We start from the raw sequence: 72,089 nt of genomic DNA on the forward strand, positions 1-72,089 counted from the left end.
GYGTAATTACCCAGATTGCATTCCCAGAAATAGTTGCTATACACAAATCAGTCCAAATGCTTTCTACATGACTGCTCCTTGTCCTCTTAACCTGGTTCATTATGGAGCCAAAACGAAAAACATCTTGAGTGGCATCCATGGATGMAGCTCTCCTTGCTGACAAAGTGTGCATGAAAACCACAGTCTTAATTACATCTTCTAAAAGTACACTAAACACTCATAAAAAATTAAGACTATTTTCAAACTTATACCACAATATCACTTAGCTCTAGACAAAGAATACAATTCAAATAKAATTTCTATTATAGGACACCTTAAAAGAAACATTTTTTCAAATGCCTTGACTGGCTCCTTTTCATAAAGCAGGTCACCCCAAAAAAGGATGATTTTATGTCCCCTGGACATGCATAGTGCCTGTGCTMCACACAAAGGTTTTAATGGCAAAAAGACAAAAATTCTTCAATGCTTTAGGATATGAAGTGTTTGTATGACTAGCTTTGTCAGTATTGGTCGCTGGGGTAAGAAGGGCTGGAAATAAAATTGAGGGAAAAATAAAAGAAATATTAAAAGATGCAGAATATGGGAAAACAAAAAAAAACCACCAGCCCATGCTCAAAACAGGAGGGAGACGCCTTTCCTGACTGACACATTCATCAGTTCAGAGGGTGCAATGCCTGCAAGCTGTGAGTGCACTTTGAATRCTTCTATTTTTTAATGTTTATTTTCTGGGGGCCTTATTCTGATGTGGCAGACGTGAATTCTGATATGCTGATGTACATGGCCTGATCAAACAGCCAGGTTTATCATCAGAATGGTGCCATCAGGCACAGAAGTGTTAAAACCTTCAGAGAAGRACTAAATGATCCATTATGTTTTGGCAACTGCAGCCTCATTTCCTACCTGCTGCTTGTTCTGTTGTTGCTCYGAAGCAATTATTTCAGATAATGTGGGAAACAGGCCATTGATGAAAGTCCATCAAGAAATCATTATTCCACTAGAAGCAATGTACTGGTTGTTAAAAAGAATTGGAGGATGTTGATGCAAAAATTTTTTCTTACTTTTTTAGATTCTTTTATGAGGAGGATGGGGGGAGAAGGGGCTGGAGGACTGTCACGAATTGTCTAATGCATGGTAGGTGAGGGTGCAGTGCCACACACGCCACTTTGTGCTGCTTTGGATTGTGGCAGTGCAGCCAAAAGCCTGGAAGTGCTGACAGTGGAGCAGCAGCAGCAGCTTGGGCTGTTACAGATGAGAGACATTTTTTATCTGTCTGTCTGTCTGTAACATCTCTTATCTACCATCTCTATATCTAGCTCATCTGTCTATTTAGAAATCATGCCCCACTGTCTTGCACATTGGTTTTTCCTGCAACATCCCAGGAAAAAAATCCTGACTTGGCTCTGAAAAGCAGCTCTAGGAAATCTATTCAGTCTCAATTGCTAAGAAGAAAGGGAAAACCAGGCAGGATTTGACTGGGACAGCTGGATTATCATCTAAATGACAAGGTAATGATGAAACTTGTGCTGCGAAATCTCTCTTGCTGAGCAATGCTGTAATATTGTATTTAATGGTTTATTGCAGACATCTCATGATTTAATATCAGAAAGTTGTTAGGCAGAAATAGCTGGTCATGTGTATGGGGTACAAGGGACACAATATGGGCATTCCCTGCTCCCTACCCACTCATTCCCACTCTAATTTTGGGTATCATTTTTAAACATTTATTTTGCACACAAATTATCAATCAAAACATTCCAGATATGTTCCATTTTATACATCTGTAACTCTTACTCACTTTCCCCCTCCAGTCCCGTTGATGTCTTTAAGTCAAAGTGTCTCCACAGTTCCATGGTGGCTGATGGTGCTGTGGATCCCATTCCATGTGTGTGGAGCTGGCCRCTAAAASTTGTGGTTATGKGCTGAGGTGACARTRCATAAAAAGYAGTGATAGTTAYCTTTTCCTTATCTCTTCAAGAGACMAAGGACAAGTAAAGRAGMAAAATTTTGWTTCAAAACAAAARCAGACTCTGAAAAAACACTTTACATAAAAAATTGCTGGAGCTTAAAGCTCCTTCTCCAAAYATCCGTCCCTCCTGCTTTGCTGCAGGTTGGCCTGTGGGGGTGGATCTGGTGCCCTTCTGCTCCCAAAGCAGTGCAGGTAGGGAATAATTACTGACCCTTTCCCCCACACCTCCACACAGGGGTCACCMCACTGGTTTGCCTCCTGAAGGGGTCTTCACTAACCCACACTAAACCCTGACCAGAATAAATGAGTTCAGGCCTCCCTGTGCCACCCAGGGCTTTAATCAGGACAAAGTGGCACTGCCAGAAACCTGACGGATGGTAAAAAGGTAATGCAGCAACTCAGCCTTATTTTTTTTTTTGAAGATGCTCCCTCTTCCCTTTTAATATTATTTGTCTTCACTTTTATAAAATAAACATGTACTGTCTTACCATTTCCGTTTTCTCCAAGTAAACTTCCTTTTTCTGTGTCTCTGAGTTACTGTGCTCGTAAAAACCTTCTCGCTTAAAGACCATGATTACTGCTGAAGAAATCCTATGGAATCTAAACAATGGGTTTGTACAGACTTAGACACACTATTCCCCAAAGAAATAGGCTACAGTTCTAAATAGGGCAGATTTAGGTGTTTTTTTATTTTTTTTTCTTTTTAGTTTTAGATTGCCAGCCTCTACTGTCTGCAGAAGCAGATGAGGAATCCAAGAGTGGCAAGACTGCTGTGACACCAATGGCACATTCAGCACAAAACTTAGAGCACTTTAAACCTGGGAACCCACTCCCCATCAGGAACATTTTCCAAAGCTCTTACCAGATGAAGGTGCTGGGACTGGCACCTGTGCACAGACATCCCAGAAATTCCTTTTTGGCCCAACTCAGAATAAACCCAAGGTGTCAGCACCAGTAATAATAATAATAATAATAATAATAATAATAATAATAATAATAATAATAATAATAATAATAATAATAGTACCTGGTCTTTTCTAGTGTGCAATCCCTGGGGTATGGATGGAAGCTTCCCCCTTTTGGTTGGTTTTACATCACTCTCTTGAAATGCTGAATTCAGCTGCTGGCAGGGCAAGGAGAGCAGCACAATTCCCAGGACACAGTCACCCCAAAAGGTGTCTGGGGCCCTGGGGAGCTCAGGTACCATCTGGGCACATTCCCCCAGGCCTGTCCCTGTGTCTGAAGTGTCCTCAGCAGCTGCTCCCTCCCAGCTGGCTGCCCCTGGCCAGAGGCAAACACATGGATTTGGCACTGYGCAGCTGTAGCCCGAGGCAAGGGCAGGAATGTCTATCAGTGCTTCAAATCTTCAGGAGGAGCAGAAGGGGAAAACCCCTTTATTTTGAGAGCAGTCCAGAACCAGGGGAGCTCACACTGCTCCAGCTGTGAGGGAAGTCATACATCCTGTCTGAGKAAGGCTACAGCCACATGCCAAGTATCTGTTTGGGTGAAAAATTACTCTCAGAGTGCTGGGTCTCACTGTAGGACACCAGCAGTGCTCACACAGCTCAGCACACGGCCTTGTTTAATCAGCAGAATTAAGCAAGTGCTGAATTAGGGCTTTGTTGTCAGGACTTCATCTGCCAGTGTAAGTTTATTGCAGAAAGAACATCCCTCAYACATCAGTTCTCTCCTAAAGGAAAAATACAATATTATCTCAATTAAAGAAAGGCTTTTTTTTCTGCAGCTCTATCACTCCAAATGGAGCAGGATGACAGGCAGATCGATGCAGGTCCTGTAAACCAGAACAGGTATTCAGAATTGTTTCAGAGAGAGAAAAAACCTTTTCCTCCCATCAGCGTCATTTACAATTTATGRCTGGGAAAAAGCAGGAGGGGGGTGTTTGTGTGTGTGTTGCAGTAAACTATTGCTGATTATGACCTGTGGGCTCTTCTCTTTGTTTTTCTTGGATGAACAATATTGGGTATCTGATCCAAACAGAATCCATTCAGAGTTGCTGGAGTGCTGCACAAAATGGTGATGTGTTGGTAAATGCCTTTTTTTTTCTCCTTGTTGGCAAGTCAGCACGGTACAAATATGGGAGCAGGAAAGAATAAACACATGTACAGTGATTCCAGTGAGCAGGTGGAGGGATAATTCCCAACACAGCTTGTAAGGCCTGGTGCCATTTGAAGGTGTCAGCACAGTAATGGGAGATRGATGGGAGCAATACTTGCTGGGGCTCTTGCCAAAAGCACACATTGTCTGAATCCACACTATTGATGCTGCTCTCTTCCTCATCTGAGCTGCATTAGACACTGCAAGGAGAGGAATGTGGAGAGGGCCAGGAGGGTGCTGTTAGTGAGTGGCACAGGCTATTAACTGGGAACCAAGCAAAGGCCATCCATTGYAGCACAAAACTTGTGTCTCTGCATGAAAATCAAATCCTTCTTACCCCGTGTGCACTCTGCATGGTGATGGTGGAATTACTCCCTCAGTGCCACTGGCAGGGCCTGCAGCAGCAGGAAAAGGCCCTTCAGCTGCCTCAGGTGCCACCATCAGGATGGCAGCATGTGTCCAAGGGTCAAGGGACAKAAGAAGGGAAGTACAGATGGACACACATCTGGACCCCACAAATGGAGCACAAATAGGGATCTGCTGCTGCTGGCCAGGAAATGGTCAGTTATATCCACTASTAATATATGGGTTTCATATATAACAGGTATATAAAGGTAAGAATGGGTGGAAGTGAGGGAGGACAGAGTTAGGAATGGATGGACAATAGGAAAGAAGGGAGGACAGTCAGTGGAGGGAAGGACAAACAGAAGAAAGAATAATTAGGAGAAAGAAGGGTGGAAAGAGGGACAGAAAAGAACACCAAAGGGCAAACAGAGGGAAGGACAGATGGAAGGACAGGATGGAAATAAGACTGGTAGAACATTGGGATGGAAGAACAGGCAAAAAAAGAAGGAAGAAGGAGTGATGTACAGAATGAAGAACAGAAGGATGGAAAAGATGACAGAAGGGTAGAAGGAAGAACATCTATAGACAAAGAGGTGAGGAAAATAGATGGAAAGACAGATGGGAGAACAGAAGGAGGGAGGACAAAGGGAAGCAGTGGCAGAAAGCAGGACAGAGAGATGGATGGGAAGGAAGGGTAAAAACTGATGTAAGGACAGATGGAAGATGGGAGAAGAATGCAAAGATGGATGGAAGGACAGAAGCAGAAGGAAGGAAAACTGGAACCAGCAAACTGAAAGAAGGGAAGATCATCAACCACTGTGCCTTGTAGCTCCTGCCCCACTCTGGTGTGACGCCAGCAGGGGTGACGCTTGTGCCTGATGTGACACTCTGCAATGACCTGGGAGGCATTTGTGCTACKGGAGGCACCAGCAAAATGATTTGAACTTGATTTGCAAACATTCTCACAACTTCTCAAAGCCCCAGTGCTAATGGGAAGGTTGTCCTAAGTGTTTCAACACTGGAGTTGTTGTAAGAGAAGCATTTCCTCTGGCCCAGAGATGCACAAAATGATTTCAGGAGAGAAGAAGCCAGAAAAAGCCTTTCCTGTCTGTGCCCCAAGCATTGCTTTTCCCCAGCAAACCCAGAACCCTGGCACTCTACAACACAACACAACCACCCCGAGAGCTGAGGGGCAGAGCACTGAAAGCAAAATTTGCAAAGGAAAATTTGTATCCTGGATTAAAAAACTTGTAGTACTTTTTAAATGTACATTGCAATTCATGCCATGGATAGTCTATTGAGAGCAAGAATGACCTATTTGCTTCAGCTCTGAGCCTGGCTCTGGAGAGCTGGGTTTAGTTCACAGCTCAGCCACAGGCTAAAATATTGGACATGACGTGTGCCCTCTTTTCCCTTCTCTAACGAGAGATTATTACTTCAGTGCCTCACACTGGTGAGAAAAGACAGAATTCATTAACCTCCCTGTGTTCTCAGCTGCTCTGCTCACAAAGGTCACATATAAATTACAGTAAAAAAGTAGCTATTTTAGGGGMTTATGCTGAGTTAACACACCAGGAAATATTCATATTAAAATGAGCAGCTGGCATTAGATCTGGTACCGGTACCTTGGAGAAACTAGAGAAAGACCTCACAAGTTCCTTCATTTAACATCTGTTGTTGGTTATATCAAGGATGAACTGGAGTTGTAAATCGTGAGCACAAGTCTCTAGAATCACAATAAAATGTCCTTTTCAGCTCACCCAAATCCTGGAGAGATTTTGCACCTGTCAACAACCAACAAGGAAAAGTGCTTTTGAGCCCATGTGCCAAGCTGACCTTTCTGTCCTGAGCTGGCACTGGGTTCCAGAGGGCATTTTCCCCCTGGCAAGTACACTGGGATATCCATCCAAAAAACCTCTCCAGCAACAGTGCTGTGGGTGTTTCCAGYAGTCAAATCAAAATGTGTGTTCATGCATGAAACAGAATTAGCTCCACTTTCATTGCAGGTACCACAGATAGGAAAGGCAAGGGAAGTGAGAGTATTGAAGAATATCTTTAAACTTTTTATCCCAATAATGATATTTTATACAAGAACTCTTAAAAATATTTACAATGGACGGTAGAATTTATATATTTATGTACATATACTAAAATATACATATAAAATTGTATTTGTATGGAGATTTATAAAGCAAACTTGTTGCATTTTTCCTCTTTTGGGTTAAACTTACCTTGTTCCTTTCCTGGTCCYCTATAATAATTACCCTTCTCCTCGGGAAGCTCCCTTTGACCTTTTAGCTACATTTGGGGTTTTTTTTCCCAGTAGATGGTTTTCCAGTTAAAGCCAATTAAGTCTATAACCCGACRTCATTGTCATTCCTTGTGATTTTGAGGGTCTTGCAACTTTATTAAAGGACCACTCATGGGATTGCAGAGCAATTCCATTTTTATTAAAAAGAAAATCTTTGAAGGTATCATGCAAAGATTGAAAGATGGGTAGGAAAGGCTAAACAACCCAACACATTCTCTTATTTTAGAGCCTTGTGAGCTCTTTAGTACTTCAGTTGTGATGATTTAATGCTTGGAAGCAGAGGGACTGATGAAGACATCAGCCCAAAGCCTGGTTCTAGGGATTGCTGTATCTAAAACACCAAAGCAAAATACTTTTCTACTGCTTTTCCAACTGCTTTTGGTCTCTTTTTAACCAAAATCTATTCTGCTGTAACTATTTCAGTAACACGAGTTAATGACCATTCAATTTCCCAATTAAAAGAAGGGACTTCAGCAAATTTATGCACTGCTCTTCCTGGTGCAATATCCACCTCTGCCAGGAAAAGCAATCACCAGCAGTTCAATGGGAAGTGAATATAATGATGCAGAGTTTGATGGGAAGAACAAAACCACATAAAACAGGTTAGAACCAGAGTTTCTCACTGCTCTCCCTCAAGAGCATTCCCATTTCAAGTAAGTACCTGCTGCTCTCCTGCTTACAAGTGAAATTCTCAGGGATACTCAGACTACACAGYAGAAGTTGCCAAGGAAACTGGATTCACTTCTGATTTCACATGTTCACATTTCACATGTTGATTATTTCAATCTATCTCCTTTTTTTTTTCTCCACCCATATATACCTTAATGATCTAATTACCACACTGGCATTGCCATTCAGGACAGGAAATTGGATTTGCTACCTGAATCCAAGCATGAGCCATTCTCTCTCTTAAAGCAAGACATTAAAAAGACCTTCAAAAATATTTTGTCAGTAGATTTCTTCAAATTGCTTTTTTTCCACTCTGATAACCAAAATACCCAATGGCCCATCCAGCTGAAGAGCACAAATACAACATTCCCTGACTGTGCTTGTGCTGTAAAACTGAAAGTAAACAAGGAAAACAAAATTGATTTCTCTTTTTTTCCCTTTTTTTCTTTTCTGAGTGTCACCAAATGGTGCACTGATCACACAATCCCAGCACTTTCAGTGGAAGTTATTACTGACCTCAGTAAAGCTGGGATCCCCACTGCATTTTCAGGAGGTCAGCAGCTCTCTATCTAAAGTCAGCTGGAGCTGGATGAACCACTGAGATGCCCCCAGTCTGCACTAGCTGGAATGACAGCTCATGGACCAGASAGATGTTCAGGCTACACACATTACAACCATGGTTTGTATATGGACAGCTATAGACTCAGGCTTTGGAGAGTATTTTTAAGAGTTCCACATTTTGATCTTAGTCTTGAATTTTCCCCCTACTTTGGTCATAGCTCTGTGMATTGTTTGCTGAAACAGAGCTATTGCTTTCCTCAAAGCAATGACCTTCAAATGAGAGCCAAATGAGCGCTGATCATGAGGGTGATCATTTTCCCATCACCATCACTATGGTCAGAATAGTTTTGTTGATCTCTCGGTGTGTTTCCATTGCTCCCTTGCTTTTCCAAATGATACAAGAGATRCACCACATGGCAGAATGAAAGAGGAAATTAAATTAATAGACAATTAAAAACATGAGCTCTTGTGCCCTTATGAGGAGTCCACCTTGCACTTGGTTTAACTGCACCTGTGAGAGAATCTTACCTGACTGAACCTTGCAGCAGGTTYTTCCTGAGCCGTGGGAGGCAGCTCGGTCAGGATGGATCGTGGCCTCTGTCTGGATTATCTCGTGCCTGGGGCTGCTCTTAATAAAGAACAATTAAACAGAACCTGGCAGAACACCAAGGATGACACACTCTTCCTTCAGAGAAAAGGGAGTGTCTGTAATTGGCTCCAAACCAAAGGCTCAGGACTATTCCCTGATGGTCCTACCTTTCCCTTGGAGCCCGTGTTAAGGAATAGCGACAGGTTTATGCAGGTCATTTGGCTGCTGTAATGGATCTAGCAGCTGGAGAGCTCCACAAGGATTGGAAAAGGGAATTCTGGAACAATAAGGCACAGTTGACTCACCAGATAGTTCTGCAGAACAGAGCTATTTTATTGGATTTTAAGTGGTTTAAAAATTAGATATTAGCAGGGGATCATTATACAGTTATCAGTTCCATTAACCAGCTGCAGAGCTGACAGGTTCAGCACAGAGATTCCATTTTTCTCCTACTGCTGCTTAAATCCAACTAAAACCATTGGAGCTGACTAGTTCCAACTGGCATGAGTAGCTTTTTTTTTTAACTGATTTTTGTTAAAAAAACCCAAAAAACAAAAAACCAAAAAAGCCACTTAGATCAAATTTCTTACTTCCATACCCACTGAAGAGACTCAGTGGCATGGGAAGAAAAAGCAGCAGTGACATGGTTCATAGTTGGATCCAAATGCTGGTTTTCCAGAGGACTCCTGCAAGATCTCATGTCAAGTTGCAGAGGGGTGGAGAGAGGTGTGAGGAGCTGTGGCAGAGACCTCAAGGATACTCCTCTGAGCAGGACAGGGACACCTGGAAGTGTCAAGTGCCTCCATGATACAATGACATGAGACTCACAAGTCATGGCTTTGATCTGGCCTCTTTGCACTGGTAAAAAGTACAAATGGAACTAAACCAGAACAGTGGCACTGTGATCAATACTCTAAAGTGTTTTCAAAATTAGATCTTTATTTTGGAGATTCCCCTCCTGGAGTTCTCTGGTTCTTCTTAGGACTTCAGTGAATTTCATCATCTCAAGCAAAGAATCTACAACAAAACTGTTATTTCATCTCCTAAGAAAATGAATCAGTGTCTTCTATCAGCCCCTAAAGATTCCATCTGTCATGTCTCCAGCAGCCCTCTAGAAAACATTGGAAAGCACATCAACACATTTCCTTCAAAACTCAAACCTAAAGGTTAATTTTTAAAAAAGGGGAAAAAAGGGAGTTGCAGACAAAGAACATCTTTGTTGACAGCAATGAAATGTAACTTGTCACCAGACTTGATATGTTATATTAATGGCTCTTCTGTGAAAAAAAATGGGCTGGGTGTTATAAATATTGATGTGAGCACACTGGATTGGGAAGTGTGTGACAGAGGGAAACTTTTTAAGGTGAACATAAAATTGTCTTCAACGTTTCTCCAACTGGAAACTCAAATATCCCCTTTTAATTGGAAGCCATTATTATGTTTATCACCAGAAACAATGTTTGCTGCTGATGCAAAGAGGAAGGAAAAATATCCTTACCTACTGCTGCTGCCAGCATCCCCGAGGAACAAATTGAAGGTAAGATCTCCAAATGAGCTGGAGCATTAATGTCTGTGTTGTGCATTTGGGTTTTTTTATTCTTGGTATGTAAATGTCTTGATGTTCACAGTGACAGCCCGGTTGCCATGGTTACTTGTGAACCAGCCTCTCCCTCAACCTGAGGAGCCAGACTTTGTTTTCTCTTCCCCACTGGAGGTGTCCACATGGACATTCCCAGAAAGAACAGCTCTCTCAGGAGCTGTGGGACCAAATCAGCATCCAACACTCAGAGTGTGTTTTCAGGGAAAAGGATACAAGAACATTCCTAATACTCYATAGAAATAAATCTGTATCTCCCCACCTTCAGCAGCCTTTCCAAGTTGCTCAAAATTTCGTACTACACAGTAAATACTGAATAAATTCTTTTGAGGGAGCTGAGGTTACCTAGACTCTCTGATGCAAATGCTGAAGCCTCCTCTCAAGAGCTCTCAAGCCCATGTGCCACTCCCCATGCCCAACCAAAGGCTGCTCCCCTACCCGGGCAGCTGGAATGGGCTCATTCCAGAACATGTTCTGGAGTGACAGGGAAATAGGGTTTGCTGAACCACATGTGTGTGCCAAAAGAAGGAATCAGCCAAATCCAGGAGAGAGGGAGCTAAAAAAGTAATGAATGTCCACAAACACCACCAGCTGCTGCCTCAAGGGTGCTGAATTAAATAATAAATAAAATTAGGTTTAGTTAGTCTGTAAAGCACTGGGGTGCAGGGACTGCATCAAGCCAGAGGGAGGGATTTCTGCTCCTACAGCCCTATGTGGGCATGAGCCTCCTTGGAAAACTCCCATAAGCAAAAAAAAACCTGGAAAACCCCAGCACAACAAACCTCAAACATTTTTACTGCTGTCAAAGAATAGAGGGAAGGAACAACTTTCTACTCATTTTTTTAGGTGGGAACCATGGCACAGAGAGCTGGGCAGGACTCACCTTGCCCTGAGAGCACCATGTCCTGCTCAGCACAACCGGGAATGCTCCAGATGGAGTGGGAACAGCAAGGGACAGCCCTGTTGCAGCTGTAGCATGGGACAGGAACAGCAATGCTGGGCCAGAACACCCCAACAGGATTTGCATGAGTTCTGTCATTCCTGAAAAACAAGGAGAAGAGAAGCCAATTAACACAAGGAAGTGAATGTGATGCATAAATTCACAGGAAATGGTACCAAAGCAAGGAGCAGCTYTGCCCTGCTTCACCCCACTGAATGTGAAGGTCACAAGCAATTTGAGATCATGATTACTGTTTTTAATAAGCTTTAACTTATAATTTAGCAAAGGTTACACACACTGCTTYGCAAAAGGTAAAGAGCACCATGAGAAAAGAGCCAGGTGCCATTTCACAGTTTACAAACAGAACTCTGGAAAATCCCATGATTCGGCCAGGTTTGTAGAAGAATTTGTAACAGATCCGGAGACTGAGACTGCAGCACCGATCACTCTGCTGATATTTGATCTGCAGGAGCAAAAGAAGTGACTTGGAGAAGAACACAAATAGCAGATCTGCACTGGAACAAGAACGTAGGGAAAATAAATGGCAAAATGGCTTTTAAAAGTATTTACAACTCATAAAGAACAACAACATAGTTCAGGTGTTGATGGGCATCAGATTTATAGAGAAAAATTTCGGCTCAAGTATTTCTGAACAATCTGTACTGTGAAGCACAGGTGGCAGAAATAGCAGGTCAGGCTGACCAGGGCTGGTGTGCARGGATTCAAAACCCAAACAAAAGGGAAAATGCAGAACCTGAGCCAGAAGTACTTGACAACCAGAGAAAGATTGTGTACAAAAGGTTTTCTGCTTTAGGATGGAAGAATGTGAGGAAGTTAAATATTGACTGCTCCTTCCCACGCTTTAGCTACAGTAACTCCCATAATTCACACTTCACATTATCCAGAATTTTCATGGCATCGGAGAGACACAGACAAACAAACACTGACATCACACAGGAGTTCAGAGACTGGGACCAACACTGGAAACCATGGAGACCATTCCAAGTTAGCAACAAAACCCACTACAAACTGGTGTCAAGAAGGCTTTAAAGAATTGGTGTCGTAATTTCACTGAACTCTAGAATATCATCTCCCTCTGAAGAAAATATATTTGGAAAACTGGGAACAAAAATCCAACCCCAGAACAGAAAGGAAAAATCCAGTTATTTCATCTTCTCTGTGGGTATTACAAAATGTTTGTTGGCTAAACTGGGGGAATTTGTCTAAGAATCTGCTGTTATACATCACTAAAAACCCAGCCTTTACAGWGCAGCAGCTGTAAAGAACAAGGCACCCCAGGTCCAGAAAAACGTGAGTTTTCTGAAGTTCATCTTCAAGCACCACTATTGAAATACAAATTTGGGTCTTAACAACCAAACTCTGTTCTCCAGTTGCTGGAATAGTATAAGAACAGAAGTCCTGAATTTTTAATTGTCATTTACCTTAAAGAAAAATTTAACTGCAAAGATGTAACAGAGATGCAGAGTGGAAAACGCCAGAAAACAAACTCCTTGACCTAGTTCCATAACAGWGAAAATAGATCCAGTATGGTATTTATAAACCACAGGAATATTCCAAATAATCCTCARTCCACTGAGTTGGTGTAAGGCCCCAAAAAAACTCACTTGATGAGGCTTTTAAAAGGACTTACAATTGTTCCTGTGCTCTGAGTTAGACACATGGGAAAATACTGACAAGATGCTCTCAGGAGGTCAAAACAACACAAAAGACTTTACTGGCAACTTGAGAAAATCAGAAAACTTTGGCAAAAGGTTTAGGGCAATATTCAATCAACATAAGACACTCCTCAAAGCATTAACTTAGCAAACGAAGCCCATTTTAAGTTATACAAAAATTCCAAGAAGAGGCAATTAGAAGAAGAAGAAAGAGAGAAAGACAGAAAATATACAGATAACCACACATATAGATACCAACTCCTGGGTTGCAGCAGTGCTCAGCTGACAGGAATTGAAGGAGGTCATAGGGCCAMCACAGGTGCCCTTAACACCCCTTGGCCTTCCCAGGACCCTCCTCCAGGTGGGATTCGCTGTCATTTGGGCCCTCAGGAGCTGGTCTGGGGCTCCAGGGGCATGTGTGGACAGTTTGCCTCAGTTTGCCAGGGATTGGTGGGCACTGCCAGGCTGGGATACAGGCTCTGGGGATTGGGTGTGGAGCAGGATGAGGCCCAGCCTGCTCCTGCCCCCCAAAATATCTCAGGGCATCCATCCTTCCACTCCCTCACAGCTGGGTGCCTAAATCCTGGCACTGTTGGATTGTACATTTCTCCAGGACTCACGTGAAGAATTCAGCACATTTYATGCAGCCAAAGCCACACCACACACCTACAGAACTGCTGCAGGTTTAAGAACTGACCTCAGAGGTGAATAAATCCCACAACCCGTGGCATTCCTGGTGCAGCCCCCTGAATCTACCAACACTTTTAGCCAGCAGCACTAAGAACCAGAAGCAAATCTTTATTTTATGGATTTCCTCTGCYTTGCAGGTTGAAAGAGCACACAGGAGCTCGAGTGACCTTTACAAGACAACCCCAGAATTTTAYCATTTGATTTGTTAGACACAGAGTTCAGTCAGATTCAAGGGGCAAGGCCCCACTGAACTGAGTGGAGAAATCAAACAGCAGTTTTGGAGTCAGAACCATCAACTGACCTCACCAAAGTATTTACAGCCCAAATCTTTGCTTTCCCAAGGCTTAACGATCTGGGGGTTGGACAATTCCTGGAAATGTWCTTTAGGAGACAGGACTCTCAGTGTCTCTGCCCTGCCCTGCCTGAAACTCACACACAATTCTTTCAGCCATGATTTCCTTTGCTCTTCCTGCTCTTTTCCACCCCTGCTTCCTAGCACTTTTCTGTGCAMATGAGTTCCAACCAAATGGGCTAAAGAGGAAGCCAAACCCTGCTATCCTGTGGTCTGAGTGGTTGCCCCAACCATTGCTCACTGGAGAAAGCTGGGCCCTTACCAGCCTCCTTCCATCMTCCTACACTTGAAAAATTATCCCCGAAACTATCCTAAAAGAGTTTAAAATGTGAGACAGAGTCCTGTGATCCCAAGGAAGCAGCARAGGTGCACAAACCCTGTGGAAGAGAGCTCCAGTCTCTCCTGGTTCAGCCTTCTCAGCTTTAACATTTATGGCTCCAGGCTGAGCCCCTCATGACCATCACCCTGCAMACTTCCCGCTCAGCTCTGATTTATGAGCTGAGTAAATCCAAGCTAAACGGAGCAGTAAAAGAAATTTGTGGGCTAATTTACTGCTTCAGTTTAGGTTAAGGTTTTTAATAGTTATTTGCCTTTATATTTAAGATAAAGATTTGTGAGAAGCCAATTACCCAAGGCTGCACAAGTGGCTGTGACAGCTGAATTCAAGGCATGAGCAACCCTTAGAAAGCACTGCCTGATTTTCTGATAGAAAATGCTGCAGTTAAATAGAGAGGCCAGAGCCTGTAGCTTAAAATGGGGAAAAAAACGATGAAGATAATTCACATGGAACACGGCTTTTGAGGATAAAAGCTTCCCAACAGAAGAAAGGGAGATCATTACTGTATATTTRTATAAAGCCAGGGCCAGGTTTTTTTGTGGGCTCCACTGAAGCTGTGCCAATTTACACCACCTYTAAAGAGTTCATTAAACCTCCGTCTCACCAGCGCATTGCTCCAGGATTTGAGCATTTGTTCATCTGAAAGATTCATTATTCTCCTAATCCAACTCAGTACCGTTTTTAAGATTGGGTGTGAAATGTTGATGGTTCCTGCACTTTTCCCCAGCATTTAAACATCCTGCTGTATTCCCTGCAGAGTCTAGGAAGTTACAAATGTCTTTTTAGCTGGACTGGGAAGGGACCTGAGACCCAAACTGGAGCTTTTAAACCCAGCTGTGCTTTGGGTTCTGGGCTCTGCWGCCCCTCAGAGCAAAGGGCCTTTTACCGCTGCCACGTTGGGTTGTTTGTGCTAAACTCAGTAAAGTCAGATGAATAATTTACACTGAGTTTTGATTGATTTTGTGTCTTTTTCAGTTTGCTAGGGAACGAGGAACCAATTGCAATTTCTCGTTAAAAATCACTTCTGCTTAATTCCTGCAACTCCAGTTGTGGACACTGAATCTCAGCTGTAAGCTTTGGTAAGCACAAGTGTGCATTTTCCTTGTGCTGGTGCTTCAGCAGTTATGAACTAGGAAGAAATTGTCTAAATAATGTGCAACACTCCAACATCTGTTGCTTTCAAGTTACTGGTAAAGAAGGCTTTAGCATTGCAATGTAAGAGCCTTCCCAAAGTAACAAGAAAMGGGACAAGAGCCCTAAAAAGGGAGATTTCCTCATTTTCAGCTATCAACTTTCTCCTCACTGAGCAATGCCCAACACTGTCCTGGTGCTGCCACAGTGGATCCTGTCAGCCTGCAGGAAATAAAAGCTGTAAAATGATTTACACTGAAAGCAACAGGCCTTTTCCATATTGGCAGATGTTAGCATTCAGCATCCAGGATTTGTGGCTGCCAGCATATCCCAGAAATGCCACTGAAATCAGCCCCAATTATTCTGCAYATTCTTGTGTAACAGTACCCGTGTGCTGAGCAGGCACTCACGGATTGTCAGGAACAGTCTGGCACCTCCATCCACACCTCCAGCTCGGAGATCCGCWGCTTAAGCTGGAGGATTTTTAGTATCACAGTCACAGATCAGGTTGTTACCGWTCCACACTCACAGTCTGGGGCTTCATCCACTCTACAGGAATTTCACTACCTTTGATTTTGCATAGGGGCAAAATCTAGAAATAACAGTGCAGCAAAGTTTAGGAGATTTGGGACAGGGTAAGGCACTTAAAATTAAGCCTACRTTTACAAAGCACAAGGAACAGAAAACTACCACAGTAATCCTCTCTAGGCTTAAACTCTCCTGCTCCTTCCAAGAGATTAAAAACATATGCCAGATCCGAGTAATTAGAGGTTGAGCATTCCTCGTCCTACTTTCTTCTCCACTTCCAGCAGATGTGATCCCATGCCAGTTAGATGAGATGTCTCGCCACGCTCCTGTCCCTCCCTGCACCTCTGGACATTTTGAAATATGGATTTACATTTTGTGGCTTTGGGAGGAAACCTCCTCCCACACACTTGGAATTCACTGTTAAAGTTCAAGCCGAGGCATTTTTGTCTGTCAGTGAACAGTGAAAAGCTTCTGATCCCCTSCTATAGAGATTAATTCATTAATGACCAAGTGCATTCTTCTGTAGGTATCAGGCACTTTCATGGATTTATAACAAATTATACACAACATGGCCCAGTCTCAGAAGTCAAGAATTTGTGCTGCTGTAAGGTAAAAAGCTGTTGAATCCCACCTGGGGAAAGTTCTGCTGTGCTGAAGAGAGGAAAAAGAAAAAAATRATCCTACTTTTCAAACAACAAAGATTTTGATAAATATCCACCAGAAAGCTTTTACTCTTTCATATGTATTATGACTGATTTTTGCTTGGCTTTTCTGTCATTATCCACAATATATTTTTTAGGCWAAGGCTGTTCATTTTGAAAAGTGAAATGCAATATTGAATAGTTAGAAACTCCTCATGGTGCCATCCCCATTAGCTCAGGATCTGAGTACAGAACATTTGCCATAAATAATGCATAATTTAATCCCTCTGCATTTTTTAAGAAGAAAACCCCAACACTCTACAAAATAACAAGAGGGAAGAGAAACACATTTCTGTAAATATATCCAACACCTATAAACTACCTAATCAATAACTTTGTGATACACTGAGCTGAACAAATGATGGTTAGTGAATAATTTAATGATTTCTGGCAGTTTCTAGTCCAGAACTGACCGTGAACATCTTAGGTTTTCTCCAGCACATTTTCTTCTACAAATTTTCTCCAAATAATTTGTATGAACAATTATTGCTCYTCAGAGCATTTGTGAGCACTTCCCTGTGCCTGTGATTGAATTTGAGCTCCTTCAGACAGTTTTAATTGGGTGCATCAATCAAACAGCATAATTTCCTTTTCTTGACATAACCCTACCAGCCAAGTCTCTTTTTCYCCACTTTGTAATCCATGGCCTAATCCAGAGTGATGGTCCCTAATCTCTATGATTTGGGAGAGCATTTAGGGACATGCTGCCCTCTAAACTGGTTAATTGCTTTCCTGAGTAGAGGTAGGGATAATGTCAGCTTTAATGAGTCTCCGAATTAGTATTTTTAGGTCATTAAGAAGCGTAAATTAAAAAAGATGATGCCACCACACTTTGCTCACTCCAGTTAAAACCCAGGGAGTGSTGCAAACTGGGCACTGGTAATGTCTATACATGTGGGTGAGGATGCTCTGCCATTCCTCAGAGCACCAACAGGAACCACTTTGCCATGATCCCTCCAATTCAGAATGTGACAGCTTGGCAGGCTGAAAGGTAACACAGAACCCAGCTTTTAGGGTACAAGTACTAGAAGATGGAAAGACTCCATTTGCCTCCTAAGAATGGRAATTCAATTGGTAAAGACAGTCATGGAAGATCCTTCAGGAAAGCAAAGAACAAATCGTACATCACATATAAAACATGGAATGCTCTCAGGATGAATAGTCAGAAAAGGTGGCATTGAAAATCTGAAGGTGAGAATGGATTTGTAATGATGGYGTTTTAGAGAAGGATGAGTATTTGATTATTTTGTCAATGTCTATTTCTAAAAAAATATGTTACACTGAGTGATGAATTTGAGCTACAGATATTTCTAAAAGTGGACAGATTATGTAGTAACTCTGATTTTTCTTCCCTCAGAGTTGCCATTAATCCATGAAGACTATTTGGAGAGCAATGAAAATTATGGTAGCTGGAAAAGGATATGAAGCTTTTCTTTAACTTCAGAAATTTTTTGATCTTTAATTAAAAAAAAACTTTGTAAGTCAACACTGAACACATGAAATCAGGACATGAGCTAAACAGTAATGACATTCTGAGTTTTCTCATTTTATTTAAGGTCAGCAATGATGGAAAACWCTTCAAAGTGTTGCTTAAGTTTGGTGGGCAGAGAGGAATGAGGCAGCAAATGGACATCCTTGAGACTGAACTAAAAAAGCAGCGCTATACATTTATACACATAAATGTGTATATTTGGACATGGCCTCCTTGCTCCTTCCTGCTCCCATTTCCATCTATCCAGTCGTTCTTATTGCCACATGCTCATTACTGTTCCCAATGTCATGTGAACCTAGAGATCAGTTGAAATTTTCTTYGGTAAACTTGCATTGGTGGAGGAGCAAAATGTTGACAGCCTGGCTTTATAATTGTAACTCACTCTTGTTTTGTGCCATAGGGCTGTCACTGCAATTTTCCTTCACGTTTATGTTATGCCATTTATGGCTTTTCTTCAGCAATTTGTTGACTCAAGTTGCCTTTGGATCCTGTTCACTATTTCTGGCTGAAACTTTCAGATTTAATGTTTTCAAACTCAATATTTTTCACTGAAAAATGCCCCTGTCTTTAAATATAAACTTTCCCAGATTTACGCATTTTTTGGATGAACTCTTGCAGGAGTCAAACCTTACACTCAAGTGTTTTGTTTAGGAAAAAAAATTCCTGTTTCTGTCCTAAGGAATGAAAACTCAATGGTTCAATTACTCATTTCAAAGCAGCTCTTCCTTCTAAAGCTTGGAAACTACATYTCAGTGGAGGAGAGAAAAAGAATGGAATATATTTATTTAACTAAGGCAACTGGAAGAAATTAAAATCACAGGGAGGGGTTTTGTTTGTTTGTTTTGTGCCCACTTCAGAGCAGACACCATTTTTCAACAAGCTTTGCTGTTCTCACACCAGATGGCTTTATTTTTCCAATACTTTATTTTCCTCACATATATTTTCACTGCAAGTATYTTGCACATGGAAAGAGGATGGGAATGCTGTTTATTAATCTGCCAGATATTTAACTATACACTAACTCATCCTGGCATCTGAGCCAAATTTGGGGCACCAGATGATTCAATGTGTATATTCCCAATATACCATGGAATAGCAGGAAGAGCTGGATTATCCCTATTCAGTAATTATCAGAGCTACAAAAAGAGCTGTTTGCCAAAGAAATGCTTTCAAGGGTTCAATTAATAAATTAAAAATGGGTATCAGCATCTTGTTGGATTCCTGCAACCGCATTTAACAGGCAGTTGATTTCCATCCTTGCAAGAATTTGTTGAGTTTGGGAGCAGAACAGTGGGGCTGAATTCAGCACTGCAGAGAAATTGCTCAGCTTCTGCAAGGGRGACAGAAATGTGCTATTAAAAAATACAACATTCACCAAGACAAGTTTGTGTGGTGCTGTTTTCAGACCTGCCATAGTTCCCAGCCTTCATGAGGAGAAACATTTGGAAACAGCTGCAGCAAAGCAAATACTTTTAGCATCTTGCAGGTATTCTTAGTATTTATAATAAATAAAGTTATGAGAAACCATCGCAGRTACATACATCTCTCTATTTATAGTTTGTCTGAGATCTATGAAATCCCAATTTGTCTGAAAGGAGAGAGGAATGCAGTGAAACTCATGGCAGTCACCTAGGGAAAGAATATTCCAAAAGGTAGCTATCAGTCTTAAATCCACTTTGCAGCCTTTATTTTGGTCATCTCAGCAAATGAAATGCTTAATTATTACCAGAGTACTTTTCTCTCTGGAACCAGTGCTCATTAAAAAAATCTCCTAAATTCAGTAGATCACTGAAGGCAATCTGACGCTGAGATACCACAGTACCCAATGCCCCTGGCACAGCTCTTCTCTTTTTTTTTTTAATATCCTAAAGGAACTAAAATAGTTTTCCCAGAATCCAAAATGGTCTTTTAATCACCATTAGAGTCACAAGYACATTTTGCTGTGTAACCTGATTTTAAGAGGAGTTTCTTTTCCAGCTTTTTTTTTTCATTCCTTTCTGTCTCCTCCTGTTCCTTCCTTCTCTCCCTGCTGCCCCTCTGAGTTGAGATCCCCRTGTGTGCAGACTCCCCCTCAGTAGATGGTATCTTTTTATTTCAATCACATTTCTAAAGGCTGTTATGTTTTGGAAATTTATTCCTTGAACCACTGGGGAGAGGAACGAAGGGAATATCTTTGCCTTTTTTCCAAGCTATGTTTATTGCATCTGGCCAACTGTTTTACGAGTCATTTAATATCCTCTTGATTAAGTCAAAATATTACCTACTCTCTGCTTAAAACTTTCTCCACCCTCCTTGCAGGATACRTTTCAGGATACATTTCTAAAGGAGAAATAAGTACTAGCACAGTATGTTGGAGGACTCAATTATGTTAATAACCACAGAAATACTGTTCTTCCTTTGAGGGCTTTCCACTAAAATATTTGGAAGGGAAGTTACAGTTCCGTTAATTTCCCATTTTAATTTCCTCTAAATGTATCTGTCTAAAACCCGAAACCAAACAAACAAACCCATTTTTGGCAGGATTTAGTAGAATCAGTTAATTTTCCAAGCCCCTTTAACACAGYTTTGGTGAGCCAGGCTTTGCAGCTAGGAGTGGACCTTGCACTGGGAGATGATTTTAGATTAATTATATAAAAATATCCTTTCCTGCTTTTTTAACATGCTTCAAATATTGCAATTTCTTTAGCATTTTAACCATTCAAAAAGAATTCTATTCAATGAATAAAAACGAAAACAAAATATTGTGTAAAAGAGATCAGTGAGAGTAACCTACTAATACATGATTTTCAGAAAAGCTTCAGGGCAGCAACACAATCCCAGAAAAAGCCCCCAACTGCAGAAATCAAGACTGATTTTCAGACTCTCCACTAGTGGARGCAACACTTGCTGTGCCTCAGCCTTTCTTGCCTAGAGGAGAATCTTCCACCTCCCCACGCCTTTTGATGTGCAGGTTTTTTTCTGGAAACAAGTCTCGGTGTGGTTCTTGGGGTTTCCTGTGMAGGRCCAAGARTTGGACTCAGTGATCCTGAAGGGTCCCTTCCAGCTCAGGATATTCTGTGATTCCACGAGCAGTCCCAGTCCAACCCAGCCCTGACCTTGGCCAGACCCTTGGGACACCATTTCAGCTCAAACTCAGTTAARACATTACTAGACATGGGCTTGGCTTCCTCAGCACTGCCACATCATTGCAGTATGGATGCAGGGAATGGATCCAGGRTGGTTTTGAAGGAGACTCACACACATCCTGCTGCCTCAGCATTTCTAACCCTATTTGCCATAAACAAGGAAGAAACCAACTTYAACGAGAACACTTAATGCCAACATTTTTGCAAGTGCTAATGTTTAACTATCTGATTACATTATTAAGAATTTATTCTATTTTGGAGCCGCTGTTTGACGTTCTCAGAAGACATATCAGCCTCATTAAGAGGCTGAGAAAGGCAGAAACTGAGCTTGCAAATGAAATTTAGTTTGTTGCTGATATGTTAACACAGAAACAAATACTTAAATTGTGCCATCTGCCTGCTCAGTCCAGCATTTCAGAAGGATGCAGCTCCAGAATTGCAGGAGGATGCACAGGAGATGTTTTCCTTTAGCCTTCCCTTGGCCCATRGCACAGGACTTTGTTGCTGCAGTAGCCAGCTGATAGTAGCCAATTGAAAACAGCATTTATATGGAATGTGAAAGACAAGGAGAGCTGGATTATAAAAACTAAAATTCACAAAAGMAGCATTGGCCTTGCAAACACCACTGCTGGTACATCGGCAGGGGAATTTGTGTTCTGAGCATTAAAAGCACCRAATGAACCAAATATGTCTCTGTCTCCCAAAAGGTAAAGAGGGACCATGTTTRCTCTCATTTTTAATGTCTTTGGTTTCTAGTTTCCTGTACAGATATCACACAGAGCAATAATCTGCCTCAAGTCTCATTTTAGTTTTGTGGTTACTTTTTCCCTTTTTCATCTGTTCTCCATCTTGCAGAACCCATTTCCCAGCCGGCGAYTGCCCACCTGGAATGAGGCTCAGCCTTCAAAATGCCAAACACAATAAAAGAGGAAAAAACCCATAATGAAAGTGCCCGTGGGGACCTGGGAGCTTCTGGCTCAGCCTCAGCCAGGCTGAGCTCTGCAGCTGCACAGACAGGGAGGGCTCTGTCCTCAACACCCCCATGGGACACGGGTGACCCGAGCCGACAGCTCAGACATGCGCACATGGATGTGTCTCCAGGTCACTGTCACTCACACACAATGAGCAGCACCAGCTTGTCACACTTGCAGCTGGAAAAAGGAAGAGGCCAAACTGTGCCAATCCTGCTGCACAAGGACATGTGCTCCCATTGCAGACCAGCTATGCAAACAAAAGGAGGAAAACCTGAGTTTGTGGAAATTTTGTACMTTTTCTTCCTTTCCCTYCCTTTTWCTTTCCCTGTCTCCAYRCAAAGAGCCAGGGCAGGGGGAGCAYACCCTGGTACTTTGTTGGTTTAGGATTCCCCGTCCAGAGGCAGAGCAGCCCCAGAGCTCAGAGCTGGTGACAGGAAGCCAGGAGACRTCAGGGGTCCCATGGTCCCCCTGCTCCTGCCTCTGGCCCTTYCCATACCCTGGGATCCCTGATGGATGCTGCTGCTGTCCAGCTGCAACTTAGAGCCCAGTGGACAAGTCCAACAGGATATTTAGGACAGAAAACAAATGGGTAATAATAAAATAATAATAATAATTATAATAAAGTTGGGAGATATGAAGAACTTACCCATCACTGCTGGCCCAACATTGGCGAATCACAGAACCTCCTAATTTCTCATTCTATGGGACATGAATAAAAAAGGGAATGGAAATTAAATGGCTCCTTAATGATCATGCTTATTTTGGGGSCAGAACACTGAAGATTCCTCAGCACCAGCAGCTTTAAATCCCCCAATACCCTATGATCTCCAGTACAGAAGGTCCTTGGCTGAGTGCTGTGGTATTTAGTACACAARCTTTTATTTGCTAAGATGTGAGTGGGTACTGAGGGGAATAAAAACCCTCTAGGAGAGGAGGAGATGTTTGGGATGTGAGCATGGAAGTGGCTCAGGAGGATGACACAGTGTACATACCAAAACAGCCTGATGGGAGAGAATCCCAGAATTCATCAGATGGGATGAAAACTTCATTGATTAYAGTGCATATTTACTGCACTGTTCACCGATTTATCTTAATTTTATATTAATCGTTGATATATTCAGCTTGACCAGAGAAGCTTCATTTTCATTAGTCACCATAAGGGAGAAATTTTTCAAAAGGAAAACTAATTTTGCACATGATCCATCATTTGAAATTAGCCCAGCATTCCTGTCTTTTGCAGATACAATTCATGGTAAATGCCAAGGAAAGTCTTTTCTTGCACCCTGTGGCATCAGCTACAAAGTGGGGGAGGTTTCACAGGGGAGGTTTAGATTGGATATTAGTGAAACTTCCTGCACTGAAATATCATCAAACATTGAACAGGCTGGCCTGGGCAGTGGGGTGTCATCATTCCTAAGATCATTTAAAAGCTGTGTGRATGGRGCACTAGGGGACATGGGTTAGTGGTGGCCTTTGCAGTGCTCAGAGAATGGCTGGACTTGATGATCTTGAAGGGCTTTCCAACCTAAATCATCCATGGTTCCACAAAAATTCCCTTAAAAGCCAGTACTTATTAGCTGTGTGTAAAACATCTCCTTTTCCCTCCTGATGTTCCTGTGCTCAGTTAATGATCTGGATCAATGATACAGAAGCAGCTGCACTGTACATTTTTCTCTCTGTAATTAAAAAGGAAAGGAAGTTCTGTGGCTGAGCAGGGCCAGCACAGGTGGCAGGTGCTGAAGTTKCTCTGGGGAAAGCAGGGACCCTCCTGATGTCTCATTGTGAAYGGAGAATGCAAGAGGTGGATTTTTGCCTTCAGCAGGGCCAGGATTTCAGGGGATTTTTTCCATTAGAGAATAAATGTGCTTGGACTTCTGTCATTGCCTGGGTACTYTGGTATTTCAAACACCACTTCTGGAGCCACTCAGGGCTAAGGAAATTCAGAGGACAATAAAGCCACACCTACTCCTGCCAGCTGAAGGGCTCATCCCATTAACAGCACCAAGCTAGAGTGCTGCCTGCAGTGAATTATGGAGTCAGTGGATGTATTCAAAATATTAAGAATAAAATGGTGATCTTTTCTCCCAATAACTGAAATTATATTCAGGATATTTTTGTGCCATTGCTTGCATTTGTTCCTGGAATAAGCAAAGAGACAGTGTTTGATCCTCCATTAAGGAGCAAAACAAGTCAGCAGAAAACTTTTCATGCTGCAGCACRAAGAGTTTCAAGCAGGTTTTTAATGTTAAAAATCATTCATTTAATATGCAAGGTATCCCCCCAGTAATTAACCCCAGAGAGACCAACTTCTAACACGTGTAAGTGTCAGCAAGTGCACAGAACTAAATGATAAAAGGTGATTTTGCCCTTTTGGAGGAACACTGGGGTTTATTAATAATGCCAAAAGTGGTGAAGTTTGAGCAATGTCACTCTCTGCTCACAGTCAAAATCTTGGCTTGATGGAGTTGGAAATCATCCTTTAAAATAAGGTGCCCCTGGAATATTTATCATGTTTATACTGTAAAAAGGTAATAGTTGACACTTGATTTTCCAGTGGCTTTAATGCTGCTTTGCACGGGCTTTAGACATGAGCAAATTCAAGCCTTTGCTAWAGGAGGTGTTAATGGATTGAGCTCAGGATGGTTTCACCTGAATCCAGTTCAAAGGCTTGAATTTCATTTAGCAGAGGGTTTTAAAAAGACGGCAATATTCAGAAGTGAACCAAATGGAAAAAAAAGTCTTGAAAATGGAGAAAAAAAATTAAGCAGGAAAATACCTTTCCTGTCTCAAAACAGTTAYTTCCAGAGGAGACAAAGGCAAGTAGATATGTCTGTGTGGAAATTCTAAAAGGCTCTCAGAGAAGAATGATGTTCAGCTTAAAAACAGATGAAAAACTTGACAGTTCCTATTTTCTGCAAGACATTTCTTATTTTTTAATCATATGAATCACCAGACCATAGCCTGTCAAACTGGCCTTCATTCATAAAGAAATCAACACTCATAAATTCCTATTGTAACAGGAATCTCTCCTGATTCTCACTGGTTAAAGAATCCCACAACTCTTGGGGGTGATAATTGCGATGTAATGGTAGGAATTACGTGGGTAACTTTTCATCCTGAGATACGAACACTTTAAAAATTATTTGTATATCCTGAGCATTAAACAAGTGTGCACAAAACAATGGCAGAAAAAGGAATGGAACAAAATGGAAGTGAAAAATAGCTGGAAAAGGGCTTTAGAAGGCTTGAATTTTCTTTTTTTAACCTCTGAGCCAACCTAGCAGTAACTCGTGCTCAATAAAAGTGCCCCAAAGGACTTCACTGCCCCTGCACACCRCAAAATACATTTTACCATACCTCAAGACCCAACCTAATTTCTTTTGTGTCACATAATCACAATGAAGGAAACAGAAATGTGGATTTATTTTATGTGTGATGTACACACCAACACTGGCAATTCTACTGGTAACAGTGAAATTCCACATGGGAGAGACTGCAGAATTCTTGTATCTGCTTCAAATACAGATGGTTAAATTAAACATTCGGCTTCCTGTGAGTACCTCCCTCTCAAACAATAACCACAGCATTCCCATGGGTCCTACAGTCACAGTTTGCCATGCTCTCGCTGCGCAGTAGGACCTGGCAATAGCTTGGGGGACTTCAGCTTCCAGGCAGCCCTTCAGCTGTCAGACAAAGGAMCTTTCTAGTGGGAGTTATCCAGGTTCCAGAAGGAGCTTCCAGAGAGAGGYTGAGGTGTCTCAATCCAGTCTTCAACAGCACACTCCAACATTTTTTAAACTGACAGTAATGTATTTCCTACATCAGCAACATATAYCCTGAGCACTGGGGTTTAGTTTGCAATTTTTTYCYWMYTTTTYTGAATTAAAATTCCTTCCYCACMACYGCATTTACAGCAAATTGTTGTAGARTTTGTTGGCATCACAATATCAAAAGCAACAAAAAGAATATTGAATAKATTTGTTCTGACTTGTGTTGTGAAAACTCTCTGGAATAAAAGCACCAAACATTCTGGGCTCATCTGTAGCAGGTGGGGAATGTCAGTCTGGAAATGGAACAGATGTTTGATTACATAGAAAGGGGGATAASAAACAGGGAATTTATTACCGTCATCACTTTCATGTTTGCACAAATGCATTGTGTTACATTTTGAGAGATGCAAGGGGTTTCTGAATGAAGGTTTTTCTTTTTCTGTCCTCTGAAGTCCGTCTTGGTTACTGCTTACTCAAAGGGAATGGTGTCCCCATGGAGGTTCATTACACGTTATTATACATACTCAAACACCAACTGCAAGTATTATTTGATTGAAGTTTTTTGGGGAGATTCAATAAATCTGTGAGTGACACTACTCTTGGAGCTGTATGGGTCCCTTTTTATCTTTTCAGGATCATATAAGACCAGTTTAAGGGGAAACCGCCAGTGTGTCACACAACTTTGGGGCTGGACCGAGGGACACGGGATTTCTGAATGCTGGGATGCCACAGCAGGTGACATTCCATTGAACCTTCATTGAAGATGAAATTTAAGTTTTGGAAAACTGAGGCAATGAAGTGTGGAAGAAGTGCACTTGGAAAAGTTCAGTGAAGAACAAACCTCTCTCAAAACTCAGCTGTGTGTAAACATCAGTAGTTCAGGCTAAACATTCCAAAACCTGATTTCATCTACTTTTGAAGTAATTCCTTTCCTTGCTGGAGTTCATTAGGTCCTAAATGCCCTGCAAAAGCTGTGTACAGCATTTTTATAATATTTGTGTGACCTTTACCAGGAGAAGTATTACCTAAGAATAGCTTCCTGTAGCCACTCAAATACTGTGCACAAAGTAGGTTTATCAGAAAAGCTGGTCAGCATTTCTTAATGACAAATTCTATTCTGGTATAGTCTCTTCTTTTATTATTATTATTTTATTTTTTGAACAGCAGCAGCATTTCTGGCAGCAGCACAGGCATTTTGAGCCTTGCAAGAGGATTTTCAGTATGCACAGCAGAACTTCTGTAAATTGTCCAGCATAACATAGTGTTCTTCTCTGGTGTTCCAGTATTTGCAGGAAGGAAGGAGGGAAAAAAGGAAGGTTTAGCCTATTTAAGACTCAGGGATGGAAGAACTATTCAGACAGGAAAAGAAAGAAGTTGCTCAGATAATTTCAACAACTTCATATCTGTCTTTCTCTCCACTGTATCTGCATTTAGAGCCTGTAATAAGAGTAATAAATTCCCTGACCTGCTCAGAAAAATGGATAAAGTAGAAACACTCTCCAAGAGAGAGGGAGTGTGAGTTTAACAAAGCAGGGGAAATGCTGTGAGAGATTGAACTTCTGACTGAAGCCCATAAAATATTAATTAATCTTTGCTGCCAATATAAAACCCAAATATAATTCAAGATACCATGGAAGGAAAAGCTACTTCTTGTACCTAGGAACTGTAATATTCAAAATGTTTCTCATTTCCCAGGTGAGGAGCAGGCCCTGCCTGGGGAAGTGCTTGTCACAGACAGCTGCCCTCAGCAACACTACATTCCTGTCCTCTCCATACATTTTTTCCATTCCAGCCTCAGTCAGGAATGCCTGGATAATTTGGAGAGGCGATTAGGTTGCATTCCTGTTATTACAAGGAAGGGAATCAATACTAATTCACTTAGCTTTATTTTATAAGTGGCTAAAGAGATGTAACATCAGCCTCCAATGAGGGAGAACACTTCCTGCGTGTGTTGGAATACTAATAGGAATTGGCTCAAGGTAACCACCTAGCAAAAGCTGTTTGCTAAAGCCAATTAGTTATTAATCAGGAGCTTGCTCATTTAAAAATGTCTGACAATTTTAAAATAAAGGAAAAATACAGCCTGGAGAGKGATATCAAACCCAGACACTGCTGAAGTCATGTGAGAAAATACAAGCATGTAGCATAGATTTTGTAATCTGAAACAGATAGTAAAGAGAATTTCATTAAAGAAAGAACCTTTCCAAACTCTGAAGAAGTTTAAATCCACTCTGCAAACTGGACTCTGCTCTAGTTAACACTTGAACTTAAATTKGGGCTTGGATATGCTGCTATGGGATAGGCATGTTACACGTTACACACTGCATATCAAAGGGCTGGGGCTGGATGGAAAAATAATCTGCAAAAATATGCAATTCACTTCCTTGGATTCTTCCCTGAAGGTCTCCAAAGGCTGAACACTTAATGCTGAATAACCTTTCCTGGAAACTCTTTGTAGTGGATATAAGCCACTAAGAGAGATCTGAACCACAGGAGAGGGGAACATCCCTCAGCCTCAGTCTCTGAGTTAGGAAYGACCTTGTCTCTAAATCCACCCAAAATCCACCCCAGTTAAACTGCAGAGCAAATTCCTTCAGCACGAATATCCTCTCCCAGCAAACTCTGTACAGCTGCATTGGTCYCAGATGAAAAAGGCAAACCAGGATTTTTAGGCTATTTTGCCTGGCATTCAGCAGCACCCTGGTTGCTGTAATGGCCATTTCCCCCCTCCAGCTGTTCTGCAGTATTCTCTCTTCAAACCCCCATCACTWCCAGTTTTGTTAAGGACCTGCAGAGATTTCAGTTGGCTTAAACAACCGAGTTTCTCAGAATAACAAATCAATAACCATTTAATATTTAAGCAGCTTACAAGTCGTAGCTAACTCTGGATGTGGCAGCAGTGTTCCWACTACAGGGAATTTTTGCAAACCCCCGTGCCAGGAGCAGTGAGGTATTAGCATGGAYCCTGCTTATCTCTATTTGAGAGCACAGCACCTCACTTACAGAACAAACACTGCTAATGATGCCTGCCAGGGCTTGCTGTTTCCCCYACCGAGTGCCTCCTATTCCAGTCTTGGGCCAGCTCATTGACAATGAGGTTTTAATGGAAAGACAGTTCCGAGTTAGGCCAAGCCCCAGTGGGAAGTGTTCGATTCCTCTGCCCGTAAAGCAGGTACTGGGATCAATTATCCCCCAGCAGGTCATCCMTGGCTGCTCTGCTCTCCCAGGATATGTTTTGCTGTGGGTCAGYTCCTGAGAATATCTTTCATGACTCTGCAGAAACAGAGCACTTAAAAGAGAGTTTCTGTGCCAAGTGGATAAATGCAGCCAGATGTTTTGGACAGGATGGGAATTCAGCACTAAGAAACCACAAAGTAATATAGAGAGACTGCACACAACAAACCTTCACTCAGGTATTTCCTTCAGACTCAGAGGTATCACTGCCAGGAAAGAGCTCAAAGGGCATGTGGGGCAGGAAAAAAAGCTCAAGGAAACAACTCCGTCGACCCCAACTTAAGCACCTTTCTCTGCATCTGCATATGATCATTTYCACAAAGAGATAGGAACTGGAAAGCTTCTAAAGATGCTTACACCTCCAGTTAGCAGCTGAGRAGTAACCCCTGTAGGAACAGGTCAAGCAAGTGTATATACATAYATATGTATATACATACASTACCTGTCTGACATTTTCTAATTTGTGGACATATTTGACAGACCTCTTTTCACACTGAGGAAAGGCTTAAAAGCAAAATAATCCCTTCTCTTTTCTAAGCTGTGTGAAYACTTTAACAGTGAACACATTAAGTTTTAAAGGAAATCAATGTTATTTATTCCAAGCCCTTAAGAAGAGGTAAGAAACCTGAAACAAGGATTTTCTGCAGATAAAGACTGTTGGGTCCTTGTAATCCTMAGCTTGCCTTTTTATCCTGAGAAAATGTACTCCTTTGTTGCAGATAGTTCGCTGCTCCTGAACTAATCTGTGAGGGGCTGATCAGCAGTGGCTGAGTTTGAGAGCAATGAAAACCCTCGTTAGGAACGATTTTTGTCGTCTACCAGTGCAATAAAGAGATTGCTGCCACACAATGCACTCATCAATCGGCATTGTCCTTTCCCGGGGGATAATTCTGTTTATTTTCCTACATCTCCTTGTGGCAGGAAACAATTGAATTGAGAAGAAARAAAACATGCAGCTATGATTCCCTGAGGATTTCTGTGTGTCTCTCCAATCTGCTTTTTCTTCTGTAATTTCTCACTCCTGAGCTACTTGGGCRTGAGCTATACAGGGCATGTTCTTTGAGATGCCCTCTGCCTTTGAAAAAGCTCTAAATTTTTATAAAGTCYTGTTTTTTTAAAAATGCTCGATGAATTTTAGCTTTGAGGGGCTCCAGAACCATTTATGACCTGCAGAGAGTTGGGCATTCCCTATTAACTGTGCCACAKAGGATGGATTTTCTGCCACAGGTTGTTAAAAGTCACCCCAGCGACTCCTCTGGGGCTTGRAGGACACGCTGTGGTTTCCCAAGGCAGGGAAAATGGCAGTTTAATTTAGCATTTACAGAAGGTTGGTACCAGCAGTTGTTTACAGGAGCAAATACCCAGTGATGAACAGTTCCTGGAAGTATCCAGCCTCTAACACACATTTTTCAAGGAAGCCAAGCCTAACAGGTTGYCTTTAACCTGGTATCAATCAATAGAACAGCAGCAGCAGCTAATCACACACATTACTGAAAAACACTGGGGAACAGCATTTGGAGAGGCACAGGGAATCAGGAGTTGGGAATTGGCAGAATTCTGTTCACAGACACTGCGTGTCCAACACCCTCATGAGGGGAATAACAAACTACCAGCAGTGTCCAAGAAGGAAAGCCCTGTGTGAAACACTTGGAATAACACACTCCAAATTCCACCTCTCCCACAGGTAGAAACAGAGATCCAGGCTAATTTTATGTTTCTTGCAGAGCAGCTGAAGTCACAATAAAACAGATTAGCTGACAAATAGCAATAAAACCTCGTTACCTTGATAGTGTTGCCTGTTGTCACTGAGGATTTAAGGGGTGTTCCTGCAGAGTCTGTGCATTGCATGCGATCCACAGGGACCTCTGCAGGTTCCAATTACTAATGGATGCATTATGCTAAGGATAGCTGAGTCTCTGGACAATGCATTGAAGATCCACCTSGTAATTCTGGTCAGAGCTCGTAACTACAGGGACTTTCTAGTAGAGTTTTCCAGCAGAAAATATGTTACCATCACATATATTCACCAATTACTGCTAACGGAAACAAATAACTTGCTTACTTAAAGTAATTACAAACCCTGTGCTAAGAAACAAAAATTAAGTTAAGCAAGCACAACTCATTTCTTCACCATTTCCCCACTGGCAAAATAATTAAATTACAGTTTGCAATTTTTAGGWATGCTTAGTATAAATCATTGATTTTATTCTAATAACATTATTGAATAGTCTACAATTCTTTCAGGAGTTGCAAACGTTTTCACAAGTCCATATTCTCACCACACCTGATTTAAAAGCAGATGTACATATGGAAATGGTTTTACTTGAAGCTTCCTTCATATCGCACCAGCTACAGAAGCATTTTACAGATGTTTTCTCCTGCACAGTACTTGCCAGCTTTGTCAGGAAACAAATGACAGAGAAGAATGCAAACCTGCCTCAGCATGGTGGACAATTTTCTTTTCCTCTGRCCATGCCAACCTCTCCAGGGGAACATAAAAGAGAAAATTTTTAACAGAGGGCTTATTTTTTTGCAAGTTATTCTTTTCCTATTACCATTAAAAGTACCTTGATCGGACCTTCTGAAATTCTATTCCTGTTTCCTTTCATTTGATTTCTTTCAGATTTCTTCCTAAACTTTTCTCTTTGATGCCCACCTGGAACTTAAAATGCTTTTTTATGCTGTAATGATTCTCTTCAGAAGTTCCTGGCTCCTTAGGAAAGCATAGAGCTGTGCACACACAGGTTCCAGAGACTCCTCTCACCTCAGCTGCCCACTCTCCAGCAGGTTWGAGCTGATTCAGTGCTCAAAGAATGATAGAGCTGCATTCATTTACCCTTTTAATCTTCATCTTCCACATTCTCCAATGATTTAATTCCTGGGTCATTTAATAATCAACTCCAGTTATGCTCTTAAACTTTAAATCAACCAGTGACCACTTGCACTTGGGTTGGATTTACTGCTGTTAGCATTTGCATCATTGTGTTTAGCTTTTCCAAGGTAACAGTGTTGTTTTATGTTTTTGACATAACACAGACATCGAGATGTCTTTTTTCATCATCTCTCAAGTATCTCAACTCATCAGCATTTCTGTTTCATGGTTACAATCTCCTGGCAACGAAACTTTATCTCAAACTGYCCCCTGTTGTTTTGGAGACCCTGTGCCCAGGGTCACCAAGAGCATGGTACATCTCTTCTTTTCCAAACACACTTAGTGCTCTTCTTGTTCTCCTTGTGATTACCCATTGCTTGTCAGAAATAAAGCACCAAGAATATACTAACATTTACACACATGCTACTCCTGTTTCTGGTTGTTCCCTTGCACATGATCCATGACTCTGTCACTGAGCAAACTCTACCTTTACAGAAAAAAAAGGAAAAAGTAAACCCCCAAACCACCAAAAAGGGTTTTGGAGGTGCTTCTCCAAGACAGCATTCACATATCTCAGCTGTACCAGCCTTAAAGGCCTGTGGAAGAGGCTTGCAAACCTCAGAAAGACATGGGGAGGCTATTTAAGAATATCTACCTATAAATTCAAGCTTTCTCATGCTAACAGCTTCAAGGACGACCTCCCAGTAAATTGGAGCAACCTGTCTGACCTGGTCATTCGTAGCCCTGATTGCCAGGACTCCAGTTTCTGTCTATTCAGATCAAAGCAGAGATATCTTGGCCTTGGCTTTTACTGTCCAAGGCATTTAACACACATTTAACACACACATTTGTTCTTTGACTGTGGGGATGAACATCAGCTTCATCTGGATGTCACACACCCCCCACACATATTTACTTACACAATTGATTGAGCCCTATTCCTTCAGACTCTCCAGCAAAAATAAATGTGGGGTTTTTTTTGTATAAAAGCTAGACAGATAAAGTGAAAGACTTGTATGGCACCAGCAAAGTGGCTTAGGTAGTCATGACAACCACGTCAGTGCTTATAAAACTTCCCTTCTTCTTAATCTTTTTTGCAGTTTAGATAGCACACATGCGAGCTGTAAAAGCGARTATCTGATCTGCAGCAGTAAAATGAAAAGTAACATGTTCACAGCAGCCACCACAGTGAGGCTGAGACACTGACAGTGGTTGGGTGTCATTAACAGCAGTTTTGTCCAGTTCCCAGAGGGGCTCCTCAGCCTGTCCGGGCTTCAGAGAGACCAAGAGCCTTATCCCAGAGTTGGGGATGAGCAGGGAAGGCAAGGACGGAGAGGGTTAACACTGCTTTTAAGCAAAGATCAGACACTAAATACACACAAGCAGATTATAAATGTATTTAAATTCCCACGTACTTACTATTTCCTTCATCATCTGATCCCAGGAGGGCTCTGCTGCTCAGTCCCAACACAAGGGACTGTGGGTTCCCACAAACCATCCTTACTTGAGCAAGAACCAACATCCGTCTTGCACTTTTCATCTTCTATGCTCGTTATTTTTTCACCTGATTTTCAATGTGGAAATTTAACATCCCTCCCAGCCTTACCATTCACAGGTGGAAACCAAAACATACCAGAAACAAACATCCCTCTCCACCCCAGAGAGAAGCAAATGGATTTGCTTCTAGCAAAAAGGGAGCGACTGCTGCCAATAAGATAAATCACCCCCTCCCTAATCAAGTGAGAAACTCAAGAAAACTGCAAAGCTTTATATACYTAAATCTGTTAAGAATCATATGTAGCTTCAAAGGATAAAAAAGGTTGGCACCTGGACTCTAATAACTGCACTTACTTTCATGTACTATTATTATTGTTAAGAAGTATAATTTACTGAGATAAAAATAAATAAAACCTCTCTTTTACAATAAAATAACTATAGTCTGCATACTMATTTCTTTCTTCTTTCTCTCATCTGTGAAGAATAATTTCCTGATATCTATAAGGATTCCCCAATTTCATGTGATACTGAACTTACCAGGTCTCCATGAGCAGTCTCAGGGAAACAGCTCCATCTTCTGGGAGGCAGCCCTTCAATGGCCCGGGAGGGACAGATTCCAGCGGCTCATCCTCTCTGCTCAGGGATTTACCAGAGATGTTATCGGTGCAGGATCATTCSGCTCAGGAATCAGTCTCTGTGGGTTGGTTTGCAGTGGCAGTACTGTTAAAGCAGAGCAGAGGGGCTGAGTAAACAGAGCCAATCCAGGGCAATAAAAGCATCCCAGAAAAACAGTGGGCACAGCAAAGACACACACCCGAGTAACTCAAATCCACGATGAATAGATGTAAAACACAAACATCCTCAGGGTGATCCCTGCCATCATGAAGTTCCATAGCTTCGGTGATGGAAATTAGTGATATCACACACAAAATATTCACCAAGATTAGCGCAGCAAATGCCTGACAAGAATATTCTCCAGCAGGTAAATACTGGATGTTAGCCACTAGTTGTACAAAATGGGAAAAATCGAATTCAGGATTTGGGATGCTGCATTTAGCAGTGCATAAATGGCAGCTTGGGATGGAAGCTTTGCATTTCCTTCCAACTCAAAAGCCTCCACGTGGTGAATTTTCTGGTCCCTCCTAATCACAAGTACTGTGTTCCACAAAGGCTGGGAGTGAGTTCTCTGAGTGATGTTGAGAAAGCTCGTTAGGCAGGAATCACTGATTTAAAGTTGTGCTGTTTCATCAGCTGCGATTCTGCTTCAAGMATGTAAAGTCTGACTGAATTCAAATAACCAAACATCTGCATCACCTTCCCGGGAACACTAATACCAACTGTTGAGAACTTTCTGTTAATTATACACAGAATCATTATTTCAGTCTTACACTTCCAGTCACTTTTATGGAGTTTTTGACAGCACTGGCATAACCATCTTCATCTTTAGGTTCCTGTCTACTTTGCTCATTAACTGCAGAGAGAAGAGCTTAAATTACCTCCAAGGGTAACWGATCTTATTAAATGTCTCCACCTTTTTCCCCTCCATCCCATAAAATAATGAGCCTGAAATGAATACGAYAAAAGTTCCCTGATTCATCCAGGGAGCTGTGCATGGTGTTCCTAAACTCACCTGTAGGGAAGCGGACTTTTATTAAGTAACAAATGAGGGCGAATAATCATTTTTAGAGGATATCAGGACAAAAACCTGTCTGCACCATCGCCTTGCAACATTCAGAGGTAAGAGTTCTCTAAGGACACCAGTAAGAGTACATTTACCATTCCTTCTGGGTTTTTTGGTTTGCTGGGGTTTTTGAGTTTGGTTGGTTGATTTTGTYTGTTTGATTTTTTTGTTTGTTTGGGGGACATGTTTGGGGTTTTTTTTGGTGTTGGTTTTTTTCATATTACTGACTTAAAGMCTTGTGTATAGTTTCAGCTTAAGTACATTGAAAATACATTGGTTGTACATTTAGTACATTGATTGATTGGTGAAAAAGAAATCACCTCACATTTCTCATACAGCAAAGAACCCACCTGAAGATGTTCTCTTGTTTTTCTGATTGTGGAATATTTGTGAGCAGAACAGAATGTCACCAGATTAATTTAATCACAGATGATGTCTCATGAATTTTCTTTTTCTAGATGAATTGAATGAATTATGTTGATTTCCTAAATCACATGGAATATTTCCTCTCAGTCAAGCCCAGAAGACAGACATCAAGTCCCCGCCCCCACCCAAAGCAAGAGGACAGAAGAGCAGCTTCACTCCCCAAAGAAATTTCCAGTCTCCATAAAATGCTTTCACCCACTTTTTTTGTTCCTCTGCTTGTCTACCTCTAGAGCATATAGATAGTCAGAGATTTATTTTAGACGTTTTCTCTCCCTTAACTCCTTGAAATTTTATTCCAATTTTTTGCTGAATTTAGTACAAAATTTTCTGGCAGCTCTGTAAGATTTAGTACAAAATTTTCTGGCAGCTGCAGATTTCAGAGATATTCTGCCTTTCTCCAAGGGCTCTCCAAGGGCTCTCCAATTCCTCTTCTACCACAGCAAGCCCACTGTCCAGAAAGTCTAACACAGCCTCATTTACCGAATCACAATCTTTTTTGCCAAAGGAGCTCCCTGCAGCCCTTCCTGAGCTGCTGCCTCTGTCGGAGAGGCGATGGGAGCCTGTTGTTCCTGCAGGAAACACGGAGCCACATCCGTCTGGGCTCYACAAGGAGTTGCCTGGTGCTTGCTACAGACGTGCTTCACCCGATGTCAGCCCTGGCCACCACCCTCCTCTGCCATTTGGTACCAACCCAAGAGCTCTGTCACACAGAAGCCCTGGGTTTCTCGAAACTCTCTCCACAAAGTCAGGGAGAGGTCAGAACTGCCATCCAAAAATAACTTTGTGTCGAGTTTTAATCAATGAACTTCAAAAGCTTTGCTGATCCAGACTGTAAAATACAATTTTAGCTCCTTGTCTGCGGTGCAGCTTTCTGAAACATGGCTCAAGAGGGAAACCCCCACTCCAGCTTCAACCTAAGGTCCATAAATAGCCAAACCCACTAAGGACTGTTTTATTAATACTCCATAGCAACGCTGAAATGGTTTTGCTGTTCCTACAAATCACACAGTGGCATGAGAAGGCTGTTTTATCTGTCATCCATGAGGGCAAAGAAGACAAGGGAGCCAAAAGAAGAGAATCCCCATCATGAGTGGTGCAGCTGCTTTACTGCCCTGAGGCTCTGTTGCAGCATTTTCTGGTACCTTTTTACAACCCAGCTTTTTGGACAAAGCACTCCTGGATTCTGCACTTGATTTAACAGCCTGTGTAAAGCTTAGGATGGCGTTGCATAAACAGTGAATTGAAATAGAGCTTTAAAATGACAAATTGCCCTATTCCTAGGGAGGCACGGCAGAATTCTTTTCCTCTCTCCAAGGCAAACAGCTTTTTGTCCCTCGTGGCTCATGGGGTTTGTCCTTGGTCGGGTGCCATGGTCAGGGACAGTGTCACCWTCCCATACCCCCAGTCACACTTACAACAGGGTGTGCCAGACCTGATTGCAGTTTTCCCTTTCCCAGGGAAGTCCCAAGGGAAATTTCCACCTGCCCTGTGCCTGCTGGAAAGAGAATTGTTCAGGGGCCTCTCAGCAAGCTTTGCTCCCTGTTTTCTAGGTGGYKTAAATGACTTGGAGCACAACAAAGMCCTCAGTAGCCATGRAATTTATGCCACCAGGGARGAAGYGCCCACATGTTCAGCACCAACAAGTCAGGACGAAATATTTGAGGAGAGCTGAGCCAATGCCTTTCTGAGGAGATTCATATATGGGTTTTTCCCCCCTCAGCTCCTGCGTCTCCTTTACTCAGCAGATGTTAAAGTCAGGTGATCAATTAAGAAAAATCAAAATTCAAATATTTACATTATAATTGCAAGCACTGCAAGGGGCCCAGCATCTAATTTTAAAATAAAAACTAATGTTATACCAAAAAAGGCAGCCCTGTCTAGTCAGATCCACCAAATGCCAGGACTTTGCTGTGGGAAGCACAAGCTGTCCTGGAACGCTTCAGCAAAAACACCCCACTGACACAAACAAAGGCAGCACCCCACTGGCTCTAAGGTGTAGCTGGCATAAGGTAGATTTTGCCTCATCTGTGAGTCATTTTACTGCCTGTTTTTGCTTAGCTGCTCTTTGTTTTCAGCAGGACTTCAGAAGAGTGATAATTAATTTTAAAATAACCATGGGCTGCTTTTCAGCTTTTCCAGACTAACACTGAAGTTCATCCACTGGAGTCAACTGTAATTAGGGACATTTTACCATCTCACTTTCCCAGCCTCTAAACAGGGCTTATCCTCAGMCAATGAAAAATTTCATCAGCTGAAGGCCTCATGTAGATTATAATTTAATTTATAGAGCTTTGCTCCTCTCAGGAAGATTTGCCTGACCAAAACCTGAAGYGCACAAAGTACAAGGATTTGGAATAGAAGCCTGAAAGTTCCAGTAAAAAATCCCTGAATATTCATACCTATACGTGTTCCAAACTATGACTATTTTATTCACACCTTTACATCAGCACCYAGGGMAGAGTGGGGACCAACAGTAACATCYTTTTCCCCTTCTCCTCTATCCTATAGTGTCATCAAAATCAGTGAGTATAGAATTAAAGAGGGCTTCAAACTTCAAAACACAGGGTCTTCTTTGTTGTCAGACATGGAATAACAACACAAAAACAAAAGCTATCACAAGAAGTTATCACAAGGCTTTTTATAATCATTTGAGGTTAGCAGGTTGGCATGAATGACTCATGTATGCAGCCCCCTCCACACTCATTAAAATGATCTCATTTTGACAGAATTTCAACCAACTCTGCCCCAAACAATTTATGCTTTTCCAAACCAATTTTTAAATTCTGAAACATCTGTAGACAACTAGAGAAACTTTTAGCTGTTTATCAGGAGAGCTCTTCAAGAGATGGAATAGCAGCRTCTTCCTTGCCATTACTTTGAGATAAACTACTGAATAAGAATTCCAACAGGAATACAAAGTGCAGGGTATTAGACAGAGCCAGAGTAAAGAGCTCACAGGGAGTGACTGGGGTTGTTGARGCTCCATGAAGCTTAAATATCCACTGATTTTTGCAGCTAAGAAAGTAGCTATTGTGTTTTGGGGCAAAAAGCTCTCAGTGGCTCTAAGTGACTTACTAGAGGAAAAAATTAATCTTGCACAGTTGAATAAATTTCTTTAAAGGACAGGGATTACCAAGTCTGACCCTCACACAGTCCAGCTTTGGCTCTTTTGTGCTCCTAATGGAATAAGGAGCAGAAATGCTGTTGGCTCCTGAGGGCAGTGAGGAGATAAAATCATTCCCTGCCTTGCAGCAGCTCCCAGGAGAACTCGCCTGGCACAGATGCCTTTGTTATCATCAGTATTTTCTCTCCTGCCTTTCCATTTTTGAATCTACAAAATGTTTAAGTAAAACCGGGGAGAGTTTGCTGCTGAGCTCCAGGTGTTTATTTGCAAATATATTTAGGGCATTTGCCATTAGATGTTGCTGGAGACTAACCAATAACAGATACCAAACCTTTTCTAAAAGGCAGTGTTCARAGGACCTGAGAGCCACTGGCACCGCAACAATAACTGGAAAAGGGAAGGACAGAGGACAGAACACTGCAGGGTGGGCACATTCCCTTGCTTAACATTCCTACCTGMTTGTTAAACCAAGCTCAAGAGAAGGTCTGGTTTACAGTAGGACACTATAAATAAGACACCTTTCAAATGGGTTGTTYCACTGCCATTTTGATTATGTGAGAAGTAAATAACCTGTAAAAGGTATTTTCGCTATCTCTGTTCTGGCTGTATGTACACAAACGACAGAGGCACAGTCTGAGCCTTCTCYAAGGGGCATCATTGCCATCCTATTTCACATTTCAGGGGAGAGCAGACCTTTTAAAGGTAACRCAGTTTGAGGGCCACTCACCTCCCTCTGTAATCTTTATCTGTACGTACAYTGCTCCATGGAAGTACAAATAAAAATCTCTGTGTCAAATAGCTCAGTGTGAAAAGACCAATGAGTCATGCACTATAAACTAGAGAGACTCCCAGGAGCTTTATGGAACTGGAGCAGCAGCAGCATGCAAACAATAAAGCAGAAAAAAAMCCCCAGAATGTGCTTTTCCTGCTCAAGCAGTTGATTTTGATTATTAAATGGCCACAGCACAGCTCTCACCTCTTTTTTTGTGTTCCCTTCTCGTGAGTGTTCTGACACTGAAGTCAGGCTGCAAGCCTTGTGCTTTGAGACTGCTTAATTAACCTAAAAGTTTTGATAGTCATAAGAGCCACAGACTTTGCATGAAAGCAAACAAAGAAGTGAATGTGGATCACAGTGGAAACAAGCAATTAAGAWTTATTATTACTTTTCAAAAGCAGTTTTTTGTTTAAAAAACCGAACAAACGACCCCCCCATAAAACCCCCAAAAAGAGAAAGAAAGAAAAGTACACATCTCAGTGTGTTAGATTTCCACATACCACCGTTTGCCATGTACCACAGTGCTGGTGTTAGTTAGTTCCTTGTGCCACAAACACATCTTAACTTGAGCAAAAATGGGATTTGTGTTTATTCACAAAAATTATTGTATTATGTGATCAATAATACAGACTCTGTGGGCACAAGACCAGAAACTCAGCTACGACTGACTATCTGGATTTGAAGGAAAAATGGAACGCATCACGCGTACTTTTAATAACTAGCATATTCTCACCAGATTCACATAATGTTACTTAATGCCATGATTTAGGTTAAATATTATGAAACAGATTTAAAAAGCTGTCCAGCATACTCACATTGGTGACCTAAAAACCATGAAGTGCCAAGAATGAGCTCCATGATAACAACACCCCAGGAACACTGGCGACTTATCCAAAATTCAAAGTCAAATGCTAATTTGTCTCTAAGTAAATCATGATTATATACCATTACGTCAATTTGCAAACCAAACTTAAAAGATACATAATTAACAAGGTATCTATTCCACATTGGTGGGGAAGAAGGTATTTTTAGCTCTACTGTGTATCACCTACATGATGTCGGGCGTGCACTCCCTAACATCACCTCTGCTGGTATCCTGCACCTCCTGGGCTCCCTGAACTGGGAAGTCAGCTCACATCCTCTCCCAGTGCTACTAAACACATGCAACTCCTCTAATAACCACAAATCCCCCATCTCTGTTTGGAAGCCCACATCTAATACCCTTCTAGCTCTCCCTTTTTAGGAAAAGCTGCTTTGGGTGTGCCTCTGATGATTGTCCAAATGGAAAGTCCATTCACTGATGAAGAAACATCACCAGTCAGCTGATCCTACACCCTCCTCTAAAAAAATATGCCCACCGCTTTATAGGCAAGGCCTGCTTGGAAAGGAGAGGACCCTTAAAGATTAGGTTTAGCGGTTCTTGCTCTGCAAACTCTCAGTGTAAATCCAGATTAATTTAATTGACTTCAGTTAAATCCTTGCAAAGCGTTTCAAACACAAGTGAAAAGCCTGAGGATGGATGGGACAGGAATATGCTGCAATGCTGGATGGAAAAAAAGTAATCCAGCAATATGAGTGGTTTTGTGGGTTTTTTGTTTTTTTTTTTTAAACCCTGATATGGAAAAGTACTTCAAAGAATGAACTCTATAAAAGCTTCAAGTATGTGATTATGCCTCATGAAAACCAGTGCAACTAAGGATATACTTTGTAAGAGGTGTGCTTTAAAGCACAAGAGTAAAGTTTTTCCCCTAGTATTGGCTTTAATCCCTCTTACTTCTTTCCCTTATTACAATTTTCCAGCTGTTATTCATCTCAGTCCCTTCCAGGGCTTGCCTTATGTATTCTCASGAGCATTTTTTAGATCAGTACACAGGACATTTATTTTTCCAGAAGTTTTTACATTTAAAATTTTTTGACTGTGAGGAAACCCAGAAATACCCTGAATTCTCCCATATATGCTCCCAGAAGTGACTTTTTAATCCCCTCCTTGCAACACCCATGCCTGCCAAATTCATGTGTGGACTGGGGCGGGGGCTTCACCAGGAGGTTGTGAAGAGCTGAAGATGATGAAGAAGAAAGCTTTGAATATCGTGTGACTGCAAAGAACATGGGATTGCAGTCGCCAAAACCACACTGAATTCACCACAAGTGTATCCCTTGCTCTGCAAAGGGTTTTGAAAACTGGAATGATTTGTTATTTCAACAAGTCCATTGAAGCATCCCTCAGTTATAGATGTATCCTTTGCAATTTTTACTGGGAATTAGAATTCCCCACGGACACATGGGTCTGATTTCAACAACAGCTTTTTTTGTCATCTCAGCTCAGTTATGCAAGCTCCTCTCTGTGCAAGCACAGTTTGTTCACGTGTCATTTCCCTCCGATTCTTTGCAGCCTTGAAAGTAAAGTTTGTGACTAATAATTAAAAGCACAGTTCCCAAAGCCAGTCTTTGCCCTCTTCACAAATTAAACATTACAGCCACTCTCYTTTTTCATTCTTGTGAAGTCCATTGAAGAAAAAAACACCTAAAATCAGCAAGTTTCCCTTCTTTGGAATAAACAAGAGATGATTAGACAAGAAAAGTACATCCATCAAATTTAGAAAGATACATATTTGCCAGGAAGTTTTCCCTACTGCTGCTGTTTTAAGCCCAAATGCTAGTGTCTCCAAGAATCAAAATATGTAACACCCCCAATTTAAATCCAGTTAAAGGGTCACAGTTCCAAGGAATTAAGTCACAAGAGGGCAGATATGCTATTGAGCAAGACACCAGGCTACTGACCCCCCTGGAACTGAAGAAAAGAATGGCAAGTTCTCCTGGTATCTAAAAACCCAGAGGCTGTCAGTGCTCCCAGTTACCCTCCCAAACCTCTTRGAAAGGGCAGTTGTACCCTGGAACGATGCTGCAGGCTTGGTGGGAGGATCACATCCGTGCAGTTCTGACTTGCTGGCTGGTTGAAAAAGCTACAGCCAGTACGAGTTTGCACCTTCCCAACCATTTTTGTGTCTCTAAAAAGGAATATACCAGATCACCAACGRAACAAGTCCAGAGTATTTCCTGCAGCAGCCTTTCCAGAGCTCCTTAGGTTCTGCTGGCTCCTGTGACCCAGGGCTGGCACAGATCAGAGCCACCCTCATGTCTGCGAAAGTGTCACGACTGTCACTATTTCAGAGACAGGATTGTGGTTTATGCTACACAAGTCCCACATTTCACCTGCTGGTATTTYGCTCCCCTGACACACCCACAGGGTTTTCACGTTCTTCAGTTTATTCCTTACCATCTGCTAGTCAGATGCTCCAACTAAATCAAATTTTACTGTTAGTTCTCTTCSAAATGTGCTCCTTTGCCCTTTTGTAGCTGCTCTGATCAGCTTTAGAGCATTTGCTTTGCATGCAAACACCCAGCCTGTAATTCCAATTTGCTCTGATTTAAGCAAATGCCACAWCAGACTCAGAGCATCTTTGAGGAGAAGGGAAGCCCAAGCAGGGCTCACACAGTGATCACAGGCCATCGATCACATGTCAGACTCAGACTTATAAACTGCTGATAAACAACTGGCATTTCCCCCTCACTTGTTACTGASCAAAGAAATACTCCTGTGTGCCATCTTTTCTCCTTCAGATTTATTTTTGCAGTGCCAAGATAAACACAATTTGCCTCTGGGAGASAACTCTCAACTGCTGTAGGGTCAGAATGATCATTGCAGCATTCAGAGCACTGGTGCATGCATTCAGCCTTGTGGGACACATCCCTTGCTGGTGGTGCTACCCTGGTTCCTTTGCCACTGTTTTGCTCTGCTAAATTACATTTTTGTCATGAGTACATCCCAAAGAGCAGAACTGGTTCTCACCCACAAGGACAACCTCTGAAATACTTTGTGGTTCATTTTCCAGRTTCAAAGTGTCAGGTTTTGCAGCTGATTGCAAATAAGCAACMTGACATTGTTTTCTCAAAATAAAGCCCAAATCTTGCTTTCACATATCCTGCTGCCACCTTTGTGTCATGAGGAAGTTCCTAAATTAGATCACTGCAGATAAAGGTGTGATTTAATAGAGCAGCCCTTGAAAACCATCCACTAAGGATCTCAACATTCAACACTTTTGAAAMGGGCCCATTTATACCGCACTTCAGATGCAGCATGAACTGAAAGCAACTGAAACATCAGCAACTGTYACTACTCCTCTGCCAAATCTGGAGGTTTCTCATGCAATTAATTTTCATGTACTCATTCCCATGCCACTGGCAAAGCGAACCTCCAGCCTTTCCAGGAATATTCACATTTTGCATCTTTGCTTGTTACATTCGCTTCAGGTGATTCAAAACAGCACTTTGCAAAATGCCAGTTCCTACCATCACCTAAAGCAACACTGCAAACAAGTGTCCCCAACAAGGGTTTGTCTGACTTGTTTGTCACCTCTCAGTGCTCACCTGTCAGACCCACCCATGAGCTGCTGGCTCAACACAGGCAGGACACAGTGCAGCCCTGGACTCCAGCCTCAGAGAGCTTTGGGAATAAAACAGGAAACCAAACAAAACCAAGGCWGTCAGCCCGAGTGGAAACAGGCCCACAAACCCTTCTGGAGCAAGAACATCTTGCTGTTTCCTGAAGGGCCCTTGATGTATTTTCCCCAAAAGCCTCTTTTATCACCAGTTGCTGCTTCATTTCCTGCTTGCTGTCCTGAACAGCCTTTTATTACTGTAATTCAATAGTAAGAAACTAAAACCAAGCAGGTAAATCAAAGGCTTATGACATTCATTATAGTAATCTTTCCCTCATACCCTCACATATAATAAAAACCTTTGCAAAGTTTGAAAAAACAGAATCCACTCTGCAGTTGTTTAATCTCCTTTTTTAAAATGCTTGTGATATGTCTCAGGTAGAAAAAAAACCCCTCTTTTAAATACCAAAGAATCCTCAGGGTTTCAGGCAAATGGCTGGCTTATCGGGAACTTGGATTTTGGGTTTCAGATTAGCATGCTGGATGCAGGCAGGAATGGCAGAATGGTGCCAGAGACAGAGCAGGATGCCAGACTTGAATGAGCTGGATACAGCAACTTAGAGATGTAGCCTCTACAATTTTCAGCTGCCTCTTTGATCAAAGAGTTCTTGCAGCACAGCTTTTAATCCCATCAAATCTATGTAAAGGTGAGAGCTGGTACCTCAGAAAGCAGCTTGTTACATGCTGGCACCCAGCCTGGCCTTTGGTATTTCTSAGAGATAGGAGATTGTATATTAAAAAGGTTTAAATTTGTGAAAGATGGATTGAAAGGAACACTTCTCACCGACATTTTTCAGACTCTGAAAGCCCTGTATCAAGTCTAGTATAGCACAGACTTGCTCCTATCCTGAGTGACCTCTGCCAGGGCTGTTAACATGTTGTTTTTTAGAAATTAAGCAGTTTCTAGTGCATGTGGGAAAAGCAGACATGTTTTCAGTGCCAAACTAATTACAACCCACCTCCTTTATGAAATCCAGTTTTTGTGACATCTCTATCTAATGTCACATGGGTTAAACACTTTCACCTGAAATTTTCCATACGTGTCTCTATTTTGACTGAAAATACTTAAATCAGATTTGATATTTAGGTAAATTAATTGTCAAACAGCACTTGGAARCATGTTGAATTTTCAATTTTAGTGCTATTAAAAAAGCTCATTGCACCAGCAGCTTGTATGAGCCTCTCTAAGTGCACTTCATGAGGTAGAGATGAATTTATGTAATTGAGATTAAGCACCTTTGGACAGTTGGACTTATTGCCATGAAAACCTGTATTAGATTCAACYAGTGCTTATTAACTAATGGTAATATTATTAACAATAGTAACTAATACTCCTAATGTGAGGGCATATAATGTGGATGGCAGTATCCATTCTTCTTGCAACTCCACAAATTAAGCTTCCACAAATGCAAAGTCAATGTCCATGGAAATAATTGTGGGAATACAGAGCAAAAGAGGAGTTACTTGGAAATAGAAACCTGTGGCTGAGCAACAGGAATTAGAGACACTGTTAAATAGGGTTTCCAGGTCTCTGTCCTGCAGTWATCCAGTCTGGAACTTTGTCCTTCTGCAAGGGTTTAATTAAAACTATTAATTCCTTTTGTCTGTTAATCTGACCAGCTGGAAAATGGTTATGTATTTCTTGAGCCATGAGCTGTCCCCCTGTAGACTGCACTTGCAAAAGGCTTTGGGAATGCACAACCACAACTGCTTTTACTTTTATTTTATATTCAGATTATTATTAAGATGCATCAACCTTCCCATTTACAAACTAAATTTCTGCTGACCTGTGAGCAGAAATTTACAGCACAGCTCATTGGTTTGCATGGGCAAAGGTGGACCTTGAGAGGAAAAGGCCATGAGAAATACTGAGGGATGTCTGGAAGAGCAAGGGTATCTGACAGGAAATTTTGGTCTGTCAGCAAGGTAGCTCTGGGTGACAGGTACCCACAGCTCTGCTTGAAAATTTAATTAGTGGCTGCAATGAAGCCAATTACTCACTATTAATTTAAAGGCTGTTTGATTCTGGTATTAACTCAACGGCCTTGACTGATTTTCAGGAGTATTTGCTGGATATGTGTGCAACATGAAAATGATACAAAGCAAACTCCACCTCYTGTYTCCAGAAAGGYTCACGGGTCTCTCTGAGCATCCATYGTGGTTTTTATCCAACTCAGTAGCCAAATGGACTCTTTGGGAATTTGAGGCTCTGCTGACTTGTGCAGTTCTGTGTTTAGGCAGAAGGAAGGGAAAATGGTCTGGAGGTTTATCAAGAATTTCAGGTGAAGTTCAGTCAATTTATTTAATCTTAAATTACTCAAACTCAAAGATCCATAAAATTCACTCCTAAAACTTAATCTAATATTTGCACTGCTGTATGGGGARTAATTACCAGAACACATTTATCTGAAGTTAATTGGTCATCCAGACCATACCCTGCTGCATATTAACTATCCTGCCTCTGTTGAATATGGTAAAATAAATATATAATTATGAAAGATTTGTTTCTTCATGTCAATACCACATGTCCTGCYCTGCCAGGGAACAGGCAGTCATTACAGAATACCCATTTGCCATTTATGTGCTTGAGCATGATGCAGGTGGGATGCACAACAAATTTGCTGCATTAATGAACCTGAATGAGGCTTCAAGTCTAAATGTTGGCACAAAGATATTAATTTGTCATTACAGCAAAGTGCTTTACACAAAACCCTTGAAAAGAGACTTGTCACATGTCAGGAAACATCTTTGGCCATAAAAAAGAGAGAATTAAGAAAAACTGACTTGCAAAAATAATTATTTTCCAACATCAGTTGAGGATCGGGTTCCTATTTTTGGTATTTCTTGTTTAAGACTTAATAAGTACTCACAGATGCAAAGAGGACTTTCCCATCCAGAGAAAGAGGATTTCTCACCTAGAAAGTCCAATTACATTTAGCACACTCCATTGTTCATTGAGAACCTGGTCCAAAATCATACAAAAATTTTAACCACTTATGATAATGGCAGATCATAAATTATACTGTGCTCTGTGATCCAAATATGACATTTTTAACCAGCTCAGTAATAATTCTTTGCAGTGCCAGCATCCATGAGGACCTTCTTTCTTGAAAAGAATTTTTAAACACATTTTTCAATAAGGTTTTTTTTCCCCCCATACAAAATAAAGTCTATAACCTCTAATAAGAGTTATRAAGTTTTGGAAGTGAAAGTTTTACCATTTTATTGCTGGGGTTTTTTAACCCCTGCTATGCACAATGGAMACATTTTCCCCTTCCCTTTTAAATAGAGTCATACTTTCCATTTAAAAGAACCTACATTTTCTGTGGCAGAAAATTTCACAAAAACCCTATACTGGAGACACAGCYTCAGCTGCTCAGAACACCTCCACAAGTCAAAAGTTATGTCTATTTATAACAATGCAGAACCCAGGAGGAAATTTTATTTTCTCCACTGTGTTATTAAATCAGATAATCCAAAAGGACTTTGCTTGAGACTTTTGCACTCCATTGGCTGTGTAGCACATCTGGAAATTAAATTGGAAGTTATCTTCTGCAACATCTGAGCTGTGCAGAAGTCAAGACAGGAGGATATGGTTTGCTGTCATTTAATCTGAAGCTGATTTACGCAGACAGACCCTCAACTGTGGGGTAAYGTGCCAAATGCAAAGTTCAGCTCTTCCTATGAAATTCGCCCACTTTGCTTGGCTGAATTATTTCTTCCAACATTAATTTTACTTGGCCAATGTGCAGGTAGAACCAAGGTCTCAGCAAACATAATCTATACATTGCTTAATTAGCTGCAAATACCAGACATTGCTTCTGTGCATAACTTTCCTCACTCTCAAATCTTTTTGACAAGAACTCAAGTTTGGAAATAATTTGCTTAAAAAAAAAAAAAAAAAAAAAAAAAGCAGACAAAAAAGTGGACTTTGTTAAACACGACAACTTGCAGTTTTCCCAATTATATTCTGCAGTAAAAGTAATATTTACTCAGGAGCACCTAAGTTTGGGGATTTTGCTGTGGGGACCTTGTCTGAGTTGAGGTAGGAACCATGGAATTTTGGATGCCAATCTGCAGGCTCTTTTTTTGGGATGAATTCTACCTCAGAGGGGATTCCATGAGGAGCTCAGGTAAAGCTGGTAGATAAGGAGCAAAGACAAACCCAAAACGTGCAGGACCTCCAAGCTAGTGAAACTGATCTCAAGGTATTATGGGATTAAATGTAATTACAAAATTCAGGGTTATCATGAAGGTTTTAAAATAATGTTATTATTCCTAAATCAATTTTGCAAGGTGGCTTTATGTTAATGTAGTCCAGGAGCTTGGAGATTTTACCTCTGTTTTCCCTCTCTCTTTCATATTGGAGTAGAAAATAAGCCTAAAACAATCACCRAAAACAATTTTCAAAATAAAACAGTAACATCTACTCTCAGATTTATCAGCTTCATCTAGTTTTGTTGCCCTGAATTAATGCAGGCATGCTCTTTTCTGAGCAGCTCTCAACATGCTTTTATTACCAATATTTATCAACGGCTGATTTTCTTCATGCAAACCCAAGTTTATGAATGATGAGGGAAACCAGACCGGGGTAAAACTCAGTACAAAGGTGCAAACTCAGGCTCAGGAAGCAGAAAGGTTTTCTGATGTAAATGTGTGGAATAGAAAACTCACTGAACAACCACCAACGTGATCTGAGACTGTTTTTAAGCTGCCTTGTGGTGACAAACAGGAAGAATTGATACAAGAATAATTTTCAGCTTTCAAGCTGCTGTACAAAGCCTGATAACCTCATTTGAAACCCTGAACAAAGGCTACCAGAGCTGCAACAATTCAGCAAGTAAGACAGGTTTGGAAACCATAACCAGGGTAATTGGGGAACAGAAGGAAATTGGGAACTGAGACCTTGGCTTGATTAGACAAAAGTAAAAATGAATGGAATTGCCACTCTGTGGCTGGGGTAAGGCCCAAGGAGGGAAAGGAGCTCCATAAGCTGAYGTGTGAGAGCTACAAAACATTCCAGAAGTGAACGCTCTGCACCACCACTACAGTGATCAGATTGTGGAATGACTTCCTGAGGGGGCTGGACAGGCAGAAAGAAGGGGGGAAAAAAAAGACAAAAAAGGGAAAAACTCAACCCACCAAACAAAGTCTCCTCCCATTAACTGCTTTTGAAATTAGGATGTTGATGGCAGCAGCAGGAAATAGAATGTGCTCATCCAAGTCCCTCAAGCTTGGATCAGTAAGTGCAGATGGCCAACAGCTCCCAAGAATCACAAGTGAAATCTAAATCTAGGGCAGCAGCATCAAACACAGCTCCACATTGTCACAATGCCTTCAATGTCATTAATCAGGGGYTGGCATTTTTCATTTTTACCCATGACTGGGCCTATATTTGCAGAGCATTTAAATCTCCCCAGTTTCAATATTTCAGGATGACAGAGGCTGAGCTTGCAGTAGGAAACTATTCCATGGTTGATTAATGCTCTGATAAATGATTCCCAAGTCAGCATCCTTCTACCTGCCACACACAACAACTCTCCCAAAACCATTCTGTAAGTGGGCCAGCATGGCTCCCCATGCATTCGCTGAGAACAGGCTCCTTCTTGATCAGGTGAACAGAAAAGTAAGAGGTTGAGATCAATGAAATGAATTAATGGGGCTTTAGTTACTCTTGAAGCAGTGGCTAATYTGGGAAGATGTGTCCACCTCAGTGGTTACTACCTTCAACATCCCCTTGTCTGCCTTTTTAAGGGTTTTCCACTTTATTTTCCATAAATACCATTCCCCAGGTCACTTCAGGCACTGCTCTGCCAGGTCCAAGTGACTGATATCTGATTTGGCTGTCCTTTGCTTGGGCCTCAGGTGGAGCACAGGGAATTAACATGCATCTTCGGGCTTACTTTCCAAAGGAACAGAGTGGATTTTCCCCATGAACAACCTCTTTAATCAATTTTCTCCTGTTGTGGACAAGCTCGCAGGCACAGGATGATGCCCTATTAGAGCAGCACATGAAGCTTTCAGACACGCAAGGCTTTCTTCTGGCTGATAATGCAGTAGCAAACTTCAAGCAAAAGGCAGGTCAGACAGAGTTACATCAGCTGATGATGTCAACAGATTATACAACTGGTACTRGAAGGATAAAACAGCAGCCACAAATGCTGGTACAAATTCCTGCTGTAATTCCCTGTCTGCTCTAGGGCTGGCTATGAGCAGAGGAAATYAAAAAGTACTTTTTTCTTCCTTCTTTTCTGCCAAAAGATCCCCACCTCATGTCAGCTAATTGAAAGGATAGAACCCATTGGTCCGATAATTGCCATTATTAATTACCATAATAATTACTAATAATTRTCCTGACTCTAGTGACCACATATCTCAGTCCTTTATAATGTAAATGGCTTACAATCCCACCAGATTATGGKAAAAAMCAATCAAACTAGCAGCGCTGTGAAWTGCCTAGGAACAGTTTTTATAGCTTGAGTCCTTGAGGGAGGCATCTAATTATTCATGACATTTATCAGGCCTTTGTTATGCTCCGMAATCATTCCTTCCTCCCTGATGTATTGGGTTCTGCAAACGCCAACCCATTCCATGCTGTAACGCAAATCCATGGATCACACTCACCMTGCTGGCTCATGTCCAGAGGGAATCCCACTCCTTTGCACTGCTAAGTGTTTTGGGAGGTGCAGGAYTCCCTGCTTGCTCATAGTTGACATTTTTTAAATCTCTTTCCGCAATATGACACCGTGATTTACTCAGCAAACAATAAATGGAGCTTCATTTCTTTGCAGTTATTTCAGAACCTGTGATCCAGGTGCCACAGATTAAGACACAACACAGGACACCTCTGAAAAATTTATTTCCCCCATTATGAAGCCAGYAAGTTAAACAGAAAGAACAATGTTAAAAAGCTTTTTGACCTGTTGTCAGACAAATCCCATAAATTTTCACCATCCCATTTACAGAGAACAACTGCAATTGGCAAGAGCCCCTTGTCATATTTTGGAAGAGCACATGGCTGGAAAGGAGCAGAGTCTGAGGAGGCTCCTGGGATTCAACCCTCACACCACTGAGGAGGTGCCAAAGCAGTCACTGGAACTCTCTCTGGCGAAYCCTTCACTTAGCTCATGCCAAGTGCTGTGTAACAAATGCACATCACAACACTTATGCACAAAACTGAACTAAAGAGGGATGCAAACAAGATGGGAATTGCTCCCCTGCCATGAATCATCTGAGAAGCCTTTAGGATATTTGATGTCTTTATAAAAAAGTCACTGCAGCTAAGATCTATTATTTACACTGACACTCCTTAGTGTAGCAGCTATTATTTTCTGCTCCTGTTTCTATAATTACATGCTGCCTAGTTAATGTTTATTAAAATAAGATTTTACTTCATAAATAGTCAGTTATTTTGGCTACAAAAACAGAGGAATGAACCAAAGAATGGGATGGAGGTGGGACACCAGGGCAGCAATTGTGGTCAGCTGCCATTGCCCTTTGCCAACTTTTATCCATGTGAGAAGCCTTTACCTGAGCACAAGGTTAGATTCATTTTGATGAAAAAAACTGTTTAAAGGAAAAAAAAAAACCAAACCAAACACATAATCTTTTAGAGATCTCTTTTAGGAATTCAGGGAGAATTACTTAAGGGCTGGATTATGAGATGTGTGCTGAGCTCTTGAATGCTGCTTCCTTCTCATGTTTTTGTCCATCTAATCCCATCTATGAAATTCCTAACTGGAACTGCTTGGCTGACCCAGGCAAGCAGGGTTTTGCTGCAGGTCTTGCTGTGGATTAGCTYAGACTCAAGAAGGGTGAAAATGATGATGGTTAAGGAAAGGATTTAACACAGCTGCTTTAAAAAAATGAGCAAAATGGGAGGGAACAAGCTAATGATGCAACCATGAGGCAATAAATCCTTCAGGAAAAGTTTACTCTTTTCTCTACAAACACAAGATCAGGGTGCTGGATTCATTATTTCGCCACAATTATTCTACAGAATTTGTCCTATACAGGGAACCTGTGGGACCTGCCAATAGTTTGCTCAGAGATGACATTAAACAGGGCTCGGGTTGTGATGCTTAGGTGGGAGCTTTCAAAGACAGGTCAGCCAATACCACACTCCACCTCAGACTGGGAGGGCTGAAGGATATCTGAACATCTGCAGAGAAGTTTGTTTCCATGGATACTTCTGCCTCTGACACCTCTGTGAACCTGTGTTCCAGTTAAGGTCCCTCTCATGTTTAGCAGAGGCTGAACATTTTCATAAAAATAAATCAATAGCAGGAGATATTTGTGGAAGTGTTTTGCAATGCTTGGTCCTGAGAAATTAAAGTTCCAAGCAACTATGGCAACAACCCAAACTACTTTATTTTAAAAAAAAAATACAAATGAGCAAAAAACTGCTTGACGGAGCAAAGAGAAAAGATGGGGAAGGAGAAAGATGCTTTTAATTCGACTAAAATTTTCCAGCTGGTTATAACCATGGAATTTTAAAGCAAGGAATCTGCCAAGACAGACAATACCTAATTAATGTGCTAACATGTTGTAGAAAAACACTGGAAATTTTTAATTGAAAAGGAAGCCAAGGGTATAGATTTTAAGGGAAAGGAATAGATATAGCAATGTTTGCTGTCACCTCGACTGATACAATTTTATATCTTTGATAATGAACTGGAGAAAAAAATACATAACTGGATATTGATGAAACAGAGATKATCCCAAACTATAAAGCATGGAAAAAAATTATCAGAAAGAGGATAATTTTTCTCAGGTGATATCTTTATCTCATAAAAATATGCAATAACTAGAGCTGAGACTACAGACAAAACTTAAGAGGAAAAAATTTGCTCAGCAGACCTAGTGCTAAAATACTGACCCAAAACAGAGGTAAATTGAATTAGGCTACATTTATACCTTACACAGATGCTGGAAATGGGTTAAGGGGGACCAGATACCTCCACCCCATGTGTATTGTCTGTGCACTGCAGTTTTGGTCACCTTTATGTATGTTGAAGATTCCCAGTTAATAGATCTAAACTTTAGGTARTRTTGATTATGAAGATCAARGGGTAAMGGAAACAAAGAATAGACACACAGTYGCTTMTAATAGAGGCAAATGAAATGAAGGAAAGAGGTTTTTCTGTGGTCAAGAGGGGCACAGAACTTTCACAAATGGCTGTTAGACAAAAAAAATAACTTTTGCTGGCAGTAATTAGACAATAAAATAGCTGCATGGAAATTTCAAAGGCAGCAGAAAAGCAAAACCTCAAGAAAAGATTCCTCCATAAAGGAGGTGACTGTTCCCCATCTTCTATTCAAGGGGCATTTCAATCATCATATCAACCATTTAGAATTTTAATCTTACTGTCTGTCTAGTTCAAAGGTGCCATTCAAGATTTTTTATTTCTTTTYATTCTCATGTAATTGACCTTTTGAACATCAAACCTGCCAGAAGCAGCTACAAGAGAAACCAGCTCTTTAGCCACTGCAAAGAAAAACGTAAAGCATCTTCAAGTAATATCAGCCTGCCACTGAAGYTATTCAAAAGGTAGCTCAGCTCATTTGGTTTTAAAAAAAAGAGAAACAATCACCTTTCTTTGTTCAAAAACATCTGATTGTCTCTCGAAATATGGAATATGCAAGATTAAATAATTCCTGTATTAAAAGGTGTTAAAATAGAAAATGTTAACTGCAGCAAGACCTTCAAATCCTCATCCTACTGGCAGGATCCTCTCTAACATGAGGCTTAAACACATAAAAATGCACAAAGGACATGGCTATGGGTCAGATCTGAGGTTCAAAGTTAACTGGTTCCTCTCTCTGACAGCCAAGAAGAGAATATTCGCAATTTTACCTTATAGAGTGTAATAATTTAAGTGCAATTTTTATGATGGTCATGAGTCAAAAGAAGCCAAGGGTTTTTCTTTTTTTAAATAATGCATAAAAGTAAGTAACAAACCCTAGGAAATCTGCTTTGGGCATAGATCAAATCCAGACAATCTATGTTGACAGAGAAAGTTTGGAGCATTTGAAAACAGGAAAGTTTAATAGAAACCRTTTTGTGACTTTAACTATTGCTACAAGGCACTCATTAAAATGCTACACTACACTMAAACACATTAGCCTTAAGTTATTGCTGTATTAAAATATCCCTAAGGTGTAAAAATACAAGTATCAAAACATTCAAAAATCACCGCCTGCTGCTTTACCTGGTCACTGCTGGCCACACAGATTGGGTTCATATGCCTGTTATTTTAACCTGATATATTTGGGGTTTCCCCCCCATCTTAATTGTCTGAAATTTACTATTTTGCTCTATTATGTTGTGCTTCTTGTTGCCATTTCTGAGAGGAGAAAGCACAGCAATTCTGTGCTTTTTTTCAGGGAATTTAGTCAGAGGAAACATCAACTGGGAGCAGAGTGAACAAAATTGCCAGTGAGATGATGGATATCTACTGACAAGCTAAAAAGCAGATGGCTTTTGTTTCTATTCCATCCTAACAGCAGAGAAAACTCCAATTACAATATTCTRAACTGATAAGGTTATTCTCAAGGAATGTGATCTCCATTTGGATTATTAGCCTAAAAAACCAAAATCAGGCTCTTTTTAAAACTGAGTTAATCTAGTAATCAGACAACCCAGCAAGAGGACAGCAGTCTCAAATTTAGTCAGTAAAAATAAAAGTATACTCAGACTACACCAGCCCTGGGCTCTGCTGACACTTTGCTACAGTCTTATGGTCACAGCCCATATGAACAAGGTAAAAAAAGTTTCTCCAATATTCCCTAGAACATAAAGCTCATAATGCCAATTTGAAAATTAAAATAYTGCGGCATTTTAATTGAAGGGAATAAAAACACATATTCTAGCCACTCTCCACTTTTTTTTCCTTTCCCAGCACCAATCCATCACAGAATCCTTAACTAAGAGATGATCTCTCCCCTCTTACATCCCATCTCTAACTAGGAAGACTATGGGCTCAAATATTTTCTTAACAATTTCTTTGTTTGAAGAAGGACCTAAAGTTTTCAAATAGGAAGTTAAGTTTAAAGGGCTTTGAACAACAAACGACCACATTCCATGAAAAATGGATGGAAAAATTACCAAAGTGCCTATTTTGTATATAAAGGTCAGTGCTTCTGATACTTGCAGACCAAAAGACGCTGTTTTACACTAACATATCCAGCAATTAATGACCATTTCAAGGGAAAGGAATGCATCTGCTCTGYAGCAGGGATCTTTACTACTCACATTCCACTTTTCTTTCAGCAGCTACTGAATTAGTGTACACTAGTCCATAAAGAGCTCTGGAAGATGTACATGCCTCAGATACRGAAGGAATGTGGAGGTGCTGTCCACAAAGCCACAGCAAAAGGCTTCAGAGATATCTCTGGAGAAGACCAAGATTGCTTCTTTTATAKCCATAGAGATAAATTTAAAAATAGAGTAAAAATGGTGAAGCGCTCATTCCTAATGCCACACAAGTTCCCTCTCTCAAAGACACAGCTCCTGGCAGCCACTATTTGGATACCAGTTTGGGACACCCCCACATTTGGGTATTTCCCCTTCTACATGTGTGTTTCCACAAATGTCTCTGCACCCTGCTGTCTGTGCTATGGGAGCTCTGTGCTTTTCAAACAAAGAGAAAAAGTGAGGAAGGAAAATTAGTCTGGCAAGTTTTCAGCTGCTTTATGATTCAAACTCCTTTTTGTCTCCCACAGCACAATGTTATCATCCTGATTGTTTTGCCCATGGAGCAGAGAGCATTTGGATCACATTGCTCACATCTGCTTGCTAAACGCTCTGTGCTCTAACCTGCCTGATTATTTGGAGCCCTTGKACTCTAAATTCAGCACATTCAAACWCACCTTGGCCTAAATTGATTACTTCTGAATCAMTCCCAGGACAACTGCRGGCAGCCAGYATMATTTGTTTATAAAATACCTCCAAAACCCTGAGGAGAGTGGCTGGAGGGTGTTTCTACATGGCCACAAACARTAAGGGATGTTTTCCTACATGGTTACAAATAAGGGAAGCTGGAGATGATGTGTGTGAACAGTCAGACCCCTGCCCCAAGCTTTACAACTCTGCCTTCATTCACACATGACCTAACCCTGCAAGCTTTGAGGGTGAAACTTTCAWTCCTGATCCACTTGGGAGTCAACTCAACCTCAGCAAATGCCTTTTGGGATAAATCTGGCCACAGCTCTCACCTGCAGCAGCAATCCTGGCAGCCTGTAAAGGCAGCTGAGATTCCCCCCAGCAGTGGGACCAGACAATCATCAGTGCTTGCCATGCTGTGCAGACGGAGACACTTCTAATTTGTTCATCTCTAATTTTCCTAATTTTTTATTCTTCTAATTTGYTTTCCAGCTCAGCACTCAGCACCAAAGAAGGACAGGATTCTTTTCCTTCACACTTGCAGAAAATTTGCTTTGAGAGTTAAACTGCAGAAGTTAAACTTCTGTATCATTTAATATCTCTCATAAAAGTCACAGGTACAACTTGTGTCTTTATATCTGCAAATACAACATTCTTGACAAAACTGTGACCTGATTAGTTTTTGTTTTTTTTCTCTGGAAGATGATCACATTTTTGTCCCAAGATAAAAACAACTGCCAAGCAATTACTTTTACAACACACATATCCTTTGGTAGATACTTTAAAAAAGGGAAGCTGGTATTTTTACTCTTAAACTCACACATAACCATTTAATCAGAATCATCCAAATYGCTTCAAATGGATAAATATCACTGGGCATGTTCGGCAAGAGTTCTGTGTTTGAACAGGTGAGCTCCCGGAGCAGCTGAGCACTGACAGTGCTGGAAACTCTGGGCTTGACATGGGATGAGTAATAGAACTGGGAAGCTCATGTGATCMATCTATTAATGCCACTTGATATATTAAGTACTTTTCATATTAGAAATCCCTGCATTTTAACTACATTGCAATTGCAGTGCACACCGTAATAACCATCAGTTTAACCCCAGCTGCACAGAGCAGTTATCACACCTTTCCCACACCCAAATAAGAGGTAATTGCACTAACATCACCCTTATCACAAAGGGCTTTTTTTTGGAGTAATTAATGACATTGATTAAAGCATGGCCATGCTGCCTAAATGAGCCATTTCGGTGACAGATGAAGACTAACGAGTGTGTCACAAACCTGTGCCATGRGCAGTCATAGAAATAGAAGACACATGGCACTACAAAATGCTTACAAAGCAACACAAAGTACTCAACATTTTATATGGATAGAGCTGATGCAGAACACACCACACTGGCCTTTCTAATAATTCCTGATGCGACATACAATTYCGATAATGTCTCACACAATTAAGAGGACCATTTCCTATTCACTCTATATTATGGTTCTTTGCTTTTTCTTAAGCAAGTTCCACACAAATGAGGTAAATAACTTTTATAGACGTTTTTTCTCCAGTTTCAATAAATTATATTCATTAGTTGACTGTTTATGATTAATGAAAATCACCTGGACTTAGCAGTCTCAGTCCTAAAGGCTCCCTCAGTCCCTGGCATAACCACACACACTTGGCATAACAYGCACATGTACTCACAGTTCAACCGGTTTATTAGTCGGGAAAAGCTGCATTTATTCTGTACATAAATACATCTCCATTTAATTGATACAAGAGCCATTCAATATCTGGCTAATTTTAATCCTCCTCAGAAGACTCATAAAGAAAAGAAMAAGCCCAGTCAAGGATAGCAGTAATTGAGATATCCATAGGTAAATAATGCATCTCTTTCAGCAGTACAATAGTGTGCCTGGATTTCACAACACAAGGAAAGAGGCTGGCCTTTTTTGAGAGCAACTACTCCGCAGCACTAGGGTATAAATATAAGAGGGAACCAATTTGATGATCTCTGCTCAGAGAATTCAGCTGCCCTCACACAAAAAACTGCCTCTCACCAWCATGTGGCATATCAGAGTGAACTGCAGGAGGAGGCTTCGTCTTCTGGCATCACTCAACAGAGGTCAGTGATAGGAACATGACATCCCTGGGAATTAAGGCAAAGTGTCCCTCAGGAAGAAGCACTCAGYGAAACACCAGGCATTCATTTCCCTTCTCCTCCAGACCCCTGAATCCCCACAGGTACCTTATCTAACCTTCCCCAGCCCTGAGGCATGTTCTAACTAGAAAGGGATTGTAGGCTCACAAGTTATAATTTATGAGCAGAGTTTCTCTTGGACATGTTAAGATAAATTCCAGCCTAYAGTTCTGATTACACCGTACTTCCAGACAGGAGACAGAACACAAATACCCTTTGAAGCCGTAAAATTCCTGCTCCTGGTGTTTAACTGTTCATTCTGTTGAGATTGTGGAATCTCYATAACTACCATGACTCCATCTCTATGGGTTTCAAAAATGTTTCAGCCTTTGGAAAACATCACCCTTAATTTAAATGCAGTGTCAGAAGAGGCTCCTTTTTGGAAAATACAGCAGGCACATACACAGTTATCATCTTCCTTGAATTACCTTTAGAGGAAGTAGGATATGACCCCTATGAGAGAAGCCTTGTGATTGCAGCACCTAGATAATGTTACCTCTCTTCTTCATAAGTGGTGAAAAATCGATGAGCTTGATTAAATTAATTTACTTCAACCTCAGCTCCTGTCAATAGCACACAAATTATTTGAGCTGGGGCTCTGTTCAGTGTGCTATAGATACAGTCAACAGCTCATCAGTAAATGCTGGCTCTAAAGTGAAGCTTCTTAGGTGTCTAAATCACTGTGTCAAACTATGCATGTTTTGTATGTAATACAACCCACATTTGGGTTGGTTTTCTTGATACATCAACACACCTCCTCTCCTGTCTTTCCAGTTATAACACAGGTTTTTCCCTAAGCACACCTAGGCCACTGCCAGCTATCCAAAACCCAGGACTGCTTCCCCCTCTGGCAAATACCTTGTTAAATTCCTGTACTCTTAGTCCAGCTCTCTTGTTTGTCCTCTTAAAAGTGTGGTGGTGAGAAGTGATTGATTTATGGCACCTCTAAGTCACACTTCTGGAGATGCAAAACCAGAGAAAACTTCGAGTTTCCCACTTMCTCAATGTGTCCTTCAGGTCGCTACATTAAAGCAGACAATGCTGTGCTCTGCTTTAAAGAAGTGTAATGCAATTGCCCATGGCCAGGAAGACAAATGAGGTGTTAAGAAGCAATAGATCTGGGCTGTAATTCTCCCAAGCTGTAGTTTCTTTTACCTGGCAAAGAGGTAAGACTTTACAGATCCTCTTTCTGGKGCATTTTTTACCAGTTAATGAAAAAATGCTGATATTTGCATGCTTTAGACACTCCTCATGTCTCTGGATCTCAAAAGCATTTAAAAGTCTCATTGCTACTTTGCCGAGTAAGGAAATTTTAGTGCCAGCTTGATGTTGTGACTGAGACACCACTGGTTGAGTCAGTGGCACTGGTTGATATACAGAAGTGGAGTGCAGATGCTCCAGGACCCTGCCAGGCTCTTGGATACAACCGGCACCTTCCTATTCAGCCCTGGGCTGGGGGCTCTGCTGTCAGCAGCTTGCAGGACAGAAACAGCCTCAGACTGCTCTGAGCAGCTTTTGGGAACAATAAACAGCAAAAGAGCAGGGGAAAACTCAGAAGAGCAGGGGAAAATTCAAAAGATTATCTTGTCCTTCAGCAAACTGGCTGGAGTCAGTCAGTCAAACAGAGCCATGGAAATCAATGAAACAAAGCTCATTTAGAGCTCCACAGGCTCAGACCTACTGTTTGCTGAGTAATAYTTGTAAGCTTCTAAGATATCACAAACTACAAGAATTCCTCTCCCTCCCAACATCTCAGAGATAAATCTCTCCATGCACACATCATTTTACAATACAAATGACACCTTCAAATGGGATGCATTTATGCTGTTGCTTGGCAAGGAACACCAGTGCATGCAATGGATGACCCACTGCCCGTGCTGGAGAAACCAGAGTTCAAATATACTGACTTCTGGGCAGTAATGATTTTGTCCAAGGTGTTTAAAGTTAGTCACATGTGTAAGTGCCTTGCTGAACGCAAGCATCCATCACCTGATCACCTGATCTTTCCCTGCAAACAAACCAACCCCTGCACAAACCACCTTGTGCTATTTCCTTCTTATAAAAATGGTAGTAAAAGAAATGTATTTTTAGTTTGTTGCCATTTTTAATATGAAGGAGCTCTTTCCCCCCAGTTCACAAAGTTTAAAATTTTATCAATAAGGAAATGCTTTAAAATACTGTGATGTAAAACACAAGCCTAGTAACCCAGACAAAACACAGTCATTAAGTTATGGGTTTTGGCAAATTACACAGCTTTTTTTTCAGCTCCTTCTGTTCTAGTTGACAAGGGAGCACAATGGAGGGCAGAGAGAAGAGGAGGAGAAATTGCATCCTTGTGTTTCCATCACTAGAAGAGAGTGAAAGGGCAGTGGTGGCATGGTACAGACAGACAGGGCAGGGTGAGTTCTGTCCATCTCTCCCGGCAGTTGTGGGGTGTGGAAATTGTTACCAAAGCACTGAACACTTCTGTTTTCATCCTGTCCTAACACCAGAAGAGAAATTATTGCTTCAACATTAGCCAGATTCAAATGACATTAAATGTCACTGTCAGATGTTATTTTTCCCTTGCCAAAAATATGTCCAATTAACATAAAAATCAGACATTTAACATGCAGATGAATTAACTAATTAGCTAGCTAATTCAAATATCATTTTGACATTATTAACCCTGTAGCAACTAGATCCTCATTTGTACCACAAAATTCCGACCTACACTCTCCCCTTTCAGTTTGGAACTTTCTGATAATTTATATGTAGAGGTGTTTATCACAAACATCTGGCCTATTTTCCAAATACAAACTCTGCCATGATTTGTCTGAGAACCCTCTCCTTTTCCTGGGGTCTGTAATTACTACAGAAACCATGACTGAGTATSTCCTGAACCCACTGCAGCTCTACAGCCTTATAAACCACAGCTGCAAATATGTGACTCCGCTGGAATCAGAGAACTTGCAAAGAAGAAAACAAGAYGTTTAGCTGGAAGTTAAGAAGGTGAGTGAGCTACCAAGAATAAACTCTTGTTCCCCCTGAAAAATTGAAATTAGACCTTATTCCAAGAGCAGCTTTCTTTTTYYYKSCMARRRRARSMRSYTYMWTKSCKRRGSMRGRRGGRWYCCMWYCYMWTAAAAGCTGTCCTGGACACCCTGGGACACCTCTGYAATTGGGAGTGTTCAGGCCTTGTTTGCTGYGAGCAAACCCCAGTGGATTTTGGCTCCAGCAATTGCTGTTATTTGAGGCATTTGTGCCTGGGCTCTTGCTGGTGGCAGTCTCTCTCCTAAATGATTAAAAGTGAAGAATGGTTTCTCTGTGGCCAATTCATCTAAAAAATGGGAYATTTGGAAGTGTAGTCCTTGAAAGCATGCTGGCCTCATTACTGGAGAAAAGATGACATTGGGCAGAGTCTGAAGTTGTGTAAAATGTTCATCCTTGCTTTAATTTCCTTAAAAAAATGCCACCTAAGAATTTTCAAAGTTACTTGGGGGCTGCAAGATGAGTGAAATGGAGCTTTTGTTTGAGGCAACACAAATGTTGGATGGGAAAAAAAGTATTTATAAATTGAACAGATCTCTTTGGGGTTTSTTTTTGTTTGGTTTTACCCTGAAGTGAAAAACCTAAATACCATGCTCTGAAGAGCTGCTCCATTTTGGAAGAATCCTACCTGGATACCTGTGCTGGTAATTAACACTGTTGAGAAGGAAAAAGTGTTGTACAGGATTTGTCTGCACTTGCTGYTCTCCTCACTGAGGACATCTCAACTGAAAATTCTCACACAGMGTTTCTGCCACAAGCCCAATTAGTTGGAAATATTTAGGCAAGAGGGAAGCAGCTGCTGCCAATGGAAAAGCTCACTGAGTATAAAATGCTTCCAAACTTTTTCTAAATTCCCTCTAAAAATCAATTTGAGTTTTTCTCGTTACTTCTCTGACACAGATCTTGGGGATCAGGGCAGGGAGCAAAAATGGGGGAAAACCCAAACTGGTTTTCACCTGGAAACAAGATTTGGGGGAAAAYCTGGACTAGATCAGTTCTAAGAATTTTGCATGGATCATCAATAGATATCTAGAAGGCTATTCCTTTGAAAGCTCTGTCCAAATTTTGGGTTTGATCTTCATTTAATTTTGCAAACAGAAAGGAAATTTTTTACCTTTGTAAGCCTGATCTTACTGCACTAATGCCAACAGAAAAGAAATTGATTTCCATGGGAGCAGCCTCTCAATTTGCATTGAAAAATGTCATCACACATCCAGAAGTCTTTCATTTGCTGCAACAGCAGAGCCACAGGTATTTCTCACTGAAGCCAACAGGAAATCTCCTTTTTGTTTCAATGGATTTTCCAAGCCCAGATTGTCCCATCAGTTTTTTAAGCGGCGAGGACCAGGAATTTTAAGAAAACCTTAAAATCAACAATGTGTTTAACATAAGCCAGTACAACTCGGCCACCCTTGATGTTCCGGTCTCCCTTCTCTTCTGCGAAGGGCCTTGATTCCAAGTCTACACATTCCCAAAAATCCCATAAGAGGACACTTGCATTACTCGCCTCATCTGCTGCATTTCCCCTTTTATGAAACCACAGGACTGTTACAGAGATCCATGCTCAGATTTTTAGCAGCTCCAGATGTGAACGGGGGCTTTATGACTTCTGGGAGTTGAACTGTAAAATCCCAACCTGCTGATGACCTTTTTTAACATACCCCCCTCCCCTCAAACTTCAGAATGAAAGACACCCCTTCACCCAAGATGTYCTTCCAAGAGGAGTGATGGAAATCAGCTCTTTGCTKTCTCAGAGACACACAAGGCCCAGTTCTCCTGCTAAAATGCATCTCCATGGAAACGAGTAGCTGCTCTACCCCTCCGGCCTAAGGCAACCAGGACTAGGGAAAATTACAGTAGCTCTGCTGCTCCTCAATTAGGAAAAAAATCAGCCATGGCTTCACAATACTATTACTCCCTTCACTGTTCTTGTGCTACGGACAGAAATTTCATCTTTGTTTTTGAGGAAGACACTGTGAAGATGGCAATGCTCTCATAGTCCTCTCATACATTTTGGGATTTTGTTAGTTTGGGTTTTTTTTCCTAATGGTTGCCAGGATGAGCTCAGCTGCTCCAGCCAGACTTCATGTTTCTTCCTGATGGTTCTGGCAGCTCTGGCAGGCAAGGTCGAATATTAAACACCATTAACTGCTCCACACAGAAATTAATCCCAGCTATCTTCCATTTAGTGGAAGCCCCTCACAATTAAAAAGCACTTCTGAATGAAGTGACTTGCAGCCAGGAATAAAAATTTCCCTGATTGATGTTATCAAGGGACACATACTCATTCCAATCCAGAGCTATGTGCAGAATGTGAACAGCAGCAATGTAAAAACAAGTCATCAAGCAAATAAAAGGAATTTTTACCACCACCACCACCACAAAAAAACCTCAACACACCAAAACCCCCAAATTCAACCAACACCAATCGAAACCCGGCATTTCATTTTAGAAAACAGAAGTCAAATGCCATTCAGTTAGGGGCAAGGAACTCACTGCTAGGTAAGCATGCTCTCCTTCACTCTATGGAAAAACACATTAAAATTTTTCTCTGGAAAATTGCATTACATTTTTCTATGATTTAAGGAACATTTGAAGATTTTTCTAGCTAAAGAAAACCAAGCAAACAGCCCTCAAAAGCTTCAGGTTTCCATCTCAACAGATCCTGGCATTGCATTGACAAAGTTTCTCCAGAAAAGCTGAATGTTTGACGGGGTTTTTTTGGAGCCTCCCTGCAACCCACCTCAAACCCATCTTTTTGGCTGTAAGCCACAATCCATTCAAGCACAGATTTAACTCTACTAGCATCTGATAAGATTGCGGGCGAAATTATGGCTTGACTTTGTACAGCTATTTGAGCTGAAGTTGYGGTGAGCTCTTGGCATGATATGTGTCTGTATCATTTCCCATATGGGGCTGATTGATCCCCCCATGCTCACATTCATTAACTTCAGCTGAATGATTTTGATGAAGAATACTTGTATATTGCTCAATCCACTTCCTATTTAGAGGAAAACAGCCACTCTCATAAACGTTTTTAATCAATTCTTTTTTTTTTCAGAGGCATTGTGATAGCTGTTGTTAAAAAGTAAAAACAAAGCTGCTCTCTGTGGAAARCAAGAAGACAAGAGTGGTAATTCACAATAAAATTTTGTAAGTAAAAAAGGCAATTAAAACTAGAAATAGGAGGTAAAAAAAGTTAGATACCTCAGCAGCTTATTTGATCAGAAGACATATCTTTGTTTGTTTAACATCTAAGGCCAGGTATTGGTTTGCAGACATCTGTTGAGTCCTGGTGAAATAAATGCAGCTGAATCAAAGATACCAGCTGATGATAAAATCCATCACGTCTGGTGCACTCCGAGGGAATATTAAAGTAGATAATGAGCAGTACAGATCACTGTGATGGTGCTGCTGTAATCCAACAGCAGAGATCTTGTCCTTCCACATCCATGAGAACTGCTTGTGCTGGTGCTAAGCAGAGCTGTCACGTCTCCCTGCCTGAGGTTTGTTAGTGTAGGGGGAAAAAGGAAATTAAAAAACCAAACCAAATACCAAACCCTGTTTTGATTCAAGCTTTAAATGTGCCCGCCTATCAGACAAGCTTGACAGGTGATTTAATGTCTTGATGTTCTGACTGGAGGCACAGGGGAAAATGCTTTGCTTTTAGGTACGGTGTGTACGTTGTATTGTGCAGCCCTCAGGGAAACAGATGGGAAAGGAAGGCATTATTTGGAAGGGAAATGGCTTATTTGGTTATGAACCTGGATGTGCCATAGGARGTAAAAGCTGGAAGTAGTACAAACTTGAGAGAAAATATGGCACAGYATGGATTATAATGTGTAATATATACATGTAATTCATAATAATTAAAATAAATGCAGGATAAAATACTGAAAGCCCTTGAAAAACACAGTTCTGAGCAACTTTAGAAGGAAAGAGTGTGCATTTTGCTCATAAAGAGGCTTTCTTCCCACTCCACACCCACAAGGTGCATGTACAGGACAGCACAGGCCCTTCTAGCAAAGCTCTAATTGCAGCTTCTGCTGGAGTGAGGAGTCCCCTTCAACAGCAGAGAGGGAAAGGCAAATCCTATGGCCCCAAGCTTAAGGGGGATTCATTACCATGCAGAATGGCTGAGGAAGCAGCTCTGCAAAATGGCTTTCTCTCCCAATAGCACCTCATTAGCAGCACAAACTGTCATGATAAAGAATTCAAATGCGTTCAAGCCAACCAACCCCCTTTAATGTGCCAGGCATAGTTTCTTATGTTAAATAATGTATTTTCTCCCACACAGCAGCAGAACATCTCACCTACTTTCAAGCTTTTATAAAAATCATACTATTTGAGTAATTCCCATCATATCAAAGAACATTTTTAATATCAGCTGGAGGAAAGGGGTCACTCTCATTGCTGGTAGTTTCCACCATCAAAGYGGATATAATTTGATTCTCTGTAAACCAAGCAGTGCAACTCATCTGAGCATATATATCTCCAAACATGACATAAAACACTCAGCATAATCCACAGTAACACTCGAGCACTATTTTGAAGTGCATTACTTGAAGCCATGTACCAACTGCTATCTCTAAACCCACTAGTTTACACACACTTGTACTTTGAACACAATCCTCAGATCAATACTACTCACCCAAATAATTGTTTTTAAGTTCTTAAACAAGAAATTCCCTATACTGCAAAGTGTGCTACCAGCTAAAGATGACAGAGAGGATGTTTCAACACTGTAGCTGCTCTTACTTGAGGGGGAATGGGACAAAAGTAAACAYCAGTGGCATACAAACACCCCAACATGAAACACACTGAAATACAGGAATATGATTTATACCACAGAAAAGCATTCTTAGCCCTCATTATGAAATATTTGACTAGTCTGGTTTGGAGATTTCAGGGATCTGACAGCGTTTTTTTATACAATTCTTGGAAGCCTGTATTTGAACCACATATAATTGGAAAATGTTGGCAGGGTACACWCTTGAAAACTGTTGGCTGCAGCCTCAGAGCCCAGTGATGGAAAACAACCCATACAAATGACTGGCAGTATCAGSTTTACCCTGCAGGGTTACACAAAGGTCTTTAGAGTGCTCAAGACTGTTCTTATTAACAATGGCACAAGATATCTGCCTTGTTTTGGGAACATCTATTAAGTCCCATGGATAGCTCARGTTGGCAGGACTCTCTCATTTATAAAGGTACTTGCTCTGCATGCACAATTCCTGCTCCTGGGGTAAGAGATACTGCAGCTCCTGTCAGCAACACACTGCAGTTTAAGAGATAGGGATCCTTGAAGATCTTAAAACGAATTGTCACACACGGGAAAACAAAGGCTACATCAGTACAGTGGAATAGGGTAATGTCTACCAGGAAATAAACCAGCCAAAGAGCTCAAAATCTGAGCTAATTATTTTGTATTTGTCTTTCCCAACTGCCTTTGCATTTGGATCAAGCAGCTCTTTCAGCCAGGCCACAGAAGGAAATATTCCCCGAAATTCCCAAACCAGCTGGCTTCAGCAGCTTTCATGCACAAATTTCTCTTGTGATTTATTTCTTCAATCTGATAATAATTTCTGAGAGGAAGCAGAACTACYGGCCTTCCATCAGAGACAGCCAACACAGTAGAAATGGCTTTAGAAAGAAAGATTATGCAGATTTTGCAAGTCCATGTCTCGWGTCACTGGTGTGATTGATGCTGAAGGGCCTGGCCTCCTGCCTCTCAGCATATACCATGGAAACAGCAGCTCCAGGGAGCAGAAAGGCTAATTCCTAGGATACTGCCTTTTAATCACTGACTTGTTCTGGACTGCAGGTAAAGGGCTTCAGTGCAACCCTCTCTGTGGCTGGGCACAAAGCAGCTACCCACAATTACAACATCAGCAGGTTAAGATTTTCCTAACCTCGAAAACAATGTTAGTCAAGGTTATTAGTTTGGATCTTAAATGAGACAGAAAGAAAAAAGCCCCAATGAGGATAATAGCCCAGAATTTGTGAGGAAGAGCCTGGAGGTGGCTAAACTTCAGGTGCCAGATACAGCTAAACCAGTGTAGTATCAGCTAAAAACAGTACATTTTATTCTCCCTTTACACGGACCTCCTCCTGGGATCAAGTGCTGGGGTTATGTTATTGCAGAGGTGGGTACTCAATGCCTTGCAGAGCAACATTTTAYATAGTAAAACCCCTCCTCCAGCCTGGGGTGGGAAGCAGCAGTGGAAATCAGGGTGAGCTGAGAACCCAGTTTCCTTTTGGGAAATGCTGGGCTTCACTTTCAGCAAAGTCAGGGGTAGGGAAGCAAAGCCTCTTGTACAMCTTAAATCTCTTGTGTAAGAAATGGGCAACACCAGCACAGGTTCTGACCCAGCACAAATTCAAGGACTTCATTAACTCAGTCRCAGAAAGTCACTACTCACAACTGCACAAAAAGTTCTTTTTTGGGGAAAAAAATACAGCTATATTATCATCTCCAAAGTCACAAATAATGTCTCATATTTCTAAGTATATAATTGATACCTGGGATTTATTGTAAAAAGTAAAGGCCACTATTATAATGACTTCACTAAAAGTCATGAAATATTGTGCAAATGAAAAACTGCAGAGTCCTCTGGCACATTTGACTTGAGAATGGGCAATATATTTGCAAGTAAAATCAGTTTAAGGTATTATATAATTGGATGAATAATCAAAAAATGCTCATTAAAGCATCAAARGATGCTGATATAGCAAAATGCTCTCCTCTGACCTTCAGTGCTTTGCRTTGTCCATTTTGACTGCTTCTTGCCTTCTGCCAAACAGAATAAATTCAAACTTYGGAATTACTCTTCAGCAACAACCACTTCCAGCGATTTCCACCATCTATTAAAAATGCTCTTTTATCCTTCTAAGCAGCGCCTATGCAGTGGTGGGTCCTTGTGAGCTCACTCTGGTTCACTGCTAAGAGGTCATTGAGACAAAAATGAAACTATTTTCTCAACCTACTARTAATCAATAGTTAGATATGGAACAATTAATCTTAAAAGATTGTTGTTCCATTTTTTTTTTCCCAAAATATCATGAGATTACCATAGAAAGYTGATCTCCAAGGAACGGAATCTCTGTGCTGAGAGTTAAATTCATCTCCCAGACATGATGCTGTGAGATGACAACCTAAGTAAGCACATGTAACAGCTATTATTCTGTTAGTCCTAATTTCAATCAGCAGGCGTCAAACATCATTAGCTGTGATAGCTTTGGGATTTTGAGATTTTTTTTTAATGAAATGCAGTCTTAATGGAATACTAGGAGGTGTATTTGTAATTATGTTTCAGCTTGGCATTTGGCTTTTCCTCCAGGGAATACAAAAAGACAGTAGATGTGAAGAAAAATGACAAAAACAAAGCTCTACAATGACTCTCAACAGAAAGGAAAGGATGGGAAAAAAACAAAACCACAGATCTTAACCTACCAAAAGGTACTAGGAGTATATTTTAACACCTTTGACTTTTAGGGTTTTATTTTTTTTTTGTAGTTTATTTTATAAAACAATTAACTCAGATTTGTAAGTTCCACAGCATAGGAGGAGGTTCAAGCATTAATAATTAACAATACTGAGGCAAGAGTTTGGTTTTTCTTACTAAAGAAACCTCAATTTATTATTAGAAAAACTCATTTTATAGGTTTAAAAATTCATATGGGAGCCATGCATTTGCCAAAAATAATATACTACAAAAGGAAATTAGTAAGTGTTTTAAATAGAGTTTTCAATACAAAACCACGTTAGCAGTGGTTCTGTACCAAAGCTTTAGCTGCTCCAACTTGGATCCCCACAAACCATTAACCACATGTTCTACTCATTTAAACAACTTCACAAAAGCTATTATTAATTTTCCAACTGGTGAAATGACTTTCATATTAAAAATGAATGCAAGCAGAAGCCAGTAATGGTCAATTTCATAAGCAAGACATACAGGGGAAGAAAACATTAGCAAGCTCTTGCATATTTTTACTTACTATTTACATTTAAACTTGATAAATGAATATGCAATACACATGGCAAAAATGCCATTAACACAACCCAAACCCTCCCTCTAAGGACTCATCCCCACCATCATTCCCAGCTGAGCTCGTTAACTGCTCATTAACTTTGCTTTTGCAAAGCAGAAGATACAAGCCATAGGTAGATGCAAGTGGTTCATTTTTATTTTTTATAGCAATATAACCCACTGCAAATTGTGTTTATGGTTACCATGAAGGGAAAAAGCCCTTCAGACGAGACCCAAGAACAGCAAGAACAGCCAGGTTTTGAGTCACAGTGTTTCCACCCTCTCTCAAGCAAGAGAGACCTTTTCTACCCCACGTTGCAAACACCTCTTCCCCTCAGTCCTCAATGTTTGGGGAAAAAACCCCTAAAGCCCACAAACAAACAGTACCCCTCCCTTACAAAAGTACCTTCATTTTCAAGGATATTGCTGGAGAAAGCTAGCTTATCATACACATTATTCCTAATTTAAAGACTTTAAAGATCGAACTTAATAGCAAAAAACAAACAAAAAACMCCCTCCAAATACAGAAACCCTTTCTAACCTAAGCGCTTTCAAATACCCAGAATATTAAACCTCACAAAGCATGAACATACACAGCTCTCAGATTCACAAAACCCACCAGTTTCTTCTGTCCTGGTAACAATCAGCTCCCTTTCCCCACCCAAACCAGGCCCTCACACGAAGCTGCCTCAGACCCTTACCCTCCTCCCACCCTCACAGAGAAGCAGCTGCCATCCTTACCCATGAAGGATCCCGGGACAGGAATATCCCACAGCCACGAACGATCCCAGGACAGGAATATCCCCAGCCATGAGGGATCCAAGACCAGGAATACCCTACAAAAGGAGCGGGAGATCAGCCCTGTTTGGCTKCTGGAGGGGGAATGCAGCCTGGCCAGGGAGCCAGCCCAGCTGCAGGTGGTGACACCTCAGCGTTCCTGGGGCTCCACCGCAGCTGAGGGGAGCTCCTTGATTGGATGTGCTGCAATCAGCCCCTGGATTTTGTTCACCTGTTCTTATTTTACCCTGCAACTTTTAAGTTTTGTAAAGGCTTTGTATCACCAGTTGTGTTTAACCCAGGGTATGGAATTTGTTTCCTATGCTAATGGGTGAGATAATATTCTGTTTTCTGTAGTATGATTCTARTACCACATATCAGAGGAGTTGCTTGCTTTACACCCAATTAGCTCTAACAGCCAACCCAGTGCTCATCCCTTTGACATAGCAGAGGGTTTTCAAGTTTTATGTGTCTTTCACATCAGTCCAGACAAAAGATTCACTGAACTCAGCAAATGCAGGACAAACCCCCTTGTCTGTAGGGGTTGATGGAGGGACCTGTGAAATCAGTGAGTCCTGAATGAGGAGATGCCCCAAAGACCTCTCTGTCCTCTTGGCCATACACAGGGCTGATCAGACATTTCAATACCCATGAAATGTATAAAAGGAAGCAACTGCCCATGTCTGAGAACTGTCATCATGTAAAGTGACAGAAATGATACAGTAGAAATGGGGGAAAGATCAATGAAGTGTTGTGAGGGTGGATTTTTTCTCTTCTTTTTAGATGTATCCCAGATGGATTGGGCAAGACAGTCCACATGAGACAACTAAGYGTAGGCCTATTAAATTCACATCCCGCCAATGCCACATAAATTTGCCATGTGTATGTATGTGTGAGGGTTGTGTTCATTGCATTTTATGTTATTTCTAGTAGGAAGCCATACAAAATAAAGCCTGCAGGCTTTGGTGGTTTCTCTTATTGTGAACCCATTGTCTGCRTGGTTGTTTCCCTTTCAACCTTCAACATAGCAAGCTCCTTTCAGTGTACAGAAAATATTTCCCATCATTTGAAAATGCTTCCCTGACCAGTCCCTACACCTTGATCTACTCTCCTTAAGTCAGCAAGAGTATTTTCAGTCCTTCAGGAGGACTCAAAAGAATAAAGCTTCCATTTGAAGTCCTCACTGATCACCCTGGATTGGTTTTCTTTGCCCTCACTCATATGTAGTTGTTGCATTCACAGTGATTTAGGAGAAAACTCACATGAAAACATTTCTCAGAGAAAGCAAAAACAGTACAGGATTCTGGAAATGTGATGCCAAGTGTAATTATTGAAGACTGTATTACAGCATTTTTAAACCTGTCTTGGGAAAAAGCCCACTCAGAGCCTTACCCATAAAGGGGAATGGTATAGSGAACAGGAGAAACTTCCATGCAAAGGTTTGGATCTATGTATTGCCACAGAACAAAAGGAAAATGAAGRATAGGCCTTAAAAGCCAAATGAGCTAAAAAATCATTTTCCTGGGCCAGAATTTACTATGAGTAGATCTTTTCAGACCTAAGCAGTGCTAGGAAAGGAAAKGCTTCTTGAAGCCAGGTTTCAGCTAAAAAAAGGTGTTCCTTTATCTTTTCTTCTCTCTCATAAGCTCTCMAATTCCTTTCTCTTGATTCTGCCTCTTTCTTCCTACACTAAGTAAGAAAAAAGGAGTGACCTGGACAAGTTTGATAGTTGGGCTCAATTCTTACCTCTGCAAAGAGGGTTTTTTTATCAGAATGGCATCCACAAATTGAGAAAACAAACTAGAAATCTAAACAACAACAACCACCTTTGTGGTTTTATCTGACAGATTGAAAGAGGCGTGAAAATGGACTGTCTCTCTAATATCACTTTCCTATCAATTCATGTGGAAAAAAATTCCTTACACTAAATAAAGCTTCATGGAATGTATTCTGAAGTCATCTCCCTATGTTTGAAACAGATTTCCTTCTCATGTCATGCTGATGTCAAACACCATTTTGACTTGAACCACATTAGAGAGCTGGGAGCAGTTTCAGTGCTTGCTCTGCCAAATTGGATTTACCTGGAATCAGAAAGTCTTGATGGTACAGTCTGAGAAAACCCGTTTCGTAACCCTGGTAGTTATGGGCTAGAAAATACTCAGATTAATACTAATACTAACAACGACAACAACAACA

This window comes from Malurus melanocephalus, unplaced genomic scaffold (genome assembly GCF_030028575.1).
Source record: "Malurus melanocephalus ecotype Western Australia unplaced genomic scaffold, MMel_1.1 scaffold_13, whole genome shotgun sequence".
NCBI lineage: Eukaryota > Metazoa > Chordata > Aves > Passeriformes > Maluridae > Malurus > Malurus melanocephalus.